This window comes from Mesoplodon bidens (genome assembly GCF_964165515.1).
Source record: "Mesoplodon bidens genome assembly, chromosome: 13".
Classification (NCBI taxonomy): Eukaryota; Metazoa; Chordata; class Mammalia; order Artiodactyla; family Ziphiidae; genus Mesoplodon; species Mesoplodon bidens.
Window position 1 is genome coordinate 56,223,139 of NC_138169.1, and position 72,089 is coordinate 56,295,227.

Below are 72,089 nucleotides of genomic sequence, written 5' to 3' on the forward strand. Positions count from 1 at the left end.
AAATCTCCACAATCAACTTAATGTACCCTGCATCTGTGGAATACCTGAATAGACAACAAATCATCCCAAATTGAGGAGGTGGACTTTGAAAACAAGATATATTATTTTTACCCCTTTTCCTCTTTTGGTGAGTGTGTATGTGTATGATTCTGTGTGAGATATTGTCTGTATAGCTTTGCTTTCACCATTTGTCGTAGGGTTCAGTCCATCATTTTTTTTTAACATAAAAATTGTTTTCTTAATAATTATTTTTTTAATTTTTTATTTTAAAAACTTATTTTATTTTATCTTACTTTATTTTATTTCATTTATCTCCTTTTTTCTTTCTTTCTTTCTTTCTACTTTTTCTCCTTTTATTCTGAGCCGTGGGATGAAGGGCTCTTGGTGCTTCAGCCAGGAGTCAGTGCTGTGCCGCTGGGGTGGGAGAGCCAACTTCAGGAAACTGGACCACAAGAGACCTCCCAGCTCCACATAGTATCAAAAGGCGAAAATCTCCCTGAGAACTCCATCTCAACACTGAGACCCAGTTTCACTCAACGACCAGCAAGCTACAGTGCTGGTCACCCTATGCCAAACAATTAGCAAGACAGGAACACAACAACACCTATTAGCAGAGAGGCTGCCTAAAATCATAAAAAGTCCACAGACACCCCAAAACACACCACCAGACGTGAACCTGTCCACCAGAAAGACAAGATCGAGCCTCATCCACCAGAACACAGGCACTAGTCCACTCCACCAGGAAGCCTACACAACCCACTGAACCAACTTCACCCACTGGGGACAAACACCAAAAACACTATGAACATGCATCCTGCAAAGAGGAGACCCCAAACACAGTAAGATAAGCAAAATGAGAAGACAGAAAACACACAGCAGATGAAGAAGCAAGGTAAAAAAACACCAGACCTAACAAATGAAGAGGAAATAGGCAGTTTACCTGAAAAAGAATTCAGAATAATGATAGTAAAGATGATTCAAATTCTTGGAAATAGAATAAAGAAAATGCAAGAAACATTTAACAAGGACTTAGAAGAACTAAAGAGGAAACAAGCAATGATGAACAACACAATAAATGAAATTGAAAATACTCTATAAGGGATCAATGACAGAATAACTCAGTCAGAAGAACGGATAAGCGACATGGAAGATAAAAGAGTGGAAATAACTACTGCAGAGCAGAAGAAAGAAAAAAGAATGAAAAGAACTGAGGACAGCCTCAGAGACCTCTGGGACAACATTAAATGCACCAACATTCAAATTATAGGGATTCCAGATGAAGAAGTGAAAAAGAAAGGGACTGAGAAAATATTTGAAGAGATTATAGGTGAAAACTTCCCTAATATGGGATAGGAAATAGTTAATCAAATCCAGGAGGCACAGAGAGTCCCATACAGGATAAATCCAAGGAGAAATATGCCAAGACACATATTAATCAAACTGTCAAAAATTAAATACAAAGGAAACATATTAAAAGCAGCAAGGGAAAAAACACAAATAACACACAAGGGAATCCCCATAAGGTTAACAGCTGATCTTTCAGCAGAAACTCTGCAAGCCAGAAGGGACTGGCAGGACATGTTTAAACTGATGAAGGAGAAAAACCTACAATCAAGATTACTCTACCCAGCAAGGATCTCATTCAGATTTGATGGAGAAATTAAAACCTTTACAGACAAGCAAAAGCTGAGAGACTTTAGCACCACCAAAGCAGCTTTACAACAAATGTTAAAGGAAATTCTCTAGGCAAGAAACACAAGAGAAGGAAAAGGTCTAAAATAACAAGCAAAAAAAAACAATTAAGAATATGGGAATAGGAATATACATATTGATAATTACCTTAAATGTAAATGGATTAAATGTTCCCACCAAAAGACACAGACTGGCTGAATGGATACAAAAATAAGACACATATATATGCTATCTATAAGTGACCCGCTTCAGACCTAGGGACACATGCAAATTGAAAGTGAGGGGATGGAAGAAGACATTCCATGCAAATGGAATTCAGAAGAAAGCTGGAGTAGCAATTCTCATATCAGACAAAATAGACTTTAAAATAAAGACTATTACAGGAGACAAAAAGGACGCTACAGAATTATCAAGGGATCGATCCAAGAAGAAGATATAACAATTGTAAATATTTATGCACCCAACATAGGAGTACATCCATACATAAGGCAAATACTAACAGCCATAAAAGGGGAAATCGACAGTAGCACATTCATAATAGGGGACATTAACACTCCACTTTCACCAATGGACAGATCATCCAAAATGAAAATAAATAAGGAAACACAAGCTTTAAATGATACATTAAACAAGATGGACTTAATTGATATTTAAGGGATATTCCATCTAAAAACAACAGAATACACATTTTTCTCAAGTATTCATTGAATATTCTCCAGGCTACATCATATCTTGGGTCACAAATCAAACCTTGGTAAATTTTTTAAAAATGCAATTATATCAAGTATCTTTTCTGAAAACAACACTATGAGACTAGATATGAATTACAGGAAAAATCTGTAAAAACTGCAAACACATGAAGGCTAAACAATATGCTACTCAATAACGAAGTGATCACTGAAGAAATCAAAGAGGAAATCAAAAAAATACCTAGAAAAAATGGCAGTGGGGACACGACAACCCAAAACTTATGGGATGCAGCAAAAGCAGTTCTAAGAGGGAAGCTTATAGCAATACAATCCTACCTTAAGAAACAGGAAACACCTCAAATAAACAAGCTAACTTTGCACTTAAAGAAATTAGAGAAAGAAGAACAACAACAACAATAAAAAAAAACAAAGTTAGCAGAAGGAAAGAAATCATAAATATCAGATCAGAAATAAATGAAAAAGAAATGAAGTCAATTATAGCAAAGATCAATAAAACTAAAAGCTGGTTCTTTGTGAAGATAAACAAAATTGAAAAACCGTTAACCACACTCATCAAGAAAAAAATGGAGAAGACTCAAATCAATAGAATTAGAAATGAAAAAGGAAAAATAACAACTGATACTGAAGAAATACAAAGGATCATGAGAGATTACTACAAGCAACTCTGTGCCAATAAAATGGACAACCTGGAAGAAATGGACAAATTCTTAGAAATGCCAAGCCTGCCAAGACTGAACCAGGAAGAAATAAAAAATATGAACAGACCAATCACAAGCACTGAAATTGAAACTGTGATTAAAAATTTTCCAAAAACAAAAGCCCAGGACCAGATGGCTTCACAGGTAAATTATATCCAACATTTAGAGAAGAACTAACACGTATCCTTCTCAAACTCTTCCAAAATATAGCACAGGGAAGAACACTCCCAAACTCATTCTACAAGGAAATCATCACCCTGATACCAAAACCACACAAAGATGTCGCAAAGAAAGAAAACTACAGGCCAATATCACTGACGAACATAGATGCAAAAATCCTCAACAAAATACTAGCAAACAGAATCCAACAGCACACTAAATGGATCATACACAATGATCAAGTGGGGTTTATTCCAGGAATGCAAGGATTCTTCAATATATGCAAATCAATCAACGTGATACTCCATATTAACAAATTGAAGGAGAAAAACAATATGGTCATCTCAATAGATGCAGAGAACGGACTTGAGAAAATTCAACACCCATTTATGATAAAAACTCTCCAGAAAGTAGGCATAGGGGCAACTTTCCTCAACATAACAAAAGCCATATATGACAAACCCACAGCCAGCATCATCCTCAATGGTGAAAAACTGAAATCATTTCCACTAAGATCAGGAACAAACAAGTTGCCCACTCTCACCACTCTTATTCAACATAATTTTAGAAATTTTAGCCACAGCAATCAGAGAAGAAAAAGAAATAAAAGGAATCCAAATCAGAAAAGAAGAAGTAAAGCTGTCACTGTTTGCAGATGACATGAAACTATACATAGAGAATCCTAAAGATGCTACCAAAAAACTACTAGCACTGATCAATGAATTTGGTAAAGTATAAGGATACAAAATAAATGCACAGAAATCTCTGGCATTCCTATACACTAATGATGAAAAATCTGAAAGTGAAATTAAGAAAACACTCCCATTTACCATTGCAACAAAAAGAATAAAATATCTAGGAATAAACCTACCTAAGGAGACAAAAGACCTGTATGCAGAAAATTATAAGACACTGATGAAAGCAATTAAAGATGATACAAATAGATGGAGAGATATACCATATTATTGGATTGGAAGAATCAACATTGTGGAAATGACTACTCCCAAAGCAATCTACAGATTCAATGCAATCCCTATCAAGCTACCACTGGCATTTTTCACAGAACTAGAACAAAAAATTTCACAATCTGTATGGAAACACAAAAGACCCCTTATAGTGAAAACAATCTTGAGAAAGAAAAATGGAGCAGGAGGAATTAGGCTCCCTGATCTCAGACTATACTACAAAGCTACAGTAATCAAGACAGTATGGTACTGGCACAAAATCAGAAATATAGATCAATAGAACAAGATAGAAAGCCCAGAGAAAAACCCACGCACATATGGTCACCTTATCTTTGATAAAGGAGTCAAGAATATACAGTGGAAAAAAGATAGCCTCTTCAATAATTGTTGCTGGGAAAACTCGACAGGGACATGTAAAAGTATGAGATTAGATCACTCTCTAACACCATACACAAAAATAAGCTCAAAATGGATTAAAGACCTAAATGTAAGGCTAGAAACTACCAAACTCTTAGATGAAAACATAGGCAGAACAGTCTATGACATAAATCACAGGAAGATCTTTTTGACCCACCTCCTAGAGAAATGGAAATAAAAACAAAAATAAACAAACGGGACCGAATGAAACTTAAAAGTTTTTGCACAGTGTAGGAAACCATAAACAAGACAAAAAGAGAACCCTCAGATTGGGAGAACATATTTGCAAATGAAACAACAGACAAAGGATTAATCTCCAAAATTTACAAGCAGCTCATGCAGCTGAATATCAAAAAAAAAAAAAAAGCAATCCAATTCAAAAATGGGCAGAAGACCTAAATAGACATTTCTCCAAAGAAGATATACAGATTGCCAACAAACACATGAAAGAATGCTCAGCATCATTAATCATTAGAGAAATGCAAATCAAAACTACAATGAGATATCATCTCACACCAGTCAGAAAGGCCATCACCAAAAACTCTGGAAACAATAAATGCTGGAGAGGGTGTGGAAAAAAGGGAACCCTCTTGTACTGTTGCTGGGAATGTAAATTGATACAGCCACTATGGAGAACAGCATGGAGGTTCCTTAAAAATCTACAAATAGAACTACCATACGACCCAGCAATACCACTACTGGGCATATACCCTGAGAAAGCCATAATTCAAAAAAAGCCATGTACTAAATTGTTCACTGTAGCTCTATTTACAATAGCCAGGCCATGGAATCCACCTAAGTGTGCATCATTGGAAGAATAGATAAAGAAGATGTGCCACATATATACAATGGAATATTACTCAGCCATTAAAGGAAATGAAACTTAGTTACTTGTAGTGAGGTGGATGAACATAGAGTCTGTGATACAGAGTGAAGTAAGTCAGAAAGAGAAAAACAAATACCATATGCTAACACATATATATGGAATCTAAGATAAAAACAAAACAAAAACAAACAAACAAAAAAGGTCATGAAGAACTTGGGGTAAGACGGGAATAAAGACACAGACCTACTAGAGAATGGGCTTGAGGATATGGGGAGGGGAAAAGTAAGCTGTGACAAAGTGATAGAGTGTCATGGACATTTATACACTACCAGACATAAAATAGATAGCTAGTGGGAAGCAGCCACATAACACAGGGACATCAGCTAGGTGCTTTGTGACCACCTAGAGAGGTAGAATAGGGAGCGTCAGAGGGAGGGAGATGCAAGAAATACATCAGAAAAGGATTTTAAAACATATATATGGAAAAATGATCATGATATAAATACATAATTATTTCTATTCAAATACATACAGAGATTGAGAGCAAAAATTTACCAATTAATTTCTTTGGCTTTTAGGTTATGGAGTATGTTTGATGCTTCTTTCTATTGTTTTCTACATTTTCAGATTGTTTACTTTGAACATACATTTTTTTAATTTCAGAACAAAGATGTGTTCATTTTTTTTAACCTTTACCAGTATGTGAATATGTGAATGTGCATGTGTTTGTTTATTTGTGTACAGAGGGAGGGAGGGAGGGAGGGAGGGAGAGAGGGACCCTCTCCTTATTAGTTCAGGACAAACTACATAATCTCTTAAAGGCAGCAACTTCCAGGAAGTGCTGGCCACAGGATTTGAGGAATGAAGACAGTGACATGTCATCCTGTAGAAGAATGTTGGAAACAAAGATCTTTGAACGCTGGAGAACTTTACACTCTAGTGTTTTCTTTTCTCTCAGGCTTGTCTATCATTTTCTCCCAGTGGATATTCAGTATATTTTCCCATACATAAAAAAGAATACTAACTAATTTTACATTTGTATTTTATGACATATTTCTAGTATCTTTAGCATTTTATTATAACTTTGAATTTTTTCAATGTATGATTTTAAAGGATTTGCCACATTCTTAAGTATCATTATATTATATCTTAGGGTTAAGTTGTGTTTTATTTACTTCCCCAGAAATACATGCTTAGTGTTATGATAGAAATCAGTAGATAGCTAAAATATACCGCATGCAATTTAAAGAGTAGACATGTCTATCTCCAATATGCATAGGCACATATATATATACATTATTTAATATCTATATGTAAAAACAGCCATATTTAACTTCTTAATTAATGAATAGCAGTACTCTTAATAGAGTGGTTATATTTTCCAAATAAAATGTGGGGATTCAAAAATAAGGGCAAAAGGACACACTACAGGGAATTAGACCTGCCTTGGGAAAATCAAAAAATATATAGAATAAACATGTCCAGTGAGTGGTAGGTTCAGGGGATGCCCTTTCTTCACATAGCTGTAATTCTTCAGTGAAATACATTTTGTTCTCCCATTCCAAGATAAGAAAGTAAAATATATATATATATATATATATATATATATTTATTTATTTATATAAAATACTGAAAAGCTTTTAAGATCCTGTCTGGCAGCTGTTGAAGATATACTTGTGACCAACAGGACAAGCCTTCTGTGTAGCTAACAGGGGCTTGGTGTTCTCGCCAGGTGTCAGGCTTGGGCCTCTGTGGTGGGGAGATACAACTTCAGAACATTGGACCACCAGAGATCTCCCAGCCCCACATAATATCAATCAATGAGAGCTCTCCCAGAGACCTCTGTCTCAAAGCTAAGACCCAGCTCCACTCAAAGACCAGCAAGCTCCAATGCTAGACACCCCATGACAAACAACTAGCAAGACAGAAACACAGTCCCACCTATTAGTAGAGAGGCTGCCTAAAATCATACTAAGTTCACAGACACCCCACAACACAACCCCCTAATGCAGTCCTGTCCACCAGAAAGACAAGATTCAGCCTCATCCACCAGAACACAGGCACCAGTCACCTCCACAAGGAAGCTTACAAATCCCACAGAACAAAACTTCCCCACTGGGGGCAGACACTAAAAACAATGGGAACTATGAACCAGCAACCTCTGAAAAGGAGAAACCAGACATAATAAGTTAAGCAAAATTAGAAGACAGAGAAACATGCAACAGATGAAAGAGCAAAGTAAAAACCCATCAGACCAAAGAAATGAAGAGGAAATAGGCAGTTTACCTGAAAAAGTATTCAGAGTAATGATAGTAAAGATGATACACACTTTGAGAAATAGAATGGAGAAAATACAAGAAACGTTTAATAAGGACCTGGAAAAACTAAAGAGCAACAAACAGTGATGAACAACACAATAAACAAAATTAAAAATTCTCTAGAAAAAATCAATAGCAGAATAACTGAGGCAAAAGAACAGATAAGTGGCCTAGAAGACAAAATATTGGAAATAACTAACACAGAGCAGAATAAAGAAAAAAGAATGAAAAGAATTGAGGACAGACTCAAAGACTTCTGGGACAACATTAAACACACCAACATTCTAATTATAGGGGTTCCAGAAAAGAAGAGAAAAAGAAAGGGACTGAAAAAATATTTGAAGATATTATAGTTGAAAAATTCCCTAATATGGAAAAGGAAATAGTTAATCAAGTCCAGCAAGCACAGAGGATCTCATACAGGAGAAATCCAAAGAGAAACACACCAAGAAACGTATTAATCAAACTATCAAAAATTAAATACAAAGAAAAATTATTAAAAGCAGCAAGGGAAAAACAAATACCATAAAATGGGAATCCCCATAAGGTTAACAGCTGATCTTTCAGCAGAAACTCTGCAAGCCAAAAGGGAGTGGCAGGACATATTTAAAGTGATGAAAGGGAAACATCTACAACCAAGATTACTTTAACCAGCAAGGATCTCATTCAGATTTGAGGGAGAAATTAAAACCAATACAGACAAGAAAAAGCAAAGAGAATTCAGCTCCACCAAACCAGCTTTACAACAAGTGCTAAAGGAACTTCTCTAGTCAGGGAAAACAAGAGAAGGAAGAGACTTACAGTAACAAATGAAAAACAATTAAGAAAATGGGAATAGGAACATACATATTGATAATTACCTTAAATGTAAATTTATTAATTGATTAAATGTTCCAACCATAAGACATAGATTGGCTGAATGGATACAAAAACAAGACACATATATATGTCTTGTAGATACCCACTTCAGGCCAAGGGACACATACAGACAGAGAGTGAGGGGATGGAAAAGATATTCCATGTAAATGGAAATCAAAAGAAAGCTAGAGTAGCAATTATCATACTGGAAAAAAATGGACTTTAAAATAAAGACAATTACAAGAGACAAAGAAGGACACTAAATACTTATCAAGGGATCAATCCAAGAAGAAGATATTACAATTGTAAATATTTATGCACCCACCATAGGAGCACCTCAATACATAAGGCAAATACTAACAACCATAAAAGGGGAAATTGACAGTAACACAATAATAGTAGGGAACTTTAACACCTCACTTTCACCAATGGACAGATCATCCAAAATGAACATAAATAAGGAAACAAAAGCTTTAAATGTCACATTAAACAATACGGACTTAATTGATATTTATAGGACATCCCATCCAGAAACAACAGAATCCAATTTCTTCTCAAGGGCTCACTGAATATTCTCCAGAATAGATCAAATCTCGGATCACAAATCAAGCCCTTGATAAACCTAAGAAAATTGTATCAAGTATCATTTCTGACCACAATGCTATGAGATTAGATATCAATTACAGGAAAAAAAAAGAACTGTAAAAAATACAAACTCAAGGAGTCTAAACAATATTCTACTAAATAACAAAGAGATCACTGAAGAAATCAAAGAGGAAATAAAAAAATATATCTAGAAAGAAATGACAATGAAAACAAGAAGACCCAAAACCCATGGGATGCAGCAAAAACAGTTCTAAGAGGGAAGTGTATAGCAATACAATCCTACCTCAAGAAACAAAAAACATCTCAAATAAACAACCTAACCTTGCACCTAAAGCAATTAAAGAAAGAAGAACAAAAACACCCAAAAACTAGCAGAAACAAATCATAAAGATCAGATCAGAAATACATGAAAAAGAAATGAAAAAAACAATAACAAAGATCAGTAAAACTAAAAGCTTGTTCTTTGAGACAATAAACAAAATTGATAAACCATTAGCCAGACTCATCAAAAAAAAAAAAAAAAAGGAAGACTCAAATCAACAGAATTAGAAATGAAAAAGGAGAAGTAACAACTGACAATACAGAAACACAAAGGATCATAAGAGATTACTACAAGCAACTATATGCCAATAAAATGGACAACCTGGAAGAAATGGACAAATTCTTGGAAAAGCACAACCTTACATGACTGAACCAGGAAGAAGTAGAAAATATAAACAGACCAATCACAAGCACTGAAATTGAAACTCTGACTAAAAATCTTCCAGCAAACAAAAGCCCAGGACCAAATGGATTCACAGGCAAATTTTATCAAACATTTAGAGACGAGCCAACACCCATCCTTCTCAAACTCTTCCAAAATATAGCAGAGGGAGGAACACTCCCAAACTAATTCTATGAGGTGAATATCACCCTGATACCAAAACCAGAAAAAGATGTCACAAAAAAAAAAAAAAATACAGGCCAATATCACTGACGAACATAGATACAAAAATCCTCAGCAAAATAATAGCACACAGAATCCAACAGCACATTAAAAGGATATACACAAAGATCAAGTGGGGTTTACTGCAGGAATGCAAGGATTCTTCAGCATACACAAATCAATCAATGATACACCATATTAACAAATTGAAGGATAAAAACCATATAATCGGGCTTCCCTGGTGGCACAGTGGTTGACAGTCTGCCTGCCGATTCAGGGGACACGGGTTTGTGCCCCGGTTCAGGAAGATCCCACATGTCGTGGAGTGGCTAGGCCCATGAGCCATGGCTGCTGAGCCTGTGCATCTGTAGCCTGTGCTCCACAACAGGAGAGGCCACAACAGTGAGAGGCCCGTGTACCACAAAAATAAAAATAAATGAACAAACAAAAACAACATATGATCATCTCAACAGATGCAGAAAAATCTTTCAAGAAAAATCAAATATTTATGATAAAAATCCTCCAGAAAGTAGACATAGAGGGAACTTACTTCAACATAATAAGGGCCATATATGATAAACCCACAGCCAACATCTTTCTTAATGGTGAAAAGCTGAAACCATTTCCACTAAGATTAGGAACAAGACAAGGTTGCCCACTCTCACTCTTTAATTCGAAATAGTTTTGGAAGTTTTAGTCACAGCAATCAGAGAAGAAAAAGAAATAAAAGGAGTCCAACTCGGAAAAGAAGAAATAAAACTTTCACTGCTTATGGATGACATGATACTCTACATAGAGAATCCTAAAGATGCTACCAGAAAGCTACTAGAGCTAATCAATGAATTTGGTAAAGTAGCAGGGTACAAAATTAATGCACATAAGTCTCTGGAATTCTTATACACTAATGATGAAAAATCTGAAAGAGAAATTAATGAAACACTCCATTTTTCACTGCAACAGAAAGAATAAAATACCTAGGAATAAACCTACATAAGGAGCCAAAAGACCTGTATGCACAAAACTATAAGACACTGATAAAAGAAATTAAAGATGATACAAACAGATGGAGAAATATACCATGTTCTTAGATTGGAAGAATCAACATTGTGAAAATGACTATACTACCCAAAGCAATCTACAGATTCAATGCAATACCTATCAAACTACTAATGGCATTTTTCAGAGCTAGAACAATTTGTATGGTAACACAAAAGACCCCGAATAGCCAAAGCAATCTTGAGAAAGAAAAATGGAGCTGGAGTTAACAGGCTCCCAGACTTCTGACTATACTACAAACCTACAGTAATCAAGACAATATGGTACTGGCCAAAAAACAGAAATATAGATCAATTGTACAGGATAGAAAGCCCAGAGATAAACCCACACACACATGGTCACATAATCTTTGATAAAGGAGGCAAGAATATACAATGGAGAAAAGACAGCCCCTTCAATAAGTGGTTCTGGGAAAACTGGACAGCTCCATGTAAAAGAATGAAATTAGAACTTTCCCTAAAACCATACACAAAAATAAACTCCAGATGGATTAAAGACCTAAATGTAAGGCCAGACACTATAAAAGTCTTAGAAGAAAGGATAGGCAGAACACTCTGACATAAATCACAGCAAGATCCTTTTCTTGACCCACCTCTTTGACAAATGCAAATAAAAACAAAAATAAACAAATGGGACCTAATGAACTTAAAAGCTTTCACACAGCAAAGGAAACCATAAATAAGACGAAAAGACAACCCTCACTATTAGAGAAAATATTTGCAAATGAAGCAACCGAGAAAGGGTTAATCTCCAAAATATACAAGCAGCTCATGCATCTCAAAAACAACAACAACAAAAAACAACCCATTCCAAAAATGGACAGAAGACCTAAATAGACATTTATCCAAAGAAGATATACAGATTGTCAACAAACACGTGAAAGGATGCTCAACATCATTAATCATTTGAGAAATGCAAATCAAAACTACAATGAGGGGCTTCCCTGGTGGCGCAGTGGTTGAGAGTCTGCCTGCCGATGCAGGGGACACAGGTTCGTGCCCCGGTCTGGGAAGATCCCACATGCCGCGGAGCAGCTGGGCCCGTGAGCCATGGCTGCTGAGCCTGAGCGTCCGGAGCCTGTGCTCTGCAACGGGGGAGACCACAACAGTGAGAGGCCCACGTATCGCAAAAAAAAAAAAAAAAAAACTACAATGAGGTATCACCTCACACCAGTCAGAATGGCCATCATCAAAAAAATCTATAAATGATACATGTTGGAGACGGTGTGGAGAGAAAGGAACCCTCTTGCACTGTTGGTGGGAATGTGAATTGATACAGCCACTATGGAGAACAGTATGGAGGTTCCTTAGAAACTAAAAATAGAACTACCATAAGACCCAGCAATCCCACTATTGGGCGTAAACCATAATTCAAAAAGAGACATGTACCACAATGTTCATTGCAGCACTATTTACAGTAGCCAGAAAATGGAAGCAATCTAAGTGTCTATAGACAGATGAATGGATAAAGATGTGGCACATATATAAAATGGAATATTACTCAGCCATAAAAAGAAATGAAACTGAGTTATTTGTTGCGAGATGGATGGGCGTAGAGACTATCATACAGAGTGAAGTAAGTCAGAAAGAATTAAAAAAATACAATATGCTAACACATATATATGGAATCTAAAATAAAATAAAATAAAAAAAGAATGGTTCTGAAGAACCTAGGGGCAGGACCAGAATAAAGACGCAGATGTAGAGAATGGACTTGAGGATGCAGGGTGGGGGAAGGGTAAACTGGGACGAAGTGAGAGAGTGGCCTTGACACATATATACTACCAAATGTAAAATAAATAGCTAGTGTGAAGCAGCTGTATAGCACAGGGAGATCAGCTCAGTGCTTTGTGACAACGTAGAGGGGTGGGATAGGGAGGGTGGAAGGGACACGCAAGAACGAGGTGATATGGGAATATATGTATACATATAGCTGATTCAGTTTGTTATACAGCAGCAACTAACACAACACTGTAAAGCAATTATACTCCAATAAAGATGTTACAAAAGGAAAAAATATATATATAATACTATAGCTCCAAATTTTTACCATGGTTGGTTTCATAACTAAGCTCTCCAGGTTGTTTCTGCTAAATTGTGTGCTTTTGAACCTTTTTGATCAACAATTTTGATGGATTATGGCTTGTCTGAAGAAATGTATGATGTACACTATAATACTGCATGGCCAATTGATGTGTGTCCTATAGTAATGTAAGAACTCAACAAAAAGTCTGACCACAATTGATCACAAACAGTTAAATAAAAGGGACATAATATACATCTTCAAAGTGGAGACTTTAGTTTTAGACTCTTTGAGTTCAAATTCTTGTTCTATCTGGTACTAGTTATATAATCCTGGTTGTATTATTTAGATACTCTAAGCCTCAGTTCATTTATTTATAAAGTGGAAGTAATAACACCAACTTTATATAGTTAATGTAAGGATCAGATGGCATAATTTGATTAAAATGCAGGACATAGGGCCTGGAGTAGAAAAACACCCCAAACATTTTTATTTTGGTTGTTGTGATGGTGTAATTTTCTGTATATGCAGCCAAACTGGTATTGCATAGATACTGTTTTGAAGTGAAATTTTAAGAATTAAAAATTAAGAATTAAAAATCTCAAAAAGATCTCATCAGAGTCATGTGATAAATTAAAATCCAATTAACTTGCAAACATTTCCTTAAAAATTTAATTTGTAAAATTTGAATATGAACTGACCAAAACACTGAATATTAGAAAAAACTTTCAAGTAATGGCTCTAGGTAGAATTCTTGCCTTATTGATAAGCAAAAGTATTGCCCCATGACAGTACTTTCACGGTCTGTCCTTATTTATCCTGAATATTAAACATTATATTGGGATATGCATTTAGTTTAAATTTGAATGTTTTTCCCTTCTTGGTAAGCATATGCATCTCACGGGTATTACTATTTTCCAGTGTACTGCAGTAACTTGTGGCCAGAATTCATAACTGACTGTTAGGAAGCTTCTTTCCTCTTGCTGTTAACGTTTATTGAGAGTCTATCATGTGTAGAATTCAGCACCTATTTTTTTCCATTTGCCCTTTTTAAAAATTCAATACCACCCTGAGGTGCATGTGTTTTTTATTTCCTTTCCTTTGGACCCTTCCTGATCAACTGACCTTGACAGTGAAATTCCTATCCAGGCATTGAGATGTTCATCTGAATTGAAGTTTGATGTTCACCCATCACTTCCCTGTAGGCAATGACAGCCTCAGACTTTCATCTGCCAGTTTATCCTTCCTCGTCACAGACACAAGCAGATTAGCATATATCCAAGAGGCTGATGTCTTTAGTTGCTGAAGCCACTCAATACTTATTACCTGACAGTGTTCTAAAGTGAGACTTATTTATTTATTTTCAAATGCTACCTGATGGGATATCTTCATGGGTTACATGTGTCATTTTTGAGGGGGACCCCGGGGGACTAGCTCTTGGCTTCTCGGGTCGCCTGAGGCTGTCAAGACTTACCAAGTGTAATTTGGTGGTAGCCCTTCTCCCCCTTTAGACTCCAAGTTCAGATCCAGTTTACTCTGTAAAAAGTTATATGAGCTATAGGGAGTGATATGACAGTAGTTGGGGGCTGTCATTGAGGAGCTCTAACAATGTGAAATTTTGGTCCTAAATGATATAAAGTGGCTGTCTACACAGACTTAAATCTCAGGATAATTGTCCTTCTTCATTTCTTTGTGACAGTCTTGGCATCATCAGCAGAGCGTGTCACTCTAGCAACTTCTGCCATTTTGTTGTGGTGATTGTGAATTGATGCTTGACACTGATAAGGTCTAATTTCCCAGCGGACATTGGGAAGGGTCGGACTGTGGTGTGGATCACTGTTCTTGCACACATACACATGGGCTATTTATATCATTGTCCTCTCTGTTTACACTACAGGAAGCAGTTGTTTTCTGTGTGTGTGTGTGTGTGTGTATGTGTGTGTGTATGTCTGAAAATTCAAATATGTGTTTTTGTTACTCTCTTTTATTTCAGGCCAGAAATAATATCATGTTAATATTGAACAACAATGAGGCAGGTTGGGCCAAGAACTCCAGACTGGAGAAAGTAAATAGGCTGGCAAGTGAAAATCAGATCTATAGCTCTAGAGCACCCGTAGTTTACAAATCATTCTCATTTGATTTTCATAACACCACTTTGAGGTATATAAGAAATAGGATGTTGTAATCAGTCCCATATTTCAGATGAGGAAAGTGAAGATTAGAGAGATTTGGTCACATGCTGTAGAGATGTGATGGAACATGGATGCAGAACTAGCATTTTCTGATTCTTACATTCATGAGCCAAACCATACTGCTCTCAGAGATCTCATATTTCAGTGGGAAGATTAAAGATGTGTAGAAATAAAAACCTAAGGTACAGAAATAGAAATATGTAGAAGGTGTAGTGAAGGAAGAAAAGAGGGAGAACATTTCAATTGGAGGTGAGGCAGGTGGGATCAAGGAAAATTCAAATAACCAAACACTCATTTGGATGTTTCCTTGATCTAAAAGAGAACATTGGCACTTGACAAGCTTCATAAAACTATACTCCAAAATAAAAATTGCTTTGGATAAAGACCAATGGAGAAGCTGTATTTAACATTATTGTAATAAACTTTGTGAGAGCTTTCCTATAATGATTGAATGTAATTGTTGCAATAGATTGTGAGGCATTATGATGGATTCTAACAAAAATGAGAATCTGCACATCTTATTATGACTTTCAAGTATGATGCATTTTAAAACTACATAGAAACGGGGGCAGTCAACTGAAAGAAGATTGTCAGGCAATATTATAGACATCCATGGCTTAGGAGTTTGAAGTAAGCAATGAAGAAGCAAGTTATATAGCAGGGGAGTGCATAGGCTAGGCTGGTGAATGTAGGCCCAATTTCTATGTTTGAACGTCTACCTCCCTAGGGAAAAGCACTGAAGGTCTGTATATTTTTAACTCAGAGGGGTAGAAAAACAATATGCCAACAGCCTCTTGGGTCTGAGGTATCTGTAGCAAGTGGGTAAGAAATACATTCTGTAGCACAGTTGACACATGGATCTTCAGGAGCCCCTGAAGATCTCTAAGGGTGATGGAGAATTCTAGTCCTGATGCATATCATGTGGTTTCATCTGCTTACATAATAGAGATGCTACTAATTTCCAAAATGTCTATTTATATCAGGAGGCTCTCATCTCTGTGTACAGAGCAACCACTGAACTGAAATTGAAGGTATGACCAGGTAGCAGGGTAGGAGAACTTAGGAATGATTGATGGAGTATTTAGGAATCAAAGTGAGACCCTGGGATTTTTAATGTGATATAAGTATTGTTACAATCAAAGAAAATTAGAATAGCAGCTTCAGAGTGAAGGCCTAATAGAAGGAGTTTGCAAAATATCTAAAAGCCAATCACAAACAAGACACTTCTTCATGGGTTAAATACTTAAGATGTATATAATTCCTTCAGAATCAGTGGTGTTTTCCCAAACTGAATTCATTATCCTCTGCTCTCAAACTGGCCTTTCTCTCTCTTTTCCCTCTACTCAAGTTCTTCTATTTCCCTGTTATCCAGTCTCAAATGCTCAAAGCCATCCATGCTTGTTTCTCTCACCATTCAAGAGACTTGCAAATCAATTCTATCTCCCTACTACGGTTTGCATCTAAATCCCTCTGTTCCACTCCAGTGGTCACTTCCCTTTCTTCAGATCCCCAGTGGTCTTCAGTTGTGAGACTACAGATCTCTTCTCACTGAAGGACATGCCTCATCGACTACTGTCATCACCCTTGACATGAGTTAAGATGCATTAACCTGCCCAACATGAAAACTCTGATTGCTTTATTTCTGTGGAAACCACAACAGCAACAACAACACAGAAAACAAACAAACAAACAAAAAAACCCCAATCACAACTTAAAAACTAATATTTCTAACAATGGCTGGATAGACTTAAATCTCCTATGCTAGAGTTGAGAAACTTCTGAAAATCAACCGCAAATACCCTAGTTTCATTTTTCACCACAGTTTTCATGTGTCTTAGACCACAGCAAAGCACTTCTCTGACCCTCACTTTGCTTTCATTCTTATACTATTTCCTCACTCTAGAATATCTTTACCTTCAACCTTCACATGTGAAAATAAAACATATTAATGAACACTCAAATCAAAGGCTATCTATTAAAAGTGGCACTGGGAAGTGGGAGGGTTGTTTTTAGATTGAATACATTGTTTAATATATATGGAGATAATGAAAGTACCTTCCTCATAGAATTGCTGTGAAGACCAAGCTAGTTGATATATGTAAATTGCTTGCACATAATAAGCACAGACTAAACACTATGTTTTGTTTTGTTTTGTTTTGTTTTGTTTCGTGGTACGCGGGCCTATCACTGTTGTGGCCTCTTCCGTTGCGGAGCACAGGCTCCAGACGTGCAGTCTCAGTGGCCATGGCTCATGGGCCCAGCTGCTCCGTGGCATGTGGGATCTTCCTGGACCAGGGCACGAACCCGTGTCCCCTGCAGTGGCAGGCGGACTCTCAACCACTATGCCACGAGGGAAGCCCAACTCTGTGTTAACATAGCTATTTTTGCAGAACTGGGGCACTTCCAAAAAATCCTTTGGGACACTTCATGGACAACTGCTTATTCCTTTTCCAATACCATGCTCTTCCTCATAGATGTAAGTGAAGGCATGAAACTGGGACTAAAATGATGTATATGGGCATTGCAACTGCCATGTATAATTTTGAATTTTTGTTTTTTGAAACTAGTCCATGTTCTAGTCTAGTTCTCCCAACTCATTTTCGAATTTTGGATGTGAGTCAGTGACAGGAATTGACTTATTCTAGTTGGTTCATCCATCATTCAGTTATTTACTAAACATGTATTTCATACTATATTAGTTTCTTATTGCTGCTGTAGCATATTGCCACAAACTTAGTTGCTTAAAATAACACAAATTCATAATTTTACAGTTCTGGAGATCAGAAGTCTGAAGTGGGTTTCATAGGGCTAAAATTAAGGTGCCAACAGGACCACATTACTTTCTGGAGGCTCTAGGGAGAAATCAATTTTATTGCCTTTTCCAGCTTCTAGAGGTTGCCTACATTCCTTGGTTCATGGAAAGCCAAAGCCAGCAATAGCCAGTTGAGTCTTTTTAACATTCTATTACTCTAACACTGAGCCTCCTGCCTTCCTCTTCTATATTTATAGAATTTTTTTCATTATACTGGACCCATCCAAATAATCCAAGATATTCTCCATATTTTATGGTTAGCTGATTAGCAACTCTTATTTCATCTGCAAACCTAATTCCCCTTTTCTGCAAACATGACACTTTCAGAGGTTTGGGGTTTAGGATGTGGACATCTTGGGGTAAACCTTATTCTGACTGCCATACAAAATTACCAGAATTCCCTTTTTTTTTTTTTTTTTTTGTAGTATGCGGGCCTCTCACTGCTGTGGCCTCTCCCATTGTGGAGTACTGGCTCCGGACGTGCAGGCTCAGCAGACACGGCCCACGGGCCCAGCCGCTCCACAGCATATGGGACCCTCCTGGACCAGGGCACGAACCCGTGTCCCCTGCATTGGCAGGTGGACTCTCAACCACTGCACCACCAGGGAAGCCCCCCTCCCTTTTTTAATGAGTGAAAAATTGGAAGAAAGACAATACTATTGTGCAATTATATTCTAAATTAGAAGAAAGTGGAAGAATTGGGAAAATCCTCACCATTTACAGGCTATCTCTCTTAATGGATATGTTCCTTTCTTGTGCTGAATGATTTTATAGAACTTTATTCCACGCCTGAGTTTATGTACCCTCACCAAGTAAATATAACTTTACAGAACATCTAATTCATGCTCACCCCTTCCTAGATGTTGGCATAGATAAAAGAGAAGATAACAAGTATTATGATATGAGGGAGGAAAGAACAATGTCTGAATCAGAGAAGTATATAAAGACTAAATGTTAAAGACTAAAATTGATATTAATAAAAGCCACAATATCATAAATAGAGATAATATTATTTTATCCTTCGATTTTCTCCTTTTCAAAAGATGGGTTATGGGAAGACAATAAGAACTAGTATTGGGTTTTGTATCTAAATATTATACTTCTATCTTTCTTTTTCTTCTTAGATATGACCGAATGGTTCAGTTTCTACAGCATACCTTATTTAAAATGTGTTTGGAAAAAATATAGTGTATTCAGAAACGTTCAGACAGATTTGTTGCCTATGAAATGATGATGGGAATATTTGTATCTCTCCTTTTTGAGACATAAGGATGGATAACAAAAATCACTTGTAAAGTACTTTAGAGGTCTTGGAAAAGGAGCCTATCGAAATGGAAATTATTATCATCGGAAGAGTCATAACAGTCTTCCAACTGTCATTCTTATAGTGGAAAATGGTGATTCATTGTACTTCCCTTCTCCTTTGTCCCAGTGGATGGAAATCAGCTTATTAGTTTCTTAGTGTAGCTGACAGTCTCTCCTTTATAAAACCCATTCCCAATTCACATTTCCACTGAAATTTTTATCCAATGAATTATATTATCTCCTCTGTATTGCCAATTCAAAATCATTCTTTGGCGACCATACACTCTGCCTTCTAGTTCTCCTTCAGGAAGTAGAATTACTTTGAGAAAAGACAGAGCAGAGCTCTCCTGTGGACATTCCAGTTTTGTGCCTTTAGAAGTGAAAGAGGAAGTGCCCTAATCTGGAGATTTACAGCACTTATGTTCCCCAAGAACAGCCATTTATATAAGGATTAGGCAAAGAGGAGAAGGGTCTTTCTAGCTGGGTTATGTTCATGAACTCCAGAAGGCCACTCTGCCTGGCCACCCCAAGTAATTAACACCCTCACCAGCAGTCTTCAAACAATGACTCTTTGTAGTTGGTCTATAAATAACCTAGCTCCCTTGCCTTTTGGATAGGATAATTCTGAAACAAGTTTCCCAAATTTCCTGTCACCTCCTAGGTGACTAGTTCTAGTAGACTTTTAGGCTCACCAGTTTGTCTTCCCTGCATTATTTCCCACTCTGGCACCTCCCATGTAAACTCTGTGCATTTGAATCCTCGTCTCAGGGTTTACTTCTGGGAGAATACAACTTAAGACAAAGACCGACTTCCTAAATCTGATCACCCAAGTCTGGCATAGCATTTAGAGTTGAAAAAAAACCTTTTTTTTTTTTCCTTCAAGTCTTTCTACCCTCATCTAAATCACTTTGGTGTCTCCTTTCTGATTCCCTAAAGTATAGCTTGCTTTTACTCCATAATTTATTATGCCATGATAATAATATTGATTTGAATTGTATAATGTTATTTGCTTTGCCAGAGTGCATTGAGCTACAGAATCTATTAATCCATATATTTTGCTTTATTTTTTTCACATATATAGGCTATATTTACTCAGTGATATTTTAAGGTACTTGATGAAAACCACATGCAGAAAGAACTGTGATATATACACTTGGTGACTGACATTGAACATGTGAGACATTGAGCCAATTGAATTGAACTGTATAAAATACACACCAATAATTAAAGAACGGAAATTTAGTATAAAATTTTCATAAGAAAGTCTCATACCCTAACTCTTTTAAACTGCAAGGATTATTTTGTCCCACATATCACTATGTTTCCATTTGCTATAATTTATTATATATATATATATATATATTTTAATCTTTATTATTTTTTTTGCTTTATAACAAATTTATTCAGTTATACATATACATATGTTCCCATATCCCCTCCCTTTTGCGTCTCCCTCCCACCCTCCCTATCCCACCCCTCCAGGCGGTCACAAAGCACCGAGCTGATCTCCCTGTGCTACGCGGCTGCTTCCTACTAGCTATCTACCTTATGTTTGGTAGTGTATATATGTCCATGCCGCTCTTTCACTTTGTCACAACTTACCCTTCCCCCTCCCCATATCCTCAAGTCCATTCTCAAGTAGGTCTGTGTCTTTATTCCTGTCTTCCCCTATGTTCTTCATGACATTTTTTTCCTTAAATTCCATATATATGTTTCACCATACAGTATTTGTCTTTCTCTTTCTGACTTACTTCACTCTGTATGACAGACTCTAGGTCCATACACCTCATTGCAAATAGCTCAATTTCATTTCTTTTTATGGCTGAATAATATTCCATTGTATATATGTGGCACATCTTCTTTACCCATTCATCCGATGATGGACACGTAGGTTGTTTCCATCTCCAGGCTATTGTAAATAGGGCTGCTATGAACATTTTGGTACATGTCTCTTTTTGAATTATGGTTTTCTCAGGGTATATGCCCAGTAGTGGGATTGCTGGGTCATATGGTAGTTCTATTTGTAGTTTTTTAAGGAACCTCCATACCGTTCTCCATAGTGGCTGTACCAATTCACATTCCCACCAGCAGTGCAAGAGTGTTCCCTTTTTTCCACACCCTCTCCAGCATTTATTGTTTCTAGATTTTTTGATGATGGCCATTCTGACTGGTGTGAGATGATATCTCATTGTAGTTTTGATTTGCATTTCTCTAATGAGTAAAGATGTTGAGCATCCTTTCATGTGTTTGTTGGAAGTCTGTATATCTTCTGTGGAGAAATCTCTATTTAGGTCTTCTGCCCATTTTTGGATTGGGTTGTTTGTTTTTTTGCTATTGAGCTTCATGAGCTGTTTATAAAGTTTGGAGATTAATCCTTTGTCAGTTGCTTCATTTGCAAATATTTTCTCCCATTCTGAGGGTTGTCTTTTGGTCTTGTTTATGGTTTCCTTTGCTGTGCAAAAGCTTTGAAGTTTCATTAGGTCCCATGTGTTTATTTTTGTCTTTACTTCCATTTCTCTAGGAGGTGGGTCCAAAAGGATCTTGCTGTGATTTATGTCATAGAGTGTTCTGCCTATGTTTTCCTCTAAGAGTTTGATAGTGTCTGGCCTTACATTTAGGTCTTTAATCCATTTTGAGCTTATTTTTGTGTATGGTGTTAGGGAGTGTTCTAATCTCATACTTTTTCATGTCCCTATACAGTTTTCCCAGCACCACTTATTGAAGAGACTGTCCTTTCTCCATTGTACATTCCTGCCTCCTTTATCAAAGATAAGGTGACCATATGTCCGTGGGTTTATCTCTGAGCTTTCTATCCTGTTCCATTGATCTATCTTTCTGTTTTTGTGCCAGTACCATACTCTCTTGATTACTGTAGCTTTGTAGTATAGTCTGAAGTCAGGGAGCCTGATTCCTCCAGCTCCATTTTTCGTTCTCAAGATTGCTTTGGCTATTTGGGGTCTTTTGTGTTTCCATACAAATTGTGAAATTTTTTGTTCTAGTTCTGTGAAAAATGCCAGTGGTAGTTTGATAGGGATTGCATTGAATCTGTAGATTGCTTTGGGTAGTAGAGCCATTTTCACAGTGTTGATTCTTCCAATCCAAGAACATGGTACATCTCTCCATCTATTTGTATCATCTTTAATTTCTTTCATCAGTGTCTTATAATTTTCTGCATACAGGTCTTTTGTCTCCTTAGGTAGGTTTATTCCTAGATATTTTATTCTTTTAGTTGCAGTGGTAAATGGGAGTGTTTCCTTGATTTCATTTTCAGATTTTTCATCATTAGTATATAGGAATGCCAGAGATTTCTGTGCATTAATTTTGTATCCTGCAACTTTACCAAATTCATTGATTAGCTCTAGTAGTTTTCTGGTAGCATCTTTAGGATTCTCTATGTATAGTATCATGTCATCTGCAAACAGTGAGAGCTTAACTTCTTCTTTTCCAATTTGGATTCCTTTTATTTCCTTTTCTTCTCTGATTGCTGTGGCTAAAACTTCCAAAACTATGTTGAATAAGAGTGGTGAGAGTGGGCAACCTTGTCTTGTTCCTGATCTTAGTGAAAATGGTTTCAGTTTTTCACCATTGAGGACGATGCTGGCTGTGGGTTTGTCATATATGGCCTTTATTATGTTGAGGAAAGTTCCCTCTATGCCTACTTTCTGCAGTGTTTTTTATCATAAATCGGTGTTGAATTTTGTCAAAAGCTTTCTCTGCATCTATTGAGATGATCATATGGATTTTCTCCTTCAATTTGTTAATATGGTATATCACATTGATTGATTTGCGTATATTGAAGAATCCTTGCATTCCTGGAATAAACCCCACTTGATCACGGTGTATGATCCTTTTAATGTGCTGTTGGATTCTGTTTGCTAGTATTTTGTTGAGGATTTTTGCATCTATGTTCATCAGTGATATTGGCCTGTAGTTTTCTTTCTTTGTGACATCCTTGTCTGGTTTTCGTATCAAGGTGATGGTGGCCTCGTAGAATGAGTTTGGGAGAGTTTGAGAAGGATAGGTGTTAGCTCTTCTCTAAATGTTTAATAGAATTCACCTGTGAAGCCATCTGGTCCTGGGCTTTTGTTTGTTGGAAGATTTTTTATCACAGTATCAATTTCAGTGCTTGTGATTGGTCTGTTCATATTTTCTATTTCTTCCTGATTCAGTCTTGGCAGGTTGTGCATTTCTAAGAATTTGTCCATTTCTTCCAGGTTGTCCATTTTATTGGCATAGAGTTGCTTGTAGTAATCTCTCATGATATTTGGCATTTCTGCAGTGTCTGTTGTTACCTCTCCTTTTTCATTTCTAATTCTATTGATTTGAGTCTTCTCCCTTTTTTTCTTGATGAGTCTGGCTAATGGTTTATCAATTTTATTTATCTTCTCAAAGAACCAGCTTTTAGTTTTATTGATCTTTGCTATCGTTTCCTTCATTTATTTTTCACTTATTTCTGATCTGATTTTTATGATTTCTTTCCTTCTGCTAACTTTGGGATGTTTTTGTCCTTCTTTCTCTAATTGCTTTAGGTGCAAGATTAGGTTGTTTATTCGAGATGTTTCCTGTTTCTTAAGGTGGGATTGTATTGCTATAAACTTCCCTCTTAGAATGGCTTTTGCTGCATCCCAAAAGTTTTGGGTCATTGTGTCTCCATTGTCATTTGTTTCTAGGTATTTTTTAATTTCCTCTTTGATTTCTTCAGTGATCACTTCGTTATTATGTAGTGTATTGTTTAGCCTCCATGTGTTTGTATTTTTTACAGCTCTTTTCCTGTAATTGATATCTAGTCTCATAGCATTGTGGTCGGAAAAGATACTTGATACAATTTCAATTTTCTTAAATTTACCAAGGCTTGATTTGTGACCCAAGATATGATCTATCCTGGAGAATGTTCCATGAGCACTTGAGAAAAATGTGTATTCTGTTGTTTTTGGGATGGAATGTCCTATAAATATCAATTAAGTCCATCTTGTTTAATGTATCATTTAAAGCTTGTGCTTCCTTATTTATTTTCATTTTGGATGATCTGTCCATTGGTGAAAGTGGGGTGTTAAAGTCCCCTACTATGATTGTGTTACTGTCGATTTCTCCTTTTATGGCTGTTAGTATTTGCCTTACGTATTTGGGTGCTCCTATGTTGGGTGCATAAATATTTACAATTCTTATATCTTCTTCTTGGATCGATCCCTTGATCATTATGTAGTGTCCTTCTTTGTCTCTTCTAGTAGTCTTTATTTTAATGTCTATTTTGTCTGATATGAGAATTGCTACTCCAGCTTTGTTTTGGTTTCCATTTGCATGGAATATCTTTTTCAATCCCCTTACTTTCAGTCTGTATGTGTCTCTAGGTCTGAAGTGGGTCTCTTGTAGAAAGCATATATATGGGTCTTGTTTTTGTATCCATTCAGCCAATCTGTGTCTTTTGTTGGGAGCATTTAGTCCATTTACATTTAAGGTAATTTTTGATATGTATGTTCCTATTCCCATTTTCTTAATTGTTTTGGGTTCATTATTGTAGGTCTTTTCCTTCTGTTGTGTTTCTTGTCTAGAGAAGTTCCTTTAGCATTTGTTGTAAAGCTGTTTTGGTGGTGCTGAACTCTCTCAGCTTTTGCTTGTCTGTAAAGGTTTTAGTTTTTCCATCAAATCTGAATGAGATCCTTGCTGGGTAGAGTAGTCTTGGTTGCAGGTTTCTCTCCTTCATCACTTTATTATGTCCTGGCACTCCCTTCTGGCTGGTAGAGTTTCTGCTGAGAGATCAGCTGTTAACCTGATGGGGATTCCCTTGTGTGTTATTTGTTGTTTTTCCCTTGCTGCTTTTAATATGATTTCTTTGTGTTTTATTTTTGACAGTTTGATTAATATGTGTCTTGGCATATTTCCCCTTGGATTTATTCTGTATGGGCTCTCTGTGCCTCCTGGACTTGATTAACTATTTCTTTTCCCATATTAAGGAAGTTTTCAACTATAATCTCTTCAAATATTTTCTCAGTCCCTTTCTTTTTCTCTTCTTCTTCTGGAACCCCTATAATTCGAATATTGGTGCATTTAATGTTGTCCCAGTGGTCTCTGAGACTGTCCTCTGTTCTTTTCATTCTTTTTTCTTTATTTTGCTCTGCAACAGTTATTTCCACTATTTTATCTTCCACCTCACTTATCCGTTCTTCTGCCTCAGTTATTCTGCTATTGATCCCATCTAGAGTATTTTTTATTTCATTTATTGTGTTTTTAATCGATGCTTGATTCATCTTTAGTTCTTCTAAGTCCTTGTTAACTGATTCTTGCATTTTGTCTATTCTATTTCCAAGAATTTGGATCTTGGAAATAGAATCTTGGATCATCTTTACCATGATTATTCTGAATTCTTATTCGGGTGGACTGCCTATTACCTCTTCATTTGTTAGGTCTGGTGGGTTTTTAAGTTGCTCCTTCTTCTCCTGTGTGTTTTTCTGTCTTCTCATTTTGCTTATGCTACTGTGTTTGGGGTCTCCTTTTTGCAGGCTGCAGGTTCGTAGTTCCCGTTGTTTTTGGTGTCTGTCCCCAGTAGCTAAGGTTGGTTTAGTGGGTTGTGTAGGCTTCCTGGTGGAGGGGACTAGTGCCTGTGTTTTGGTGGATGAGGCTGGATCTTGTCTTTCTGGTGGGCAGGTCCACGTCTGGTGGTGTGTTTTGGGGTGTCTGCGGACTTTTTATGATTTTAGGCCACCTCTCTGCTAATGGGTGGCGTTGTGTTCCTGTCTTGCTAGTTGTTTGGCATAGGGTGTCCAGCACTGTAGCTTGCTGGTCGTTGAGTGAAGCTGGGTGCTGGTGTTGAGATGGAGATCTCTGGAAGATTTTCGCCATTTGATATTATGTGCAGCTGGGAGGTCTCTTGTGGACCAGTGTCCTGAAGTTGGCTCTCCCACCTCAGAGCCACAGCACTGACTCCTGGCTCCTCAGTTTGGGATGATTTGTTGTCTATTCATGTATTCCACAGATGCAGGGTATATCAAGTTTATTGTGGAGCTTTAATCCGCTGCTTCTGAGGCTGCTGGGAGAGGTTTCCCTTTCTCTTCTTTGTTCTCACAGCTCCTGGGTTTCAGCTTTGGATTTGGCCCCGCCTCTGCATGTAGGTCGCTGGAGGGCATCTGTTCTTTGCTCAGACAGGACAGGGTTAAAGGAACAGCCTCTTCGGGGACACTGGCTCACTCAGGCCAGGCGGGACGGAGGGGCACGGTGTGCGGGGCGAGCCTGCAGTGGCAGAGGCCGGCGTGATGTTGCACCAGCCCGAGGCGCGCTGTGCATTCTCCTAGGGAAGCCGCCCCTGGATCCTGGGACCCCGGCAGTGGCGGGCTTCACAGGCTCCCGGAAGGGCGGTGTGGACAGTGACCTGCGCTCGCGCACAGGCTTCTTGGCGGTGGCAGCAGCAGCCCCAGCGTCCCACGCCCGTCATTGTGCTCCATGCTTACAGCCGCAACTCGCACCCTTTAAGAAGCGCTCTTAATCCCCTCTCCTCACGCACCAGGAAACCAAGAGGGAAGAAAAAGTGTCTTGCCTCTTTGGCAGCTCCAGAGTTTTCCCGGACTCCCTCCCGGCTAGCTGTGTCACATTAGCTCCCTTCAGGCTGAGTTCTCACCGCCAGCCCCAGTCCTCTCCCTGCGCTCTTAGCCTCAGCTTCCAGCACCGCCCACCCCGGCGGGCGAGCAGACAAGCCTCTCGGGCTGGTGAGTGCCACTCGGCTACGATCCTCTGTGCAGGAATCTCTCCGCTTTGCCCTACCCAGGTATGTGGGGAGTTTCTTGCCTTTTGGGAGGTCTGGGGTCTTCTGCCAGCATTCAGTAGGTGTTCTGTCTATATTTTTAATTCTTGCTCATTTTTTTATAGACAGAAAACATTAAGAACAAAATGTGGTCCTTATATGTAGCTTTGTTTTGGAAGATGACATAGTTATTTACCTCTTTGGTTCATTTGACATTTAGCTCTGAAAGTGTTTGTTTTCTGTGCAAAAATTCTACCTACCTCATCCCAAAATAAAACTCTATACTTTCAACCTTCCGAAGAGTCAACACCAGGGTGTGGTGAGTGGCAGATAGAGAATTTAACAATTCAGGGCTTAAATGCCAACAAGATGGGGTGAGAGGTAAGTAACAAAAGCAATGAACTTTGTACTGTGTCAAAGAACTGAGTTGGGGCTTCCCTGGTGGCGCAGTGGTTGAGAGTCCGCCTGCCGATGCAGGGGACACGGGTTCGTGCCCCGGTCTGGGAGGATCCCACATGCCGCGGAGCGGCTGGGCCCGTGAGCCATGGCTGCTGAGCCTGCGCGTCCGGAGCCTGTGCTCTGCAGGGGGAGAGGCCACAACAGTGAGAGGCCCGCCTACCGCAAAAAAAAAAAAAAAAAAAAAAAAAAAGAACTGAGTTGTAGTTGATCAAAATGGGATATAACATGACATATTTTATATGTTACTGACTTTCTTCTCAATAGATAAGAAACCAGAATGAGCATCTGTGTCTCAGTAGGAGATTTGCATTTGGAGTGAGTTGTGGGCAGAAATAGTAGAGAGAAGTAGGAACCTAAAAGAATACACCATATGAGATTGTCTTAGCAAGTACAGATTAAACATGTTAAATCAAAATGTCTCTTTTACAAAGAAAGAAGAAAAATAGGATATGATATGTGAAATAAATTATCTTTACAGGTAGAAAAGTTAAAAAAAATAATTAAGCCTGAATAAGAATTGTATCTCTCTGCAAATTGATCTTTTCCCATCATGTGGACCCAATGCATAATGTTGCAGAATTGTGAATCATGCGTAAAGACAGTATTGATGCTACTAAAATACCATTCAACATGGGGAAATAGGGCAACACATTGTATATTAAAGACCTAGAGGCAAGAGACTCTGAATCCAATTCCCAATAACCAGTCCCCTGAGACATCCAATTCTGCCATTTAGCCAGTTTAAAAAAAAAAAAAAAAGTGAAGGACATCAACAGCAGTAATATTGAGATGCATTAACTGTAAAATTGTGCTGGTGCACATAATGACAGTCATAGGACTAATAACAGTTTGCAATTAAATAGCACTTATCTTCCTAGGAGTTCAAAGTGCTTCCCAATACAATATTGAACAATCTTGTGATACAAAGAGTGAAAAAGCTTCCTCAAATCCCAAGGATAAGAGCCAGTGTTTTAAACATACCCCACTAGGATATGGCTTCTTGTCAAAAATGACAAGAAGTGCCATAATGCATGGACTCACGGCCCACCTAGAGAAGAATTTGTCTCTCACAGAGACAGTAGGAGACACAGTGAAAAGAAGTGTGGTTGTCCCTTCTTAGCTTCAAATCTTTAAGCAATCTTTGGCTGGTTCTGCACTAACTGTCTGAGTAACCAGGTCTGCTTGTCTAACTGCCTTTGTCTCCTCATCTTTAAATTGTAGATGGTTCACCCCGTGTATGTGTATGTAACGTGTATGTAATGTGATTCAATTGAAGAGTTCATTTGTTGTTTTGGGCTGGATATTATCATTAATCTTTTAGGACATTTATATACATAATACGGTATATATTATTCACAAGGCTTTCAATTTTGCAAAATAATAGTGTCATTTAATGAGTCTTATTGCCAAACACTATGAATCTCTGCCTTGTCAACCTCACTGGGATGTTTCATCAAATACTATTTATAATTGAAAGCACTTTGAAAAGTATGGAGCATTAGATAAATGAGTTATTGTTATTAACCTAATTTCCCTTTATCACCAATTATGGATCCATCATTCATGAATTTATTGCATAGATAGGAAAATAAACTGGAGATTGGTTACACTAGAAAAGGAAACACATTTCCAAAATAAGAACCTTCTATGAAATGCTCCCTCCTTGAAATATTTTTATTTCTGGTATAAGTCATTTGTGGAAAAGTATCTCCTACTCCACAGTGTTTGTACTTTCTTGTATAAATTCACAATTTTATATGATCATAGACAGAGATGAAGAGGGGTCAACTCTGGTGGAAGGTAATTTTCCTTACTGGTGTTAGAATGGGTACTCTTATTTTAAATCTTGAATTATTGATTGTAAATCTTGAATTGTTGATGATTGATTCTGATAACTTCACTTTTTTGCTATCTACCTGTGGGATCCTAGAAAGTGAATAAACCTTTGTGCTAACTTGGTGACCTCTTCTAGAAAGTAGAAATTATAATACTATAAAAGATGCATTATAAATAGTTTGAACATAGTTTATTGAACATAAATTTCTATAGACAAGTAGGTGATTGTTCTTTTGATTTTCAGATGGTTTACTAAGCAACGCTTGTGAAGAGTTGTGTTTTGAAATCAAACACTAGCCAGTTTAATTAAGTATAAGTCTAATACAAACACAGCAAGAGGGAAGTGGGAAAATTCAAAAGCGATCTTGGAAATATTTTAGAATGGCATATAGATTTTAAACTACCATTATTCTCATTATCTGTCTGGATCTATGCAAAGTAAATATTTCAATATATAGACAATCTATATGGGAAGATTTGTGAAAGTGTTTTGTAATTCATAAAAGGCTAGTCCTTGTAAGTTATTTTCATAATGTTTAGAAACCAACATAGAACTTTGACTAACAGTACATATTCAAGTTCACACTTGAAAATAGCCATCCACAGGAAAATGTATCCACTAAGTTTGTTTATTGATGCTGTTTGACTAACTACAGAGCTCTATGAGTTTGAGCACTTCAGACTCATTGTTTATTTGTGTGTGTACAAACAGAACCCTGCCAAGCTCATTGACAAGCTATTTGACGTTCTCCTCCCATCACTGTGTTCTTCAGAAACATAGTTCCTGGATAGAATGCTTTATAAGGAGAGAATATCTCTGTCATTTCTTTTTCTCTCAGTGCCTTGGATGTTAGAGGGTTAAAAAAATTAATTATTATGCTAACTTGAAACAACCCAACAAGGTAACTTTGGGCTGCTTTAGTATAGTGAAGACTTTAAAAGCTTTGAAAATGCTCTTAAAGTTGTATGGATTTTTTTTTTCCATTTTATAGTCAGTCAAAAATTATATTTTAAAACTCTACAGTTCAAGGGGAAAAGCAATTATCAAAATGCAATAAACTTCTAAGTAAAGTACAAATTGCTTCCATGGCCTTAACTGTTAAAATAGAGAGCTTCTGGTAATGTGTTTCATGAGTCAATCAGCGGGATTCTTCTTCTACATTATGACACCCATGGGAGGGGGAGAGGTCAAAATAGAACTTTAACAAGATGCTCATGGAAAAGCCAGACTTGAGTAAATGGTGAGAAGTCAACATTTGACTTTTTTTCTGGTCTTTATTCTGAAAGCTTTTCCCTCTTGGTTTCATCCTTCCTGTCACACAGTCTGATTCACCCTCTCAAAGTTGAGGGAATAAGCAGGAAAAGCAGCTGTCTCCATGGTATGAGAAGAGCAGCCTGGTGCTCAGCATATTGTAGAATGGTAATAAATATCAGTTGGTTGATCGCTTCTTTCAACTTATTTCATTTATATTCTGCACCACACTACAAATCAGTTAGGACAATAGAGGCATAGAACTGGGGATTTAGAAAGGATTTTAGCTGACATCTAATCCAACATCAGAGAAGAAAAGGAGTCCGTTCTGCAATATCCCCCCTGATTATCATCCTTCTTCCCTCGGAACGCTTTCTGTGTGGCAGAAGAAACTACTTCTGAGGCAACTTATTTCATTGTTAGATAGTCTTATATTTTAAAAGAAATTAATAAAATCTTCATCTTTTAAATTCCACCCAGGTTTCTAGATGCAAAACAGACTAAAGATTTCCATGAGTTGAGGTAGAATGGAAGCTGTCTTATCTTCAAAATCTTACTGTCAAGAATTGGGTATGGGTTCCACCAATCCTCTATGGGCATGTTGTGTAGAGAAAGTCCTTTTGTCTCACTTCAATTTGTTGTTGATTTACTGGTAGTCATATATAACTTGGTAATAAAATACCTAGCTCACAGGTTCACAGGTTTCTGAGAAATTTATATGTGAAAAGCTCTGCAAAATGTCTTAAAGATAGCATTCTCTTCCTCTTCCAGGTATTTTAGTGTTTGTCCTTAAAATACTTCATTAATTACAGTAATTTTATTAGGTATCCTTGTATTGCACTTTCCCAGGCTAAAATATCAATCTGTCTTATGTACACAGTCACTATGATGTCGTCCCTAAATGTTCATATGCTATAAATATTTGTTTGTTTATGAATGTCCCAATATGAAAATGCCCTCAGAGAAGTAGCATAAAACACCACCAATAGCCAAAAAAAGATGAGTTGAAATCAATAGAAAATTAAGTAAAAAACAAAAGGAACAGAATATCTTATAGATGTTTGTGCTGATAATTCAGGAAAAGGAAGAGGTAGGTCTATAGGCAATAATGAACAGAAGTTTATAGGGGGAATGAGTAGGCATCAAAGATAATTTTCATTTCTTTCAATTTTGCAAAGATCATATACTAAGTTATAAATCCTTATAAATATTTTCAAGTTCTTAGAGCTCATTTCTTTAGGCTCAAGTCTCCAGTACATATCTATTAAATGCAAGTACACACACAGACATACACATAATTAGTTAAGGCACCTCTACTAAAAGTTATATGACAGATATATAAATTACTAAAACTAGATACCTACAATCCTCTTCTTAAAAGTCCTTTACCCTGACAGTTGTGTTACTATTCTTATCCCTGTGTAGTTCAGCTTTTCATAAATTTTCTTATTTATTTTCTAGATGTTTCTTTCCCACTACCTACCTCTATTTTTCCAACCCTGGACTCTTCTCTCATCTCATGTCCCTGGTCCTCAGTTTTGTGGAGTCTTCTTCTTTGGCTCATGACTGCTACTTCTAAAATCAGTTCTTCACCCTTGATCATGTGGAACACTTTGGTACTCTACTTTCAAATAAATTGCCATACCTACTTTTTTATATCCAAAGGTTTAGTAACATGCTAGGTGAAATAAAGTGGTCAATCTACTCTAAATCTCACCCTTCAGGCACATAAACATTCTAGAGAAAGGCCTTGACATTTCACTTTCACCTTTTTCCTTCACTTACAATATGAACTTGTCATTTGGCACAACCCATCAGCATAGGGCAAGGAAATGCAGTTCCATTCTGTGCCTGGGAGGAGAATAGTAACAATGACTACCATGATTAGCAGAGATTATAAAATTGAGTGATGATTCAGATTCACACTTCACTCTTTGGGCTCCAATCACTAATATCCTATTTCTCTATATGAGAAAAAGATATTAGCTCAACCTCTAACTTGCTGTAGTAAATGTGAGCAAATCTTAGAGCACAGGTGCCTAACTTGATTATGCATAATAATCCTTGAGCAGCTTTTCAAAAGTACAGTTCCCAGGCCACCTCCCAAGAGAGTGCTATTCAGTAAAGTGAGAGATTTTTTGAAAATCTACCTTGATCCATAGCTAGCTTTGGGAAACCCTGATTTAGTCAACCTGTGCAATTTTTTTCTCATTTTTAAAAATAAGATCAGAGTTACAGAACATAGCATGATCAAACCTGGGGTCCTCATAAAAAATACAGTTTATCCTATCCTTTCCCATAAAATTAGATTCAGTACATCCTTGGGCCTTTTACTCAGAGTGAGGGTGTGAACTAGCAGTTTCACCTGAACATTAAAGGTGAGAATTAACCTCTAGCTCAGAAGGGTTCAGGAAACTATTTTGAAATGTCACGTCAGGAAATTCTTATGATCAGAAATTTGAGAGCCCCATCTGAAGTATTGGTTATTTATTTGTTTGTTTATTTCTCCTAAATTGTATAACCAGCTGTTTTTCTCTCCTATTAGAATGCAAACTACTTAAACACAGGGACTGTACCTAGTATTTCTTTTCCTCCTTACTTGCCAAAAATAGTGAATTGTGAATGGTCACTGTTGAATAAATGTTTATTGGTGGGAGTGGAGACAGGGATGATGAAGAGAGGAATTTTTTCACCATAGGATATTTTAATAATAATTAATATTATTAAATAATATTAATAAGGCAGACATGGAAAGACAAGCGTTGATATTTTTGTTCCTCCCTATGATGCCACAAAATGGGTTTATTTATAGTGACTATTGCATAAATATTTGCTCCATTAATCATGATGGAAAGAAAGAGTAAGAGAGATAAGAAAAAGGAAGTATTTACCATGCTATGTGCATTTTGCTTATTGGGGGTATTTTCATTACTCTGGAGAGTTGCTTTTCAAAGATAAATTAACATTCAATTTTCAAATTTTTGTCAGATAGTGCAGGAGATATAAAAAACTAAATTTTGTGTACATCAGAAGATTAAATAAGCATTGTGTTAGAATATTCAGTATGGTAACCATGATAGACAAGTTGTCAAAGAGTACTTCAGAAAGCACTCAATGACTTTTTTTTAAGGTAAATATACAACTTTATCTTCTGATGTGAAGACTCTTGCAACTGCAGTTTTAAATGTGTATGACTAAAACCTTACTGCTTTATCCTAGTCAAACCACAGGAATGTAAGTTCCTTTGCAGAGACTTGTAAACCAGCAGACTGAGAATAAAAATGCAGTCAGAACTCATCGGAGTATTGGGGGAGGAGGTGATTGATGAAGGATAATGAGTTAAAAGCAACCTCTTTCAGGAAAAGATTTCCATGGTCCTGTGCAGTCCTAATGTGCAGAATTCAATGTAAAATGTCTTATTCATCTTTGAGTAGCTAAATAAAGAAAAAAAAAGCTCTAAAATCTGAGTATTTCTTAATATTTAAATACTTGAAATTGTTTGGGGGAGGGTGGGAAAGCTAAAGTTTGAAGGGCTTTACTTCATTCTGGTTTGGAAGTTTGACCCAAGGTAGACACTCAAAGGACAGCAGAGTTAACTAACTAAAGATGAAAGGGTTAAAAATACCCAACACATATTGGTCCAGTGTCATTATATTCAGGGACAATTTTAACTGTCTAAAGTGAGCAATTTGAGGATCAGTTTAAGTGCAAAAATGATATTTTTTCCCTTCACAAAGTCTCTAAGCTGCAAAATTGAACATTTCTATGAAAATCACATTTTTCAGCACAGTGATGCAGTTATGAAGGACAGGGCAATTGAGTGCACTATGAAAAGTTAATGTGTTCTACTGACACGGCACTCAGAGGCCAAGTAGATCAACCTCTTTCATCCTGAAATTTAGTACATTCTTTCTTTAGGCCTAGGGATTTTTTTTTTTTTTACCATTTTTAGAATGCACAGGTAACCACATATCTCTGAATATGAACTAGTGTGCATTTGGGTAAGGAAGGCTTTCATCTTGTCTTCACCTCTTAATCTCCATCTCACAGAGAAGTTAGCATCTCTGAACACCTAGGGATTTTTCTGTAGGCCTAGGGATTTTTTTTTTTTTTTTTACCATTTTTAGAATGCACAGGTGACCACATATCTCTGAATATGAACTAGTGTGCATTTGGGTAAGGAAAGCTTTCATCTTGTCTTCACCTCTTAATCTCCGTCTCACAGAGAAGTTAGCATCTCTGAACACCTAGGCAGGTAGTAGAATCTAACTACATAATAAATGTGAAAAAACATTTTTTCTAATCAGCTAGTTTGACCTCGTGTAGTCCTCTTTCATTTAATGTTGGCCTTTTTCTTTTTTATACATTCCTTCCTGAATCAGATCCCTTTTCTTTGTTTCATCTCCATCCAACCTAGGGCCAAACATTTTAATGCTCTGATTCAGGATAGAAAATACTGATGCATTCATTCAGCACAGGCAAAATATAGAAAAGGAGGGAAAAGGCGTTGCTATTTAGGAGTCCCTCTTATATAAATACCTGAAAACATTTATTGTCTATAACATAACATTTGCCTCTTAATCATGTACTATATTTTCATGTTAATAGTTCAATGAAAGTGGATTCTGTTTTTCTAAGTAAAGAACACATTTCATAAAGGCAAGTGTATTATGGGGTACTTTTTGTTTTAATTCCTCATCAGGTCTAGCTCATAAGGTGGAATTTTAAAAAAGTTTTTTCTTGAATTCCACTCAATTACCCAGCCATATTTTAAAATACCACTTTAAAAATCTGTGTATTAAACATTTGGATAAAGAAAACTAAACTGAAGTATTTTTAAAAATAATAGTAGAATAAGTTTCAGTACATAACTAATGTCAATTAAAGCTAGCTGATTTATTCTTTGTTATAGGAGAAATTGTCAGGTAAAACGGTGTTTTACCAAAATGTGTGCAGGTTATTGCAGGTTAAGTCTTCAGCATGGAGAGAAGCATACATGTAAAATACCATCTCAGGGATTTTAAAGTAAGAGGAGACATTAAATTTTAATGAAAAATTAAGTTTAGGATAAATGGCTGAAATTTTTTAAATGAAAATGAGGTACAAAAAGGCTTTTTTTTAAAAAGAAATTTCTAATAAGTATTGTTCAGATGTGTCATATTGGAAAAAAAATAGTTTAGAGCTTGATTTTGATGGCACATTTTTTTCAGTTGGAAAGAATATACCATTATAAAGAGTTGGTCTATCAGCTATACCTTAAAGCAACTTGTATTTAAAGCAACTTGCATTCCTGCAGAAACCTCTGACTTCTGCTCAGAAAGGAAGTAAATCAAGAAGAATTTACTCTTTGATAAATTAACTATTTTTGTATCTGCAATTAAAGGATGCTAATGGCCTTGGTAAAATCCCAGCTCTTACAAATTTCCAGCACAAAAAGGATGCATGGAAGATAGTTAGCTGTAGACTAATATCCATTTCTACTTAATTTATAGTAATAGCATTTTAGCCAGGCACATGGCCATCCACCTAAAAACTGCATTCCCCACCATCCTTTGCTGCCACTTATAGTCATGTGACCGTGTTCTGGCAAAAGAGATTAGGATAACTAATGTGTGTCAGTCCCATGTATTGCCCTGAAAAAAACTTAGTCATGCGCTCTCCTGGCTCTTTATTCCTACCAGCTGCTCAAAAATGTTGAGAACTTGGGAACTTCCACTTGCAGAAAACACTTGTGAAGAACTGCAGTACCACTGTAAACATGGGCTTCTAGAATATAACTTGACTGGGAAACGATTAGAGAAATAAACTTCTGTTTCAGACACTGTATCCAAGACACTGTATCTTTTTTATTTATTTCCTTTTCTTCTTCACAAACCTTAGCTAGTATCCCAACTAATGCTAATAGTTTGTTTGCTTTAGCATTTAATATAATACAACACAGATTTTCAAGTGTGTTAATTAATAGAGTACACTGTTATTCATGGAAGACTGAATGATAAATACATCTGTATATGGCACACATGTATTGTACTATATCATATATTGAGTAAAGTCATATAATTTCATTTGAAAGTAAGAAACTAGCAGAGACAAAACAGATCAAAGGAAAAAAAATCAAGAGGTTATGAGGAAAAGACTAAGATTACGCTAATAAAATACACAACATTATCAAAAACTGTGAGCTGCTTTGAGACAAAATTTAGGCCTTGAAAATAAGTGAGATAAAGCATATGAATTGTGGTTAGATGTTAATTCTCACCATTTCTTATCAGTAGCTAGCAACAATGTCTCCTTACCTTCTGTTGAGTTAGGAACTAGGTGGTATACTCCTACATACTGTGGTCATTTTTTAAATTTGTGAGAACTTGAAAACATTATGTTTATGAAATACCAGTTGGGGGTAGAGAATTGGTTTGGAAGGGCAGCAGATCGGCAAGAAGATTGGCAGAAACCCAGCTGAAAAGGGTAATATCTCAGACCCCTGAAAGCTTAGGCCAGTTTAGATAATAAGAACTAGAAGTGAATATATTTGTTATATCTATTGTCAAAATTTCTGTGGGAAGTCAAAAGGATGAGCCTCAAATATTCTGTAGGAGAATAAATATTTACTTCATAGAAGCAGTAGAACAAAAGAAAAACAAGTATTTTACTTTTCTTGGGATAGACAACATAATGGTCCCTCTTAGTTTCTCTTTTCAACATCTATTAACTAATCACATATTTGCACAAGAGACTGTGAATATCCACTACTATGAGCATTGTACTTGAGCTTGAAAAATGCATGACAAAATATACATTTTCATGTCACCTTGGAGGCAATGTGAAGTAATGGCGTCATCTATGACTCTAATGAACAACAGGTTTCTCTTGCAGCTTTCTGACATTCTTCTGATTTTTGACTAATACCTTTGGGCTGCTCATGAGCAGCTTTTGACTCAATTCACATGCCAAATTATTCAGAACCATTGATTCAATAATTCCATATGGATGGAGTCAGATCCCCCAAATGAGCCTATGTATTCTCATTACATTGATAAAAATATTTTAGAGTTCTAAAAAGGGTTATTTTCAATTAATTCAATTTCATGAAAAGATATTTTCCCACAAAACTTAAAATACAGGATACTGAGCAGCTATTATGAATAAACAATAATTTCTTAAAATATGATGTTCCTGTTTATGTGGCTTTAAATTTTAGAGTACGTAAAATTTATGTTCAGGAAAGGAAATAATTGAGCAACAGAGAGCTTAGGGAAATATATAAATTTCTAACAATTACTTTAACCTGCTGAAGCCACATTTATTAAGACTCAGATCACCTCTCATCAACATCCTGAAACTTTTCAACCACATGACATGCAACTTTTCTTTTTTCTGTGAATTTCTATTATTAAATTTCCTTTACCTTTCACATCTCCTTTCTCAAAGTTGATATGGTGGAGACTGAAAATTGACTATCTAAATCTGCTCTTCCATAGTAACAGAGATGAAAACAGAACATTGTAACACTACCTGAGGCTATGATTTCCAGCCTCTCTTTAAGCTAAATCTCTTCATGTGAATAAGCTCTCATCAATGGAATGACTTGATAAAACATGTGGACTTACACTTAATTTTTTAAAGATGCTGTTTCTGGTTCTACACTTACTATCTTTTCCCCTCTGGGTTAGTGGGTATGCCAATAAGGACAGTACCTTTGGAAATTGCATGTTGGAGACAATAAAATTCCCATCATATTTGGTCCTTGGAGTTGATCTAGTGACATTCTGAAATCCTCACTTTTGACTGCTGTGTGAAAGAGAAATACACTTCTGATTTTGTTTTATTTTTTAATCACATATTTTAGAGCATTTTGATTATTGTAGCTTCACCTATAGTACTACAAATAATGTGTAATAAATATATGCTCTTTGAACAAAAGAATAGATGTTTTCATAGACGGACCATGAATTAAAGTTTTTTTTATTAGTTTCTACTTTATAACATAGTGAATCAGTCATACATATACATCTGTTCCCACATCCCTTCCCTCATGCATCTCCCTCCCTCCCACCCTCCCCATCCCACCCCTCAAGGTGGTCACAAAGCACCGAGCTGATCTCCCTGTGCTCTGTGGCTGCTTCCCACTAGCTATCTACCTTAAGTTTGGTAGTGTATATATGTCCATGCCTCTCTTTCACTTTTTCACAGCTTACCCTTCCCCCTCCCCATATCCTCAAGTCCATTCTCAAGTAGGTCTGTGTCTTTATTCCCGTTTTACCCCTATGTTCTTCATTACATTTTTTTTTCTTAAATTCCATATATATGTTTCAGCATACAGTATTTGTCTATCTCTTTCTGACTTACTTCACTCTGTATGACAGACTCTAGGTCTATCCACCTCATTACAAATAGCTGTTTTGTTTCTTTTTATGGCTGAGTAATATTCCATTGTATATATGTGCCACATCTTCTTTACCCATTCATCCGATGATGGACACTTAGGTTGTTCCCAGCTTCGGGATATTGTGAATAGAGCTGCAATGAACATTTTGGTACATGTCTCTTTTTGAATTATGGTTTTCTCAGGGTATATGCATAGTAGTGGGATTGCTGGGTCATATGGTAGTTCTATTTGTAGTTTTTTAAGGAACCTCCATACTGTTCTCCATAGTGGCTGTACCAATTCACATTTCCACCAGAAGTGCAAGAGTGTTCCCTTTTCTCCACACCCTCTCCAGGATTTATTGTTTCTAGATTTCTTGATGATGGCCATTCTGACTGGTGTGAGATGATATCTCATTGTACTTTTGACTGGCATTTCTCTAATGATTAATGATGTTGAGCATCCTTTCATGTGTTTGTTGGAAGTCTGTATATCTTCTTTGGAGAAATGCCTATTTAAGTCTTCTGCCCATTTTTGGATTGGGCTGTTTGTTTTTTTGATATTGAGCTGCATGAGCTGCTTATAAATTTTGGAGATTAATCCTTTGTCAGTTGCTTCATTTGCAAATATTTTCTCCCATTCTGAGGGTTGTCTTTTGGTCTTGTTTATGGTTTCCTTTGCTGTGCAAAAGCTTTGAAGTTTCATTAGGTCCCATTTGTTTATCTTTGTTTTTATTTCCATTTCTCTAGGAGGTGGGTCCAAAAGGATCTTGCTGTGATTTATGTCATAGAGGCTTCTAACTATGTTTTCCTCTAAGAGTTTGATAGTGTCTGGCCTTACATTTAGGTCTTTAATCCATTTTGAGCTTATTTTTGTGTATGGTGTTAGGGAATGATCTAATCTCAAACTTTTACATGATCCTGTCCAGTTTTCCCAGCACCACTTATTGAAGAGGCAGTCCTTTCTCCACTGTACATTCCTGCCTCCTTTATCAAAGATAAGTTGGCCATATGTGCGTGGGTTTATCTCTGGGCTTTCGATCCTGATCCACTGATCTATCTTTCTGTTTTTGTGCCAGTACCACACTGTCTTAATTACTGTAGCTTTGTAGTATAGTCTGAAGTCAGGGAGCCTGGTTCCTCCAGCTTCGTTTTTCGTTCTCAAGATTGCTTTGGCTATTCGGGGTCTTTTGTATTTCCAAACAAATTTTGAAATTTTTTGTTCTAGTCCTGTGAAAAATGCCAGTGGTAGTTTGATAGGGATTGCATTGAATCTGTAGATTGCTTTGGGTAGTAGAGTCATTTTCACAATATTGATTCTTCCAATCCAGGACCATGGTATATCTCTCCATCTATTTGTATCATCTTTAATTTCTTTCATCAGTGTCTTATAAATTTCTGCATACAGGTCTTTTGTCTCCTTAGGTAGGTTTATTCCTAGATATTTTATTCTTTTAGTTGCAATGGTAAATGGGAGTGTTTTCTTGATTTCACTTTCAGATTTTTCATCGTTTGTGTACAGGAATGCCAGAGATTTCTGTACATTAATTTTGTATCCTGCTACTTTATCAAATTCATTGATTAGCTCTATTAGTTTTTCGGTAGCATCTTTAGGATTCTCTATGTATAGTATCATGTCATCTGCAAACAGTGAGAGCTTAACTTCTTCTTTTCCAATTTGGATTCCTTTTATTTCCTTTTCTTCTCTGATTGCTGTGGCTAAAACTTCCAAAACTATGTTGAATAAGAGTGGTGAGAGTGGGCAGCCTTGTCTTGTTCCTGATCTTAGTTGAAATGGTTTCAGTTTTTCACCATTGAGGACAATGTTGGCTGTGGTTTTGTCATATATGGCCTTTATTATGTTGAGGAAAGTTCTCTCTATGCCTACATTCTGCAGGGTTTTTATCATAAATGGGTGTTGAATTTTGTCGAAGGCTTTCTCTGCATCTATTGAGATTATCATATGGTTTTCTCCTTCCATTTGTTAATATGGTGTATCACATTGATTGATTTGCATATATTCAAGAATCCTTGCATTCCTGGAATAAACCCCACTTGATCATGGTGTATGATCCTTTTAATGTGCTGTTGGATTCTGTTTGCTAGTATTTTGTTGAGGATTTTTGCATCTATGTTCATCAGTGATATTGGCCTGTAGTTTTCTTTCTTTGTGACATCCTTGCCTGGTTTTGTTATCAAGGTGATGGTGGTCTCGTAGAATGAGTTTGGGAGTGTTCCTTCCTCTGATATCGTTGGGAAGAGTTTGAGAAGGATGGGTGTTAGCTCTTCCCTAAAGTTTTGATAGAATTCGCCTGTGAAGCCATCTGGTCCTGGGCTTTTGTTTGATGGATGATTTTTAATCACAGTTTCAATTTCAGTGCTTGTGATTGGTCTATTCATATTTTCTATTTCTTCCTGAGTCAGTCTTGGCCGGTTGTGCATTTCTAAGAATTTGTCCATTTCTTCCAGGTTGTCCATTTTATTGGCATAGAGTTGCTTATAGTAATCTTTCATGATCTTTTGTATTTCTGCAGTGTCAGCTGTTACTTCTCCTTTTTCATTTCTAATTCTATTGATTTGAGTCTTCTCCCTTCTTTTCTTGATGAGTCTGGTTAATGGTTTGTCAATTTTGTTTATCTTCTCAAAGATCCAGCCTTTAGTTTGGTTGATCTTTGTTATCGTTTCCTTCATTTCTTTTTCATTTATTTCTGATCTGATTTATGATTCCTTTCCTTATGCTAACTTTGGAGGTTTTTTGTTCTTCTTTCTCAAATTGCTTTAGGTGCAGGGTCAGGTTGTTTACTTGAAATGTTTCCTGCTTCTTAAGGTGGGACTGTATTGCTATAAACTTCCCCCTTAGAACTGCTTTTGTTGCGTCCCATAGGTTTTGGGTCGTCGTGTCTCCATTGTCATTTGTTTCTAGGTTTTTTTTAATTTCCTCTTTGATTTCTTCAGTGATCACTTCGTTATTGAGTAGTGTATTGTTTAGACTCCATGTGTTTGTATTTTTTACAGATCTTTTCCTGTAATTGATGTCTAGTCTCACAGCATTGTGGTCGGAAAAGATACTTGATACAATTTCAATTTTCTTAAATTTACCAAGGCTTGATTTGTGACCCAAGATATGATCTATCCTGGAGAATGTTCCATGAGCACTTGAGAAAAATGTGTATTCTGTTGTTTTTGGATGGAATGTCCTATAAATATCAATTAAGTCCATCTTGTTTAATGTATCATTTAAAGCTTGTGTTTCCTTATTTATTTTCATTTTGGATGATCTGTCCATTGGTGAAAGTGGGGTGTTAAAGTCCCCTACTATGATTGTGTTACTGTCGATTTCCCCTTTTATGGCTGTTAGTATTTGCCTTATGTATTGAGGTGCTCCTATGTTGGGTGCATAAATATTTACAATTGTTATATCTTCTTCTTGGATCGATCCCTTTATCGTTATGTAGTGTCCGTCTTTGTCTCTTCTAATAGTCTTTATTTTAAAGTCTATTTTGTCTGATATAAGAATTGCTACTCCAGCTTTCTTTTGATTTCCATTTGCATGGAATATCTTTTTCCATCCCCTAACTTTCAATCTGCATGTGTCCCTAGGTCTGAAGTGGGTCTCTTGTAGACAGCATATATATGGGTCTTGTTTTTGTATCCATTCAGCCACTCTGTGTCTTTTGTTGGGAGCATTTAGTCCATTTACATTTAAGGTAATTATTGATATGTATGTTCCTATTCCCATTTCCTTAATTGCTTTGGGTTCGTTATTGTAGGTATATTCCTTCTGTTGTGTTTCTTGCCTAGAGAAGTTCCTTTAGCATTTGTTGTAAAGCTGGTTTGGTGGTGCTGAACTCTCTCAGCTTTTGCTTGTCTCTAAAGTTTTTAATTTCTCCATCAAATCTGAATGAGATCCTTGCTGGGTAGAATAATCTTGGTTGCAGGTTTCTCTCCTTCATCACTTTAATTATGTCCTGCCACTCCCTTCTGGTTTGTAGAGTTTCTGCTGAGAGATCAGCTGTGAACCTGATGGGGATTCCCTTGCGTGTTATTAGTTGTTTTTGCCTTGCTGCTTTTAATATGATTTCTTTGTGTTTAATTTTTGACAGTTTGATTAATATGTGTCTTGGCGTATTTCTCCTTGGCTTTATTCTGTATGGGACTCTCTGTGCCTCCTGGACTTGATTAACTATTTCCTTAACCATATTAGGGAAGTTTTCAACTATAATCTCTTCAAATATTTTCTCAGTCCCTTTCTTTTTCTCTTCTTCTTCTGGAACCCCTATAATTCGAATGTTGGTGTGTTTAATGTTGTCCCAGAGGTCTCTGAGACAGTCCTCTGTTCTTTTCATTCTCTTTTCTTTATTTTGCTGTGCATCAGTTATTTCCACTATTTTATCTTCCACCTCACTTATCCATTCTTCTGCCTCAGTTATTCTGCTATTGATCCCATCTAGAGTATTTTTCATTTCATTTATTGTGCTTTTAATTGATGCTTGATTCATTTTTAGTTCTTCTAGGTCCTTGTTAACTGTTTCTTGCATTTTGTCTATTCTATTTCCAAGATTTTGGATCTTGGAAATAGAATCTTGGATCAGCTTTACTATCATTATTTTGAATTCTTTTTCGGGTAGACTGCCTATTACCTCTTCATTTGTTAGGTCTGGTAGGTTTTTATCTTGCTCCTTCACCTGCTGTGTGTTTTTCTGTCTTCTCATATTGCTTATGTTACTGTGTTTGGGGTCTCCTTTTTGCAGGCTGCAGATTCGTAGTTCCCGTTGTTTTTGGTGTCTGTCCCCAGTGGATAAGATTGTTTCAGTAGGTTGTGTAGGCTTCTTGGTGGGGGCGACTAATGCCTGTGTTCTGGTTGTTGAGGCTCGATCTTGTCTTTCTGGTGGACAGGTCCACGTCTGGTGGTGTGTTTTGGGGTGCCTATGGCCTTACTATATTTTTAGGTAGCCTCTCTGCTAATGGGTGGGGTTGTGTTCCTGCCTTGCTAGTTGCATGGCATAGGGTGACCAGCACTGTAGCTTGCTGTCATTGACTGAAGCTGGGTGCTGGTGTTGAGATGGAGATCTCTGGGAGATTTTCGCTGCTTGATATTATGTGGAGCTGGGAGGTCTCTTGTGGACCCGTGTCCTGAAGTTGGCTCTCCCACTTCAGAAGCGCAGCAGTGACTCCTGGCTGCAGCACCAAGAGCCTTTCATCCACCCGGCTCAGAATAACAGGGAGAAAAAGCTGAAAGAAAGAATTAGTAGAAGAACGAAAGAGAGAGGGAAAGAAATGAAGAAGGGAAGAAAGGAAGGAAGGAAGGAAGGAAGGAAGGAAGAAAGAAAGGAGGGAGGGAGGTAGGAAGGATGGAAAGAGAGAAGGAAAGAAAGGAGGCAGGGAGGGAGGAATGAAAGCAAAAGGAAGAGTGAATGGAAGAAGGGAGGGTGGGAGGGAGGAAGGAAAGAAAGAAAGAAAGACAGGAGGGATGGAGGAAGGATGGAAAGAGAGAAGGAAATAAAGGAGGGAGGGAGGGAGGAATGCAAGCAAAAGGAAGATTGAATGGAAGAAGGGAGGGAGGGAGGGAGGAAAGAAAGAAAGAAAGAAAGACAGAAGGGAGGGAGGGAGGAAGGAAAGAAAAAGAAAGTGGAAAGAAGAAGGGTGGGAGGGAGGGAGGGAGGAAAGAAAAAGAAAGAAGGAAAGGAGGAGCGGAGGGAGGGAGGGAGGAAGGGAAGGTAGGAAAAAAGAAAGCGCAGGTAAAGTAAAATCGAATAAAGTATGAAATATAGTAGCATTATTAAAATTAAAAAGTAATTATTGGAAAAAAAAAAACGGACCGATAGAACCCTGGGACATATGGTGGAAGCAAAGCTATACAGAGAGAATCTTACACAGAAGATTACACATACACATTCACAAAAAGAGAGTAGGGGGAAAAATCAAAAATCTTGCTCTCCAAGTCCACCTCCTCAATTTGGGATAATTCGTTGTAAAAAGAGTAAAAGGGCGAGAAGTCTGAAATCTTGCTCTCTAAGTCCACCTCCTTAATTTGGGATAATTTGTTGTAAAAAGAGGAAAAGGGGGGAAAGTCTTAAATCTTGTCCTCAAAGTCCACTTACTCAATTTGGGATGATTCGCTGTCCATTCATGCACTCCACAGACACAGGGCACATCAAATGGACTGTGGAGCTTTAATCCGCTGCCTCCGAGGCTGCACAGAGAGATTTCCCTGTCTCTGCTCTCACAGCTCCCGGGTCTCAGCCTTGGACCTGGCCCCGCCTCTGCACGTAGGTTGCCGGAGGGCGTCCGTTCTTCGCTCAGACAGGACGGGTTTAAAGGAGCCGCTGATTCGGGGGCTCTGGCTCACTCAGGCAGAGGGGAGGGAGGGGCGCGCAGTGTGGGGCGGGCCTGCGGCGGCAGAGGCTGGCGTGACGTTGCAGCAGCCCGTGGCACTCCGTGCGCTTTCCCTGGAAAGCCGTCCCCAGGTCCCGGGACCCCGGCAGTGGCGGGGTGCACAGGCCCCCCAGAAGGCGGGGAGGACAGTGACCCGCGCTCGCACACAGGCCCCGCGGCGGCGGCGGCGGCGGTGGCGGCGGCGGCGGACCCAGCGTCCCACGCCCGTCTCCGAGGTCCGCGCCTTACCCGTGGCTCGCGCCTGTCTCTGGCACTTCCCCAAGCAGCCCTCTTAATGCCCTCTCCTCGCGCACCAGGAAACAAAAGGGAAAAAAACTCTCTTGCCTCTTCGGCAGCTCCAGACCCTTTCCCCGGACTCCCTCCAGGCTAGTCGTGGTGCACTAACCCCTTCAGGCTCTCTTCCTGCCGCCAGCCCCAGTCCTCTCCCTGCGCTCCGACTGAAAGCCGATACCCGAGCCTCAGCTCCCAGCCCCACCCGCCCCAGTGGCCGAGCAGACAAGCCTCTCGGGCTGGTGTGTGCCTGAGGGCACTGATCCTCTGTGCCAGAATCTCTCCGCTTTGCCCTCCGCACCCCTGTTGCTGTGCTCTCCTCCGCTACTCCGAAGCTTTCCCCCTCCGCCACCTGCAGTCTCCGCCCACGAAGGGGCTTGTAGTGTGTAGAAACCTTCCCTCCTTCACGGCTTCCTCCCACTGGTGCAGGTCCCGTCCCTATCCTATTGTCTCTGTTTATTCTTTTTTTCTTTTGCCCTACCCAGGTATGTGGGGAGTTTCTTGCCTTTTTGGGGGGTCTGAGGTCTTCTGTCAGCGTTCAGTAGGTGTTCTGTAGGAGTTGTTCCACGTGTAGATGAATTTCTGATGTATCTGTGGGGAGGAAGGTGATCTCCGCGTCTTACTCTTCCGCCATCTTCCTCCGGGGCCCTGGGCATGCATTCTGAATTAAAGTATTTTGAGCCTAAATACCTGGTTTATGCTTAAAGAAACAAAAGAGAAATGACATTATAATATTGATTTTCCAGAGGTGCTTGAAGAGGAGAAGAAAGACTAAGAATACGTTGGAATGACAAAGTAGACTTTTTTTTTTTTTTTTTTTTTTTTTTGCTGTACACAGGCCTCTCAATGTTGTGGCCTCTCCCGTCGCAGAGCACAGGCTCTGGACACAAAGGCCCAGCAGCCATGGCCCACAGGCCCAGCTGCTCCACGGCATGTGGGGTCCTCCTGGACTGGGGCACAAACCCATGCCCCCTGCATCAGCAGGCAGGCTCTCAACCACTGCATCACCAGGGAAGCCCAAATTATACTTTTTAAACAGAGACACAAAGGACAGTCTGTGCTCTAAATGGCTATTTTAATAAAAATGGAAGAAATTAATAGTTATTAAATTTTCCAAAATAATGTTATCACATATATAAACCAATAAATATGATAATGTGTATATCTAGAAATTTCTCACACATTAAGGTAAAGTGCCCAAATTGGATAATTAAAGTTTGATGTTAATAATAGTTTCACAATAATTATATAATAATGTTTAATAGATAATGGACAAGGACAAAACTTCTATGTTAGGAAAACATAACACACACTTAAATGTTTGGATAATATACAAAAAAGAGAACTAATCTCACCTTAGGGATGAGGAAATTTCCCTGAAGAAGTTTTGTTTAAGCTATGGATTATAGGATAATTTAGGAAGGAAGATAGAGCGAAGAAGAGTTTTTCAGGGATGATGTATTGTACAAAGTACTTGAAATAGAAAAGATGGAATGGCTAAGTAAAGGAAGATCGGTGTGGCTATCAGGAGAGAAAGAATAACAAGAATCGAAAATGGCAATATCAACAGAATCCAGAGATTGCAAAATCGTTAAACTATAATTTACACTAAAAATTACATTTTACATTGGAAGCCCATAACTGTGTACATGTGAAACACACACACACACACACACACACACACACACACACACACACTTTTCCTAAAATAATAATTACCTAAATTTTAATTATATTCTTTGGTATTTTCTATTGTTTGGTTTTAAAAATAGTATATTATGGTTCACTAACAGGGTGTTCTCCAAATATTTAAGATACTATTTTAAGGGGAAAGTTTCCAAGATGGTGGAGTAGGAAGACCTTTAATTCACTTGCTCCCATGGGCAAACCAAAATCACAACTAGTTACTATTGACGAGAAAGACCAGAAGAATAGCAGAACAGATATTACACAATAAAATATATAAGGAAAGAACAACACTGAGATGGGTAGGAAGGGTGAAGATGCAGTACAGTCAAGAGCTATACCCCATTTGGGCAATACACAAACAGAAGAATAATTGGGCTCTCCCCATGGAGCAAGGGGTCCAAGTCCCACATTGGGTTTCACAACCAAGGGGTCCTGTACTGGAAGATGAGCCCTCAGAATGTTTGGAGGCCAGAGACATTACTTTTGGGAGAACCAGAAGGCTGTGAGAAATATAAACTCCACTCTTAAAGGGCACACATGAAATCTTACACACTCTAGGACCCATTGAAAAAGCAGTAATTTGAAAGTATCCTAGGTCAAACCCACCTATTCATCTTGGAGAACCTCTTGGAGAGGCAAGAGGCAACTGGAACCAACCCTGGGGACATAGACACTGGCGACAGCCATTATTGGGAGCTCTTTCTACCACAAGGACACAGGTAATAGCAAGAGCTATTTTTAAATCCTCCATCTAGCTTATTAATGTTGGTACCCATCTCTGCCCACTAGCTTGTGAGCATAAATACTAGGATGCTTCAGGCCAAGCAGCAAGCTGGGCAGGGACACAGCCCCACTCACCAGCAGACCTGCTGCCTTAAGATCCTTTGAGCCAACAGCCACCCTGAGGCTTGGCCCTGTTCAACAGAAGGCCCAGGAACCAAGCCCACACAACATGTACTGGTACTAGCTCCAGGACCCCAAGGCCCTACAGCCAGAGAGACCAGGACCCAGTGGGCTGGCACTAGGCTTAAGACTAGCCTCACCCACCATTGGGCAGATACCAACCCAAGGACACTCTGGGTCCTGGCTCCACTCACCAGTGGGCCAACACACCAACTCCAGTACCCTCAGAGCCCCACAATCAGAGACCCTGGGACTTGGATCCTCCTACCAGTAAGCTGACATTAACCCTCTATCCCACCTACCAACAAGGTGACACCAGCCCTGCAAAAGCAAAAGAGTTCAGCATCACCAAACCAGATTTACAAGAAATGTTAGAGTCTCCTCTAAGCAAAAAAGAAAAGGCCACAACTAAAAATACAAAAATTACAAAAGAAAAAAGTCTCATCAGTAAAAGCAAATATACAGTAAAGGTAGAAAATCAATCATATATAAAGCTAGTAGGAAGGTTAAAAGACAAACATAATAAAACCAACTATATCCACAATAAGAATTTAAGGGAGAAACAAAACAAAAAGATATAAAATATGATGTCAAAACAGTAAACATGGGAGCGGGAGTAAGAATGCACGGTTTTAAAACGATGTTTGAACTTAAGAGGTCAGCAAATTAAAACAATCATGTATAGGTAGATAGATGATAGATACATAGATAGATAGATAAGTAGATAGATAGACAGATATATAGCTATATGTAAACCTCATGGCAACCACAAACCAAAATTCTATAATAGATACACACACACAATAAAAGGGAAAAAATCCAAATGTAACACTAAAGATAGTCATCAAGTCACCAGAAAAGAGAAGAAAGGAAGAGGAAAGGAACAAAAAAACCTACAAAACCAACCCCAAACCAATTTTAAAATGACAATAAGTACATACATATCAATAATACCTTTAAATGTGAAGTAAATGCTCCAATCAAAAGATATAGAGTGGCTGAATGAATACAAAAACAAGACCCACGTATAATGCTGCTTACAAGAGGCCCACTTCAGATCTAAAGACACACATAGACTGAAAGTGAGGGGATGGAAAAAGGTATTCCATGTAAATAGAAACAAAAAGAAAGTGAGGGTAACTATACTTATATCACACAAAGTGGACTTTAAAACAAAGACTGTAACAAGAGACAAAGAAGGACATTACATAAGGATCAAGGGATCAATCCAAGCCAAAGAAATAACAATTGTAAAAATACATGTATCAATGTAGGAGTACCTAAATAAATAAAACAAATATTAACAGATGTAAAGGGAGAAACTGACAGTAACATAATAATAGTAGGGGACATTAAAACCTCACTACATAAGTGGATAGATCCTTTGGACAGAAAATCAATAATGAAACACTTGCCTTAAAAGGAACGTAATATCAATTGGAATTTATAGATAGATAGATAGATAAATAGATAGATAAATAGATAGATAGAGCATTATATCCAAAAGCAGCAGAATACATACTCCTTTCAAGTGCACATGTAGCATTCTCCAGGATAGATCACATGCTAGGGCATAAACATGTCACAGTAAATTGAAGAAAATTGAAATCATATCAAGCATCTTTTTGGACCACAATGATATGAGACTAGCAATCAACTACAAGAAAAAAAAAATCCCACATACACACAGAGGCTAAGTGATATACTACTAAACAACCAATGTGTAACTGAAGAAATCAAAAAAACACCTTGGAGACAAAAGAAAATGAAAACACAATGATCATAAACCTATGAGATGCAGTAAAAGCAGTTCTAAGAAGGAAGTTTATAATGATACAAGGCTACCTAAGGAAACAAGAAAAATCTCAAATAAAGAATCTACACTTAGACCTAAAGGAAACAGAAAAAGAACAAATTAAACCCAAAGTTAGTAGAAAGAAATAAAGTAAAAAGATCAGAGCAGAAATAAATGAAATAGAGACTAAAAAACAATAGAAAAGATCAATGAAAATAAGAGCTGGTTCTTGAAAAGATGAAATTGATAAACTTTTAGCCAGAATCATTGAGGAAGAGAGAGGGCTCAAATCAATAAAATCAGAAATGGAAAAGGAGTTACAACCAACACCACAGAAATGCAAAGGATCATAAGATATCACTATGCACAATTATATGCTGACATAATAGACAATCTAGAAGAAATGGGCAATTTCCTAGAAATGTATAATCTCCCAAGACTGAACCAGGAAGAAATAGAAAACATTAACAGAAAAACTACCAGTAATATAATTGAATCAGTAATTTAAAAAAAAGTAAGAAAGAAAGAAAGAAAAACAACTCCCATCAAACAAATTCCAGGACCAGATGGCTTCAGAGGTGAATTCTACCAAACATTGGAGAAGAGTTAACATTTATTCTTAAACTATTCCAAAAACTTACAGAGAAAGGAACAATTCCAAAGTCATTCTCTGAAGCCAGCATCACCCTGATACCAAAATCAGACAAAGATATCACCAAAAAAGTAAATTACAGACCAATATCACTGATGAACATAGATGCAAAAATCCTCAACAAAACATTAGCAAACCAAAGTCAATGATACATTAAAAGGATCATTCACCATGACCAAGTGAGATTTATCCCAGGGATACAATTATGGTTTGATATCCACAAATCAATGTGATACACCACATTAACAAACTGAAAATAAAAATAACATGATCATCTCAATAGATGCAGATAAAGCCTTTGACAAAGAACTTATACATCTCAAAAAAAAATCAAACAATCCAATTAAAAAATGGACAGTGGACCTGAACAGATATTTTTCCAAAGAAGACATACAGACATCCAAGAGGCACAGGAAAATTGCCCAACATTACTAATCATCAGGAAAATGAAAATCAAGACTGCAATGAGATATCACCTCACCCCTGTCAGAATGACTAATATCAAAATTACAACAAATATCAAGTGTTGGCAAGGATCTGGAGAAAAAGGAACCCTTGTGCACTGTTTGTGGGAATGTAAATTGGTGTAGTCACTATGAAAAAATATGGAGATTCCTCAAAAGTTTATAAATAGAACTATCACATGACACAGCAATTCCACTCCTGGATATTTATCCAAATAAAATGGAAATTCTAACTCAAAAAGAAACATTTAGCCCTTTATTCATTGTAACATTGTTTACAATTGCCAAGATATAGAAGCAACCTAAGTGCCCAGAGACAGATGAATGGATAAATAAAGTGTGGTATATATATGTATGTATATATTAATAAGATGGATTATTACTCAGCTGCCAGAAAGAATTAAATCTTGCCATTTGCAACAACATGAATAGACCTAGAGGGTATTATACTCAGTGAAATAAGTCAGACAGAGAAAGGTAGCTGCTATTTTATTTCACTTATATGTGGAATCTCTAAAACAAAATAAATGAACAAGAATAAAACAGAACCAGAGTTATAGATACAGGGAACAAACAGGTAACCACTAGAGGGGAAGGAAAGAAATAGGTGAGGGAGAGTATGAGTTACAAACTTCCAGTTACAAAATGAATGAGTCATGTGTATGAAATATACAGTATGGGAACTTAGTCAATAAATGTATAATATCTTTGTGTGGTGACATACTGTGACTAAAATTATTATGGTGATCATTTTGAAATATACAGAATTATAGAATCATTATATTGTGTAACAGGAACTAACAAGTGTTGTAGATCAATTATACTTCCAAAACAAGCAAACAAATTCACAGAAAAAGAGATCAGATTTGTGGTTACCAGCAGTGAGGGAGGGGCATGAGAATTGAATGAAGGCAGTCAAAAGGTACAAACTGTCAGTTGTAAGATAAATAAGTGTACAACATGTTAAATATAATTAATATTGCCGTATGTTATCCATGAAAGTTATTAAGAGAGTAAATCCTAAGTGCTCTAATCACAAGGAAAAATCTTTCTTTTTTTCTTTTTCTTTAATTTTGTACCCATATGAGATGATGGATGTTCACTAAACATATTGTGATGATTATTTTATGATGTATGCAAGTCAAATCATTATTCTGGACATCTTAAATTTAAGCAGTTCTGTATACCAATTAATGTAAAGTAAAATACTATTTAAATCATGGTAAGAATTTTTAATTTATTCTAAGAACAATAGGGATTTTTGAAGGTTTTAATGTGGGGGTGGGATGGGGATTGGCAGAATCAGATTTGTTTTTAAAACAATCTCTCTATCCCCATTATCAGAATGGACTGGATACATCAAGAATAGATTCAGAGAGAAAATTTTCAGATGTTTTGACAAGAGATGATGGTGGCCTTTAATAGGGTAAAAGCATAGATGATTCATGTGAATAGATAAATGAGAGAAAAAGGCAATTCTGAAGAGTATTAAGCTACTGAGCTATGTTCAAATGTATCTTTGAAAGACCTCTCGGTACCATTTGCGTAGAGACAATCAAATATTTATGTATGCGTTCATTAAATCCATTGGTATATTCATTATTTCTGCAACAATGACCTATGCCTTCAAGGAGCTCAGAGTTGAGGAATGTAGATATACACTGAAACTGCTTGCAAATAGAGTGTGATATGTCACAGACAAGAGCCTTGCATTTGATGAAATGAGAGCACAAAAGGTAAAGAATGTTACCTTTTTAAAACACAGGGAAGAGTGAGGTGACTTCTTTCTTTGTAATCCCTTCATTTCAGCTTTATGGAATACCAGAATTTAAGAAGAATGCAAAGAAGAAGTTCCAGCAAGGAAACATACACTATTGATTAGGGAGGTTAAGAAAGATAAAGAAAAATATATTCTCAATGTTCCAAACAGAAAAGTTCAAGAAAATGAGAATACTACATAGATACTCTTTGGAAATTAAGTATATACACCACATGCCATGGAATCTGATTCCCAGGAAAATAGTGACGTGATTCCATTCTTCCCTTGAACAAATGTCTGGTTCCAAAATAGCAAGTTTTTAACCTAATCTGTGGCACAAGTCTTGGATGCTTTCTTTTGCCTTTCCATTTCTTTAACCTGTCTGTGTGTTCCTGGGACCAGTTTGAATTCCAAACTTTTTTTTCTTTTTTTTTTTTTGTGGTATGCGGGCCTCTCACTGTTGTGGTCTCTCCTGTTGCGGAGCACAGGCTCCGGACGTGCAGGCTCAGCGGCCATGGCTCACCGGCCTAGCCGCTCCACGGCATGTGGGATCTTCCTGGACTGGGGCACGAACCCGTGTCCCCTGCATCAGCAGGCAGACTCTCAACCACTGTGCCACCAGGGAAGCCCTGACTTCCAAACTTTTTAACTTTGATTCCATCTTGGGCTTTATCTGCACTCTGTGGGCCATATGATAGATTTTCTTTCTCAAATATGAACAATAAATAATTCTCAGGCACACATTTCATTCATTTTTCAGATCTTCCTCTTCCTAATCACCCAGGTAACCCACCACCTTCTGTGCCTTGCAACAATACCTGCAACTATACCTTGACCTAACCTGCTTTGAGGGGAGGAGAAGAAAATAACAGGTCTTCTGTGTGTAATGTTCATCCTATCACCACAACAGAGCACCCACAGGTGTATCCACAGATCTATGTGATTACCAAAGAGTGAGGGAGGTAATGGTTGAAGTGTGTGAGAATAAGGCAGAGTCCATGGGTAAAGACAATTAAAAAAATTCAAGAATCAGGTCACTCCAACATCATCAGGACATGGCGAATGAGCATTTAGAACATTCTTGATGTCTCTTTCATTTCTGTAATTCTGCCTTCTTCATGCAGTCATATTTCTCACTGCTCTCATCTTTCATACTCAGCACAATGCCTCTTCAATCCAGGTCTGTTTGGTAATCCTTCTAATACCACTGATTGGTGTTTCACTGTTTTGAACTTGGGAAGATGCTCTCTGCAATCCTCTGTAGCTAATAAGATCTTCTAGACTCAAGTCAATCTTCACTCTCAGGAAACCTCCTACAGTCTTTTCATCCATCATCGAGCTCTCTTTGCTTAGAATAACTGCACTGCCTACATCACAACACAATCTTTAATCCACAAATTGTACACAGGTCTATTGTTTTTGTTAATAATGTAATATTTATACATATTTTAACACTCAGAAAGAAAAGAATGGGCATGGAAGTTTAATACCTTTATTTTTACAAATGATCAAAATGGTGTTAAAGTTCAAATGCCTTGAAAATTTCACAAAACTATTTTAAAACTGAGTCTAAATCCCTAAACTCCTGTCTTCCTCCAGAGTGCCCAGGACATTGCTGAACACATGATTAAACTCTTAGTGTTTAACTGTTGGTTTGAATTTAATAGCTCCAAAATAAAAATGAGTTTGCTTGTTTTACTTTCCTTGTGGCTTGGACACAGCTTGGACATCTTGGCCTAAAGATGGAATGAAAGCTGATTGATTTGGGATGTGGACAATAACTTTTGAGACAGGAGTTGCCCCTGAACCTCTACTTGCCTATGTTCCTTACCATATAGGTGTCATGCATGAGGTTTTAGCTCCCTTTCTTATTTATTTTTTTCTCTACTTTCTGTGTCTCTTTTCTGGCTCCCAGCATGTAGCCTCACTTCCTATACTCCCATTGCTTTGTGGGTGGTTGATTCATTTCTTTGAAAAACACTAACACCAGTCCTTTCATTGTTTATTAATACTATTGTTACAAATAATATTATTATTTGACTTGCTCTCAGGGAGGTTTCAAGTTCTGGAGTCATTGCACACAAGTTTCTGTCTGTATATCCACTTGCCAGAATAATCCATATGCTTCCTTTTCTGAAAATTCCCATTAGGAATGTTGGAAACCTTACAAATTTTGATTGAGCTGCCCCAGGTCAAATTGAACATCTGGGAAAGAACTTCTGCATCAGCTGCAGTTGTGCATCCTTAAATACCCTAGTGACCAAGTTCTAGGAGGAGGATTAGTTTGGGGCTTCATTTTGTATAAAATGTATGGATATATTTAAACATTTCATTATATGGTCCAATTAGAGTGTGTCTACATGGGCACATAATAAAGTAAAAATTTGGCAATTATCTGGTTCATTTCATCAAACCAACAGCCAAAGGAGTATATCTAGTCTGGCAGAAAGGTTTAGGAAGGGAGAATGAGAGAGAGTCAAAATTTTATGAATTTGATAATTATATTCCTTATATAGGTAAAATAGATACTGAAATTATTTTGCATGTTCAAAATATATTATACCTTGCATAGTACAATGAGTCTTAGTGACCTCTACCACAATGTTGTATATTTCAAATACATAAAATGCATATTTTAAATCTGCTCTTATTATTTCAAGTTCTCTTCCATTATCCTGTGCATATATATCAAGTCTGAGGCAAAAACAGCCACTGGAGGTCTAAACTCAACCGTGTCTAAATCTTATACAAATGGATATTTAGATCCCCACCTAAATGTTCAAATTCATGAATCATAACAGTTATTAGCACAAAAGGAAGGAAGGAAGGCAATACATTATGTTAGAGTTAGGGGTCCATGTTATCCTTATGGTTACTGTTTAAAGATATATGCAAAAGCCACCCACTCAGCATTCTTCTTTTCCACGCATTTATCTATACTTCTCACTTCCTTTACCTGCCTGCTAAACCCTATTAAGCTTTTCTTCCTTTCAAGAAAAATTATCTGTCTTTAGGTTCAAAATTCCAATGGAAATGAGTCTCAAAATCATAAAATAAAGAATACTGGATACCAAGAGGGTTGAACCAATTACACATCCTATGTTAAGGGTTTTCCTATTGTGTCTCTGAGGTGAAAAAGTAGAGATGGATGAGCAATATAGATATCCAGAATCGTTGACTTCACATTTAAATATGGCACAGTTGTTCTTCCTGCTTATCCATTTAGAATTTTTTTTTCAGTTAATGTGTATGTGGAAATATACTGATCATGTCCTAAATTAACAATAGAATTGTAAATCTCTCTGCTGCAAAGGCATCACCTATGTGTCAAGAAGGATTGATTTATGAAGAACCAAGTAAAATGCAACCTTCACAGCTCAAGGGAAAAGGGATATGATTATCATTTTCAAACATTTGAAAGGATTAAGGACTGGTGATGGGTGAATCTCAGAAGGCTAGAGTTGGATGCTTACCCAGAAAACTTTGGAATCACATCTCAGAGTCTTCAGAAATTGGTGGAAATCTATTGAGGATGTGCTTATGACAGTTTCTCTACTGTTTGCTTCCAGCCAGCCTGGAAGCCCCTGCCTTAAGTTCTTGGCACTGAAGTATTAATACAGCTCCTCACAGGGATTAATACGGGGGTTTGATAATTACAAGTGGAGGTAGCCTGAAGCAAAATTGTAGAATGGGTGAAATTTCCTTTGGCAAGTTTCCACCTACACTCCTCAGTTATTCTAAACTCCACCAAGTTATTTGTTTACAAAGGAGGTTTGATTAACACACTTTCCAACTACATTTGCATTTTAATGGGAGGCTCTGGGAGATAACATGAAACAGAAGACTCAAAGAAATAAAGTTCAGATGATATATAATACAATAATAGCAAGTGGTAAGTATTGGGGTTGTTTTTGTTGTTGTTATTGTTGTTTTGTTTTTAGGAGACACTTTTCTAATGCTCTCCTTCATTCTCCTGATCCCTGCTTTGTTTTACACATTAGTCTGAAAAACAATTTCCCTCCAGTCACATCTCAGTCATACTGTTTCCTGAAACTGACATGATTTCTTGCCATTAACATTTTCTTATGTGCATCTCTCCTCCTATAAGGCTCTTCCTTGTGCTTCTCTGTGGAGTTGCTCAGGTTGAGTTGGCACTTAGTCTGGGAAGGCTTCCTGGACCATCCAAGCCTAGTTAAAGACATGCCTCATTCACAGAGTAGTTGTAAACCAGTATTTTAATTACCTGTTAAGCTCTCTTTTTGTCCTATATGCTCACTGAGAGAAGAAATAATGTCCCTCCCTCTTTTTTACTTTTATTTTCTCAGTGTCTTACATTGTATTGGATATAAAGTAGTTTACTCACTATTTTTGGAATATATGAAAAAATATCTGCCTGTTCTCCCCCTATTCAATGCTTCTCAAGCTTACCTGTCATTTTATACTCTGAAGAAGCATAAATGATTTCAGGCAAAGATAAGTTTTAACTGAAATATCATCCTTGGCCTTCCTAACTAGTAAATTTTGCAGGCAGTTAAGATAGTGAGAACAAATTTGAATGAGGTTGGATGAAAGTATATAGAGAAAGAAATAACAATTTTGAATAATCCTCAAAAACAGAAGCTTAGTCATGAAAATCTCTGACTGTGAAACAATGTTTTCCTTGAAGCTAGTATATCAACACCTTAGGACAATTATAAACTTGATTGGCCAAGATACTGAAGTGCATCATGCAGAGTATGATGCTACAGTAGGAGACCCAGGGTCTAGCACTTAACACTGGAAATTGGTAATTAGGTGACCTCACCTCTCTTCACATCTTTTGAAAATGATTGGTCTGCCTTATCTTTGCTTTCTTTGACTAAAGTTTAGTCAGATGCTAATATCTGCAGCTCCCTGCCAGTTTACTATACTATTTCTATTGTAGTACTTGAAACTCCCGAAGTTTGTGGAAGTTTTTAATTTATAAAAGGTAAAAAGCATTATAAAATTATATAAAGCAAACTCAACAATTATTTTTTAAAAAATAGTTGTGATTTGTGATAGAAAAGACCCTCTTCTAGGAGGCCATATCCTAACATAAATTCTTAATAGTTCATCTTTTGGCACTTTGTTTAATAGTTCTGAGACTAATTTCCTTGTCTACAAAGTCAGGATTTAATACCTACATATCAAAGTTATTGTGAAGTTTAGTGATAATGATTGTAATGTACTTGGCATTTATAAATATATTTTAGTGTTCTTGTGCTAGTGATTATTATTTTATAATGCTTTCTCATGATTTCATAAATTTTATTATACTAATAAATGGACTCTTCCTTGTTTTTCTGAGGGCAGAATTTATTTGATAGATTATTTTGGAGAAATTTGAGGGACACAAAATATCATTCATTTAATAAAAATGTATAACATACTGTCGATTGAAAAAAAAGCACGATGTGTGAGTTGTGAGTTAAGATTTTGGGGGGGCAAAATGAGGACTATATCTCAGGAGACAGCATCTCAGATAGCTTTGAGGAACTGCTCTGAAGAGGCAGAGGGGAATGTCAGTATTGTATATGACTTTAGTGAAAGGGGGTTACGTGCAGTCAAGCACACATTTTGGCAGAGGCTTGCTGCTAGTCACAAGGAGCATATATCACCATTAATAATTTTAGTGCTTTTCTAGATATACAAGAATTTGGACTCATAAAATCTTCTGAAAATATCTAACTATCTGAAGGCCTGTTTTGCCAGTTTTTCCCAGAACATAGAGTGCCTCATTCCTGATCTCTACCCTGAACTTTCAGGGTGTCTTGAAGCTCAGTGGCAGCAATGGCTAATGACTTAATCCTTGTAGAGGCAAATGGCAAGTTACAATTTTTAGTTGGCAATACCTACCTACTTTGTTCCAGTTGCCATACCAGGAAAGAAATACCTGTTTTTAAGGAACACTGGTATTCATGAGAAACAGATAAATATATGTTCTGTGTTACAAAGGTGATAATAAACATTCAAAGGCACTAATACTATAGAGGTCCAAGGGGTCAGGTCGCTGGACAGGGAACATCCATGACTTTAACTAGACTAGAGGCAGGAATAAGGGCATTCAGCCCACAGACTATTTTTGCAAAGGCCAAAGAATAATTAATCCTTTGAAGTTTGGTGTGTGTGAGGTAGGATGAGGGAAGAGCAGAGAAGAAACTTCCTTTATTCCACAATATCAGAGGAAAAAAGTATTGTTGAAAACCATACTTGCCCTTTAGCGGGAGAAGCATAATGACTCTTTGTTTAGATAAATCCCTTGACTGACTGATTTAATTACAAAAGTGGAAAATCCCAGGGAAGTATCTGGTGTTTTGGAATATGGATTTCTACCATATGATACACATTATTTTCTGTGCCACACTGTGATAGAATCTTTTCATTGCAACCTCCCAAAATTTTAAAAAATATTGTGACGCATAATCATATATCAGTGGTATTTTGGGAAATAGTTGCATCTAGTGTGGTATGGGAGTGTCAGAAGAGGAAAACACAGATGAAGATGGTAAAACAAAATGCTGAGACCAAGAAACAAGTAGAAAACACTGAAGTCATAAAACAAATAAGGAAGTGGCAAGATCAGATTTGTATTTGAGAAAAAGTTATTTAAGTGATTTCTATGGATGGGAGGGAGGCATATCAAGTCGCAATTGTCCTGGTGAGTCAGTGGTGACAAAAACAGTGGGTAGGCAGAAAAATTAATGAGCAGAGAGATGCAAAGAAAGGAAGCATCAATAAGACATGTTGTCAAATGTGACTCTGAAGTTTGCAGGTTGAGAAACTAAGTGAATGGATTTCAATACCAAGAAGATGAGTTTGAGCAATATCTAGGAGAATTAATTAATTTAGAAGATAAAAATTAAGGAATTCACAATGAATGCTGGTCATAATTTTACATCTTATTGCTTCTTTTATTTTATTTTATTTTATTTTTTTGTGGTATGCGGGCCTCTCACTGTTGTAGCCTCTCCTGTTGCAGAGTGCAGGCTCAGCGGCCATGGCTCACAGGCCCAGCCACTCCGCGGTATGTGGGATCATCCTGGACTAGGGCACAAACCCGTGTCTCCTGCATTGGCAGGCAGACTCTCAACCACTGCGCCACCAGGGAAGCCATTATTGCTTCTTTTAATGGTGATTTTCTTTCAGAGGAGTATTAATTTTGACTCTCTGCTCACAGGCAATCCTTTATCAACAAAACTTCACATTGTACTTAATCGCCATGATCTATTCGCAGTTGCAGGGTTGATTTGATTTATAAAACATACAAGATGCCCTTCCTTTCTTCTGTTAAAAATTTCCTAAGGCCACTATCAAAAGATGATCTTTACCTCTTCCTTAATTAAATTATCAATATTTTGACTACAAGCTACTCCAATATGCTTTCATTTGGTCAAGAAGGCTGCACTGGGTTACTTGTCTAGATTAGTCTCTGTCTTTACTCAAAATCACTGAAAGTGCCAGCATAGCACACTACTACCAATACTGACTTTACTTCTGTTACTACTGCTACTACTCCATCCCTAATAGAAAATGGCAGAAAAGTTATAATTAAAGAAACAATGGCTGAGAAAATTTTAGCATCAAAGAAAAATATATGTCTTTAGGTTGAACTGTTATATAGTTAACCAAGTAAGATGAGGGATCCTCCCAATCTTGAAAAATTAGATCTTGGATAAGACAACTTTAAAATTGGGACAGTATTATCACTGGGATTGTAAGGGATAGAGAATGTCTCTAAGCTCCCTGACATTCAGAAGAAAGAAAGGAAAGAAAGATTAAAAGGAAAAAGAAAAAGAAAGGAGAAGAAGGAAAAAAAATAGTTGTATCAAGTGGAAGAATGAAGAGTTATTAGTGCTAAGAAAAGGTGGGCAGACAAGAGGGCATGGTTGCCCTGAAAGTAGATGCCAATCGCATCACTGAGGTCTTGATAATGAGCCATTGTCAACTGAGCCAGCATTATATGGGAATTGAGCACAGAACATCTATATTGAGCTATAACCCTCAGCTGGGGACTGAATTGGTGCCATTAGCATTCTCTGGTGCCCAGAAGAATTGTGTTCAAATTCAATCCTGATGAAAGCATCCCTAATGTATGCATCCAGAGATTCCATGGCTTACTATCATCCAATCAGTCCACAATAAAAGATCAACAAGAATAGAGAAGCAACAATGTATTAGTGTCAGACGAAGCAAAAACAATTGTGCTCAGAATGAAATTAACAGGATGAAAATATAGAGATATGGAGGAAAATTACAATATATAGAGGATGGGATGAAGAGACTCAAAATGTTTCTGATTGGATCCTCAGGAGAAGACAATAGAGAAAATGGACAAAGGGAAATATTTATAGAGACCATTATTCAGATTATTCCAGAGTTGACTAAAAGTGTGAATACATAGATGCAGAAAGTATAATATATTCAAAGCAGAATAATTATAAAGAAATATATACAAAGATACATTAAAGTATCATGGAAGGACATGAAAAACAAGGAACTATTAAAAATAGTCTCAGAAGAAAATGCAGCTCAACCACAAAGGACTTTTCAATATTAAAAATGATAGCTCAAAGACAAAGAAAAAGTACATTCAATATTTTGAGAGAAAATAACTGTCAACTTAGAAATGTGTTCACATCAAAATTATTTTTAAAGAATGATGATAAAATAAAATATAAATATATAGCTAATCAAAAGTGTGTCAGAAAATGTCCTCTACCAAATGCATTTCTAATAGATAGGCATAATGTGAGAAGCACAACTGGAGATTTGGGTAGGAATGGTGTGCAAATTATATATATATATATATATATATATATATATATATATATATATATATATATATATATATATATACACACACACACACACAAACATACATACATATACATATATGCATATGTATGTATATATATAAACAACTTGTCACTTGTGGAATTAAAATATAGATAGAAAATACTAAAATGTTGGTACATAAGTAGTAGATTATATAGTCAGCAAAGAGTAACCAGAAATAAATTTCTACAGGGTCCTTGCTTTTTTGGAAGTGTGATAAAATATTTTGTGTACTTTGGACTTTAAATATTTATGATAAAAGATAAAGGATAATCTCTACAAAATATGATGTGTAAAATACAAAAGTAAGCAATAAGAGCAAAGCTAAAAAGTTAACAGAAGAAAAATAAGAAAGGAGAAGAAAGAAGCATAGAAAAGAAGAATAAGCTAATATTCAAGAGTAGAATAGTCAGAAACATGTCAATCTCAACATTTATGAAAAACACGGTACATCTTATTTGTTATATAAATGATATTCTAAAATTATATAATAGGAAAGTACAGTTATATGCAATTATAAGAGGTAAATTAAAACATGAGGCTTTGTAAACATTGAAAAGAAAAAGATACACAAAGATACAACAAGGAAATACTAATAAAGGGAAAGTGGATACTACAGTTATGCCAAATAGACTTTTTTTTTTTTTGGCGGTACACGGGCCTCTCAGTGTTGTGGCCTCTCCTGTTGCAGAGCACAGGATCCAGATGCGCAGGCTCAGCGGCCATGGCTCACGGGCCCAGCTGCTCCGCAGCATGTGGGATCTTCCCAGACCAGGGCACGAACCCGTGTCCCCTGCATTGGCAGGCGGACTCTCAACCACTGCACCACCAGGGAAGCCCCAAATAGACTTTTGAAAATTATTTTTTTACTAGTGATAGATAGAAGTCATTATATAATAATAAAGTATTCAATTAAATAGAAATGTAAAATAATGTATACACCTAATAAAATATTCTCAAAATACATGAGAAATTTTAAGAGAAAGACAGGAAGAAATTGGCAAATTCTCCATTATACTGGAATATTTCAAGATCATTCTGAAAAATTGAAAAGTCAATCAGCTTCCTACACCCCAAAATAAAGCTGCAGATATTTTGAGCAATACAATTAACAATCTTCACCTATTACATATTTACAGAAGTCTTGACCCACAAATAGTGAATGCACATTTTTTCTTGAGTACACACTAAACAGTTATAAAAATCAACATGAAATAAGAGAAAAAATTGTCATATCAAATGTCAAAAATGTCTTAGTACATAGACTTACTTTTTATTGTACCACCATACAAAGTAAAGAGACAATACCAACACTATAGTTTAAGATCCCCATTTAAAAATAATAATAATAATAATAATAATAATAATAATAATAAGTAATTCTTGGGTTACAAAATAAATAATAAATCTTTAAAATTCTTTTAAAAAAACTAAAGGCTAAATACACTACATAATTTGTGGGATGGAGTTAAAAACTTTACTATGTTTGACATTCAGCCTTAAATTCTGATATCAGTGCTAATGAAAACCAAACATAAATTAACTAAGGAACAATTGAAAAGGAACAAAAACCAAGGAAAGTAGTAGGAAAGAAAAAAGTAAAATACAGAAAACATTTGATAACAGAAACCAAAATTTATTAACATAAACAATAGAAAACAGAAGTTCAAGAAGGCCAAAACTTGATTATTACAAATCTAATGTAAGGTATACAAATCTAGAATTAGATTAATGAAGTAAAACAGAAAAGACAAAAAACATTTAAAAAGTAAAATAGTACAGAATAATAGATAGAACAAAGATTTTAAAGATAATAGGAAACTACTTAGCCGCAAAATTTGAAGACTTAGGCAAATAGACACATTTGTAAAAAAATAAATTTACCTAAATAGAATCAAGAAGAAGTAGAAACCCTCAATAGTCCTATATTTCATAAATAATTTGAGTGAGTAGTTTTAAAAATTCCCAGAAATATAACATCAGTTACAATAGTTTTATAGAAGAGATCAAATAAATTTTCAAGAAAAATGTATCAATGCAACATGTAGATAAAATTTTCATAAAATTCAAAATTATTTTATGAATATAATTTTTAGCACACTCAGAATAGGAAAGACTTGATCTGGTAAAGTTATATCTATTTTTGTTTTAATGTGAAAAATATTAGGAGCTTGCACATTGACACTGCTTCTATTTAATCAATGTTTAACTGGTGGGCTTAGTGGGAATTCCAGCCTCTGTTATTTTTTATTTTTTTTTTCCTCACCATTCTGTGGTTTTCATTATTTTCATCTCCTTATAATCTGGCAGTGTCCACATTTCTTTGAAGACATAATCTCCATAATGTTACTAAAGTCTCTTCAGCAGTTCGGTCATTTATGTTTATATTGTTAAATTATCAGGTGAAGCTAGAAAGTGGCTCCATTCTTGGGAAAATCAATGGCCTTTGTCCTTATTAATTTCTAATCTAGCCTTGAATTGTACCTTACATGTCATTTCCTTCTCAGGCTTATTACAAATCTTCCTTGAATCTAAAAGTATGAGTCTGATAAATACAGTTAGATTCTCAAAACCTTATATATAATCAACTTTTCATCACCTCGTTTAAATCTACTAAATAGTTAACAAAAAAACCCATCTTTTCCTTGATAATTTTTATTAACTTTTAATATTTATGAATTGGATATCTTCTCTTTATACATTTTTGTATGCATTTAACAGCACACACAGGCACACAGACACATACACACACACCCCTGATGGTAGTATAATGGATTTTATCAATTCAATATAGCTTGCCTGGACTATACCTTTTCCAGATATCACTTTCCCTATGTAGTTCTGAAATCGCATGGGCTTTGAGCAACATTTTGAGATTTGAAAATAAAAAGTCAAGCTGTAGTTTTAAGTTTGGAAGGTCTGTGCAGAAGTACCAGGGACTGCTGTAACTCATGTTCACTGTCACTTATGGATGGGTGAGCTCATCCTGTTGGTGTGGGTGGGGCAATCACTGGGCCAGCAGTTCTTTTGGCTTCCACTTGTTCCTCTTTAGTTTTTTCAACTTCTGAACCACATGTGTTTTTCTCCATGACAAAGGGGACCAGGTTTTCCATAAGGTCACTTACATCATTGAAGTTTGTGGTTTAGATGTAGTGAGAGATAAAAATGTGTTCCAATCCATCCTGTGGGTTTTAGTTCATCCTCATGGTTTCTAGTTTGTCCTTGCCTTCCCCTAGTTCCCTGATTATTTCAGGCTCAGTTACAAAGAAAAGGGCTTTGCCTCAGTTCTCAAAATTGAATATGATCAAGTCCCTATTGAGTCAGTCTTTCTCTCTCTCTCTCTCTCTCTCTCATAGACACTTATATAGTTCCTAGCAGTTCTATTTTACTGATCAAACCTTGACTGATGCAGTTGGGGAATATTTTACATGCTGCTGTTAAATCCAGGAATATTTTGCATGCTGCCTAAAACCTCATCCCACAACACCAGTAAATACCCTGTCTCAAGGCTCGTCTGATCTGTGCCCCCAAACATAACTACTATCCTCATATTTTATTATTCTCTTGACCTAAGAGATAAACACCCACTCATTCACTGGTTCTTAGGTGGTTTCTCCTACTATGGGTGGCTGATACATATATCTATAAGATTAATTTTGTTTAGGTAGAAATTTAGGATGATAATGCATGTCTTACTTCAGAAGTCTGTTGTGAGGACAATCAGGACAGCTTATTTGTAAAGAATAGTTTTAATGAAAAATAGTATATAAATACACAATTTTATACATTTTCTTTTCTGTAAACTAAAAGTTTTCTGACTCTCTAATTACTAAGCTAAGTCTCAGAGACTTGGGGAATATTTTTCCAAATTTGAAATTTGTTGAATTTAGGAAGAAAAGAAAAAGCTTAAATTGCCTACTTATTGTTATTGATTTACTTAATCACATTTAGAAATAGGGTCTAGTTGATTTGAAATTGACTTCAAATTGCTAGAGTGTGGCATGGGTCTTAGAGGAGAAGCTAAAATGAATCTCAGAAAAATATGTCCCACCAGTCAGATAAATAGAACCAAATTAGATGTATTTGGGGCTTGAACCAATACTACTGCCTGCTTCCAGGTGGTCTGAATATTACTTTGACTCAGTTGATTATAATTGCAACTAAAAGCCCCTTAATGCAAGGAGAAGAAAACCTGAAAAACTGTTGGGAGAGTTTTGATCAAATCACGTCCTTTGATCTACTTTGCTTTATAGCTTTCCTCTCCCAATTGTTTTCACCTTGGCTTTGGCTTATAAAGCTAGCTTATTAATAATTTAATATGTGCATCTCATTCATTTTATACTGAGGGAACTTAACCTCTCTAAAATGCAGCTACAACTGGACTGTAATAGTTCATCTTCTTTATTGGTTTCAAGCATATTCCAGAGTGATTAGGATAAGAGATAAATGTTCTTGCCTACACTTTGATTTAGGAATTATGTATCATTGACAAAGATTTCCTTTGCAATCTCAAGTATATGACTGATTATTTTTCTTATACCAAGAATCAGAATGTATGTGAATTTCCTTAATAAACATAATATTATTCTGATTTAGATGACCATGAAATTGTGGTAATTAAATACATAGACCATCCTTATATTATTCTATTCCACTACATCTATTCTATCATTTGGAAAATATTTACTGTGCACTTACAGTGTACCCAGCATGGTGCTCAGGATAAAGGTAAAGAGGATAGAACACTTTTCTTAAAGCTCTCACATTCAATGAGAAGACAATTACAATAAAAGCATTATATTATAATGAATGTACACATTCTGCTGCAATAAAGATAAGTCTAGGAAGCTACCAAAGACAGAGGAAGGTACGTCAACTCATGCTGTGTGTGCCTGAGAAATTCCCAAGAGGAGGTAACTCTAGTGGAAAGTTGAAGGATAAATGAACCTTGCTATTGAGTTCCTAATATTAACCTTTCCAAAGTCCCTTTCCTAACCTTGGACCAGAAGGATTATGTAGAAAGATATAGCAGATACACAATAATAGTATCAGGCAATTTCTACAGGCTATCCACATGATCTCCTCCTTTGTCTCTGTCAAGAAAGATGAAGCAATAAAAACCTTCCTCCTAGAGGGAGGCAACAGCTGGGATTGGAGAAGTAAAGTGGTAGATAAGAAGGTCTTAGAATAAGGTCTTATAGTTTACTCTTCAGTAAATTTGCTTTGGGGTCTTGGAATTTCAGATACAGTGTAATAGTGTGAAAGTGGTCAGAGTGGGAACACCATGAATTCTGATCCTTAGCTTCAACTTTACAACCTTAATCTAGAGTTTCAGTTTCCTAATTTCTAAAAGGACAATATCAAATGTTGAAAACATCACAGAATTTATATAGGAATTAAATGAATATATGGATATATGTAAGTTTCTTTAACTATAATGAATAATAAAAATTTTAAATGTTGCTATTATATTGTTATTTTTCATTATTAAAATCTACTAAAATTCTTGAAATGAGTAGACTTCTGACTTAACCTGCAAAAATTACTCAATCTTCCCAGTCACTTTCCAGATCAGGCACTTTCATTCAACACTGACTCTTTTTGCTCAAGGGCAAGAATGAAGCTTCTTTAATTAACAACAATTAATGACTCCCATAGAAGCAGCTCTGTGGATTTAAGAGGTACTTTGGAATATCATACTAAGACCAAAAAAAGAAGAAAATAGAGAGATATCAGCCAAGAGGAAAATAATTGAAGTTATAAAAATATATGAGTCCCAGCTTTAATAATGTCAGTATTTCTTGTTATTAATATTAGTTCTTAGTAACTATTGTCTTATAGTTTTGTGTACTGTTATGTTTTTCTTATTCTAGATTTTAAGCCCTTTAAGAGTAAAGTTTTTGTCTGCATCTTTTTATACTACTTAATTTTCACTGTAGATTCTTTCACATAGTAGATGCCCAATAAAAATTTTTAGGTGCTACTGATGATAGTCAGGAGCACATGAAAATTAGCAACCACTGGCAACGGCTATAATGTCCAAGGAAGTACATATATTGAATGTGCATTTTTAGAGGAAGTACTATTTTGCTTGAGTCTAAAGCAATGAAATAAATTATAAAAACTTCCTGCCATTCTGCTGATAGACTTACGAAAACAAGTTGAAAGCAGCTTATCAGTGGCATCTGTTAACTGGCATTGACACTTTGATGTGTAGGGCAGCTGTCAAGCCGTTCTACTTCCCTCTGCTTTTCTTTTTAGAATTAATTAACACTGTGAGACACTCAAATACTCACTCACTTGCCAAGAAGAACTTGGAAGCCAGCTCCTCAGAGAATAACATGGAGAAGATCTATGCTTTCACAACGCATCTTTCTCAAACCCACTTCTTCTGTCCCCACTGGCTCCACTGGCATCAGCTTTCTTTGGGTTTGGGATGAAGATAACGTTTTGACATCAAATTAAAAAAACGAGATAGATAAAACTAAACAGAGACTGAGCTCCTTAGTGATATCAATTGCAGTGTGGCTGTGCAAAGCATGAGACATGAACCAACCCATGTGACCTCGTATAAAATGGTGTCTGTCTCCAGTTGTAAAATAGGCACAAGCCTGCTTTGTTTAGGTTTGTAGCAAAGAAAAAAAAAATCAAAGTAAATGATATAAATTATTTGAAAAAAAAATAAGAATGTTTCCTAAATGTAAAGTGTAATTATGTATACAAAGAAAAAGTTTAACCAAATAAAAAAGTTTCAACAAAAGTTTAATCAAATGTTTCTGCTCTGTGTGTATATTTATATAGTGTCTGGATATTACATAATATCCAGAATAAAGGGGAAGAGGGAAAAGTCTGAGGCAATTAGCTGAGGTCAAATTGTAGAAAAAAAAGAATAATAAATTAATTACTTGGAGTACTCTTTTGACAAAGGTGGCCTCAATGTTTTCCTCAGCTTGACTAAACTTTATTTTTTTATTGAAATATAGTTGATTTATAATATATTAGTTTCAAGTGTACAACATAATGGTTCAATATTTTTATACATTGTACTCCGTTTAAAGTTATTACAAAATAATTGCTATATGTTCTCTGTGCTGTACAACATATCCTTGTTGCATATTTACTTTATATATAGTCGTTTGTATCTCTTATCCCATACTCTTATCTTGTCAGTTCCTTTTTCCTTCTCCCCACTGGTAACAATCAATTTGTCCTCTATATCTGTGAGTCTGTTTCTTTCTTTATATTCCGCATATAAGTGATAACATAGAGTGTTTTCCTTTATCTGACTTATTTCACTAAGCATAATACATTCTAGTTCCATCTGTGTTGTTGCAAATGGCACAATTTATTATTTTTATGACTAATATTCCATAGTATAAATATATATCACAACTTATTTATCCATTCATCTGTTGACTGACACTAAGGTTGCTTTCATATCTTGTCTATTGTAAATAATGCTGCTATGAACATTGAGGTGCATGTATCTTCTTGAATTAGTGTTTTCATTTTCTTTGGATATATACCTAAGGGTGGACTTGCTGGATCAAAAAGTTGTTCTATTTTTAATTTTTTAAAGGAAACTCCATACTGTTTTCCATATGGATGAACCAATTTACATTTCCAAGAACAGTGTACAAAGGTTCCATTTTCTTCACATCCTCTCCAACATTTGTTATTTGTAGACTTTTTGATGTTAGCCATTCTGCCAAGTGTGAAGTGATATCTCATTGTGGCTTTGATTTACATTTATCTGATGATTAGCAATGTTGAGCACCTTTTCATGTGCCTCTGGCTGTCTGTATGTCTTCTTTGGAAAATGTCAATTCATATCTTCTGCCCATGTTTTAATCGGGTTGTTTGTGTTTTTGATTTTGAATTATATAAGCTGTTTATACATTTTGGATATTAACCTCCTATCAGTTGTATCATTTGCAAATAGATTTTAAAACAAAAAGTCTGTAACGAAAGACAAAGAAGGGCATTATATAATGATAAATGGATCAATAAAAAAGAAGATATTGGGCCTCCCTGGTGGCGCAGTGGTTGAGAGTCCGCCTGCCGATGCAGGGGATACGGGTTCGTGCCCCGGTCTCTGAGGATCCCATATGCTGCGGAGCGGCTGGGACCGTGAGACATGGCCGCTGAGCCTGCGCGTCCAGAGCCTGTGCTCTGCAACGGGAGAGGCCACAGCAGTGAGAGGCCTGCGTACTGCAAAAAAAAAAAAAAAAAGAAGATATTATACGCATTAACACATGTGCACCTGGTACACAAGCGCCTAATTATATAAACCAAACATTAATAGACATAAAGGGAGAAGCTGACAGTAATGCAATGATAGCTGGGTACTTTAATACTCCACTTACATCAATTGACAGATCACTCAAACAAAAATCACTAAGACAACTTTGGTTTTAAATGACATAACAGACCATTTAGACTTAATGGGTACCTACAGGACATGCCATACAAAAACAGTAGAATACAAATTTTATTCAAGTGCACATGGAATGTTCTACAGGACAAATCATATGTTAGGCCACAAAGCAAATTTAAGAATATAGAAATGCTATCAAGCATTTTTCCAACCACAGTGGTATGAAACTAGAAATCAATTACACAAAGACAAATGGGAGACCACAAACACATGGAAACTAAGCAACATGTTACTAAAATCCAGTGGGCCAATAAAGAAGTCAAAGAGGAAATCAGAAAATACTTCAAGACAAATGAAAATGGAAGCAACTTTTCAAAAGTTATGGGTTGTATCAAAAGCATTTCTAAGTGGGAAGTTTATAGTGATATAGGACTACTTTATGAAATAAGAAAGATATCAAATAAACAACCTAACCTATGATCTAAAGGAATTAGAAAAAGAACAAAGCTGAAAGTCAGCAGAAGGAAGTAAATAATAATGATCAGAGAAGAAATTAAATAAGACACCCCCCCAAAAAAAATCAATGAAACCAAGAGCTGATTTTTTTGAAAAGATAAAAAAGTTCATATCTTCAGCCAGACTCCTCAAGAAGAAAAGAGAGAGGATCCAAATAAACAAAATAATAAATGAAAGAGGAGAAATAACAACTGATATCACAGAGATACAACAAATTGGACAACCTAGAAGAAATGAACACATTTCTAGAAACATAAACCTTCAAATACTGAAACAAGGAGAAATAGACAATCTAAACAGACTGATCACTAGTTATGAAACTTAAGTTGTAAAATAAATAAATAAATAAATAAATAAATAACTCCCAGCAAATAAAATCAAGGACTCGACAGCTTCACAGGAGAATTATATGAAACACAAAAAGAAGAGCTGATACTTATTTTTCTCAAACTATTCCAAAAAATTGAAGAGAATGGAATATTCCCAAACTCATTTCTATGAAGCTACCATTATCCTGATACCAAAACCAAAGACACTATAAAAAATGAAAACTACAGGACAATATACATGATAAATATAGATACAAAGATCCTCAAAAAAATATTAGCAAACTGAATACAACAATACATAAAAAGGATCATACACTTTGACTAAACTTTAGATAGGTTTCTTCCTAAAATGTCTTCCTTTTCCTTAGAACATTTACTTTGAAAACTTTCAATTATAAATTCTTTCTCTGTCCTTTTGAGATGCAAGTCTTCTACAATCCAGAAATGTGTTTCTCAGAGATCTGTGTCATCTTTCTGAAATGCAATCATTGAAGGATACTGCATTCCTTAACTCCCAGTCACTGTGGGAGAGTGAGAGTCTAACTTCAGTAATGGATTATTAGCAAACATAGATGACCTAATCATACTCACCAATATCTGTGGACACAAAGTCCTCCAGTATTTTTCCATTAACTCACTTAGGCTTTTAAAAATCCTCTTCCATGAGATATTACCTCACACTCATTAGAAGGACTATTATAAAAAAGACAAGAAATAACAAATATTGGCAAGAATGTGGAGAAAAGGGAACCCTTGTGCACTGCTTGTGGGAATGTATATTTGTGCAGCTACTATGGAAAACAGTATGAGGTTTTCTTTTTTTTTTTTTTTTTTTGTTACGTGGGCCTCTCACTGTTGTGGCCTCTCCCCTTGCGGAGC